A 71,215-nucleotide genomic window follows, 5' to 3' on the forward strand; every position below is an offset into this window, starting at 1 on the left:
GCAGTCTAAAGACAATGCAGCCTAAAAAATACATTAAAATTTAATTAAAATGGGCAAATCTTTGTCACCTCACAGAAGATAAATGTAGAAACGCAATCCTTATGAGAGAGATGAGAGGATTAAAGATTTTTTTAAAGAAAACTGTATCACACAAAATGAACTTGTCCTTAGTCAGACATCAGAGGATTTGCTCACTTCTTGACTTCTGCTTAAGACTTGAGGTAGACATCACTGCAACCTGAATGAGAGTGCAACATAACAACACGCCGTAAGATACACACAATGCCTTCAGGGCTAAACACAGGCTTATCTTATGAAAATCAACGAAGAGAGCTGCAAGAAAAGACTTCCTTATCTTAGCGTTTCTGCCACCTGCACCCCTCCTATCTCATTTTATGCCTGTCTTGTGCCAGATTGGTACAGACAGAGCAGAGGTGCGAGGATGACCCTGAGCTGTCATTGTTTTCCCACTAACGCCCTTCCCTCTCCCTTTCTGTTCCTTTTTAGGGATGGCAGGCTGCACAAAGACAGGTGATTGCTGCTGCTATAGGGTAAAAAAAAAAAAAAGAAAAAGGTGTGTGTGCGTGTGTGTGTGTTTCTCCTCCACCATTTAGAGATGTGCTATGTCAAAGCCAGGAGAAAGTGTTTGGAATCACTCACCTGAAATGTCAGTGACTTGCTAACAGGGTGTCCATCAGTGCTTTTTCAAACTGACAAGGGAGCCATTAGCTGGTAGCTGTGAGTGTGTGTCCTGTGGTGAAAAAAAGGCGTGGGATTGAGATTTATTTTAAATGTCCATCTGCAGCAAACTGTTCTTCAAGACATTTATAATAGAGAAAAAAAAGAGGAAGGGAATCCAGCATCTGGAACACATCTGTACATGAAAGCTGTGACAATCCTTATTTATAGATACCAGGAACATGATCTATGAAATGTGGTGTGATTATTATACCTTCTTGATTATAGCTCTTGTTTATGTTCAGCTCATATGTACACAGACACACACACACACACACACACACACACACACACACACACACACACACACACACACACACACACACACACACACAGACACAGACACAGACACACACACACACACACACACACACACACACACACACACACACACAGGTGCAGGCGACATGACGACACTGTTCTGTATGCAGCATGGACACAATCTTTAATCATCCTGTGGTCCGCCTTAGAGGGGGAATATACAGTGACGGTGATGCAGACACAAACATACACACGGACACACACGCACACACACACACACACACCTTCCCCCACCCGTAGCCCACCCCCTGCAAACCTACCGTTCCCTAGTCCATGATGTAATGCTATCAGACCCCTCCTCTGCCGTCTCTCCCTCCCTTCGTCTCTCACACACTCCTCTCTCTCTCCTTCTCCTCATTCTATTGGTGGCTCCCGCCTGCATTTGCTGGATCAGCTCTGACTCCCTGCACACACACACACACACATTCACACACACGTACACATTCACACACACACACACACACACACGTGCACCTACTGGCATGCACACACTCACACACATGCAGTCACACACACACACACACTTGCGAGCTCCCTCTCACACACTCTTACACATACACTACCAGGGGGATTCCTCCGCCACTGCAGCTTCTGCTCACTCCACCTGGCTCCCGTCTTCCGCTGTGGGGGGAAAAGAACGGTGAGTCTCTCCTTTCTCTTCTGACAGCAGGCGATTGTGGTTCACAGTAACACAAAAGGATGAAAGGACTGTGAGGAGAGTATAGCGGACATCAGGAGGCAGTGCTGCCTGCCACTGCAGCCTGGGAGGAGGAGAGGAGAGGCTCGCGGCTGAGTTTGTGCTTGGAGTGATGAAGTGGTGTGGAGGTTGCTCAGTTACAACAGATACCGGTCATCTCGACGCTGGGTGCCATGGCAATAGGTTGCATTCAATCAGGGTCTTGGCTCATTGTGTGTCTGTGTCCTAGTAAGGTGCTGCTGGAAACCTCTGTAAGATACACGTGTGCATATGTGTGTGTATACGGCGTCTCTATGTGTGTGTGCTCTGATCTGTTTGTATGCATATGTGTGCATGTGCAGCCTGGCTTGTGGAGCCTAAATATGCTCCAGGGTGTTGTGTCTTATCTGGTTTCCTCTGTGAGAAATGTCAGTCACCTTGCTTTGCTGAGATAACACAGGGAAGGAAAAAACGAGCTGAATCACATGAATATAAAACCGGTGCTGCTGCTGCTGCTGCTGCTGCTGCATTAAGTTCCTGTGATGGTTTAGTTTTGCTCTGACTCGTGCCAGCTGGACAGGGAGGATTTATTGGCTACAATAAAGCCTTGACAGTCTCATTATGTACATATAGATTGTTCCTGTTGTGGCACTGACAAAACAGGGTGTGTGCATGTGGTGTGAACTCGTCCAAATGTCACTGTGCCTGTGACATTTGGACACTAGCGACGCTCCCTCTGTCTTCTCCTTTCCCATTATGTGCACTGAGCTCTTTCACTCTAAGGCTCAATGACATTGAGTCTAATAGGAAAAGTAATTCTATTATTGCCACAGCTTTTGACTGCTAAATGACACATTAATGATAATAGAACCGGGTGAATGAAATCACTGGTGCATTTTTCTTTCTGTGCCGTGGTTGACCACTTTGCATTTTGTGAGGAATTGCACTGCAAACTAACCTTTTATATCCACTGTGTTGAAATGTTAATATTTTATATGGCTGGTCTGCTCCACATGTGGACACTCTCATAACTAATTCATCCAGATGTTTTTCCATTTCTATATCAAACAGAGCTGACAAAAAAATAAGCCAGACATGATTTACTGCTTTTCCATTTCAACATAAATGCCAAAAAATGGTTTCTTTTCAAGTATCTCCACCCTTTTTAATTGATTAGTACATCGCTGGGATCCATCATTTAAATAAATATCTAATAAATCTGGAAGGAGGTGTAATCCATCAGATGCTACCAGCTTACTGGCAGCAAACCAAACAATATTATCTATTTTCCACGCTAGATGATCTGCATGCCGTTCTCCAATTAACCAACAAACAAATTAGCTTCGCTATGCCTTTCAACTTTCACATTATTATCAGTGATTGCAGCTAAAACCACACAGAAAAGGGAAGAAACCCACAAAGATATTTTGGAAACCAGCTTGCTTTTCAAATTCTCCACAGTCCCTCATGGAACAGGCTGTGCAAATATGTTGGTGGATTTTTTAATCGATGATTAGCACATGAAACAGCTCTTCCTCGAGGCTGTTTAACTCTGACACACTCTCTGTAGGCATAAATGGAAAGTAATTAGGATGGTAGTCCGACAACAAACTAACAGGCGATGAGGAAGGGCAGTGTATGTACAGTCGCTTCCCATTGGCTGTTAAAGTATTATTTGGGCCCAGTTAGCACGTGGTCATACTTAGATAGTTTATTGATTTCTCACAGTTTGAATCCCATTAGTGGCGGCAACAGACACTGTGTCTCCCTACTCCCCCAAAGACCTTTAAAAGTAAGACTGGGAGCTGATATTGCAGTCATACGCTGCACATTTTGAACTTGGCACAGAGTCTAAATGTTAATATTCTCCCCGAAGCAGATCTGCAGTTATTAGATCATCCTCTGATTGTGTGAGGAGTCTTTTTTCACACCCGTTTTGACACAAATTGTGAGCGTGGAGCTTCGGGAGACCTGGAGTTGAGGTTGCAGAGCTCGTAATGCTGATCTGCCCTCACTGAATGACTGTGCAGACACCTAATGAACAGAGATTAACATGAACATATGAATTCACTCAAAGTAGAATCGTAAAAAACTGGGGAAGCTAAAAAAAAAAAGAAAAAATCTATATCACATAGACTCTGCCAACTGTCCAACCAATTTGCTTCCTGACGATATCTCAGCCCAGGATTCACTCACAGTACCTCTCATTCACGTCTGTCACTGTTTCACTGCACAGATTCTGTGTGAGGGTGTGTTTTGCACTCCATACACTGGCCACGTGAGCACTGCCAGCTGTTGTTTTTTTCCTCATTTTTAATCAAAGATGTGATTGTTTGATATTTTTTTTCCCCATTTGCACTAAACAGAGACACCACAAGTATTGCTAAGAATAAAACATGTGAGGATGTTGGGCCTAGTTATGGAAAGAAGAAGAAAAAAACAGACCCAGCTGCTCTTGTTCTTCCATTCTGTTCCATCATACAAACTCACAAAAGGATTTTCAACTAAAACATTTCCAGTATCTGAATGTATTCAGTCTAAATTGTTGACTGGACTTAAGAAAAACAATGATTACTTTCAAAGTAAATGTCTGTGTGTCAGGTACCTGGCACTGCACAGTGGTAGAGCAGAGACTAAACAATGAGCAGAGCAAAGTAAATATAAAAGGAGGATCTTTACCCATAAGAAAATCGTATTTGTCTGCTCACACCTGCATTATCACATGCTCTTCTCAAGAAGCTGACTTCCTATATGGTTGTGACAGTTGAGGTTCCTGTCACTATGCCTCCAATTGATCATGTGCCCTGGCTACTTGGCCAAGGGGATGTCCCTTTGGGTGACTGGCAAGCGCGCGTGACTCTTACCCGGGAGGTGTGGGTTCAATCCCCGCCCGGGCCCTCTTCACCTTGCCACATTCTGGCGTTGTTGGCAGGATCCATGTAGCACTAGGGGTGGGTCCATGGATTCCTAATGTGTGGCAGCCTGCGCGGAAGCACGAGGACGTGCTTGTGAAAAGAGGGGGAGAGATGTGACAGTTGAGGTTCCTGTCACTATGCCTCCAATTGATCATGTGCCCTGGCTACTTGGCCAAAGGGATGTCCCTTTGGGTGACTGGCAAGCGCGCGTGACTCTTACCCGGGAGGTGTGGGTTCAATCCCCGCCCGGGCCCTCTTCACCTTGCCACATGGTAAATAAGTCAGATTTCACCATTGCTAAAACCCAATGCAGGATCACTAACACCTTGCTTTGCTGTCCAAGCAGCTGATGGAAATTTCATTCTGTTTTCAATGAGCTGTTTTTCTTAACATTCCTCAAACCTCCACAGAGATTCACTGAGAGTAGAAGCAGCTCCAGGTTTGATTTTTCTGGTCTTTAATTTCAGGAAAGAATCACAAAAACCCTTAATGGATAAACCTGCCATTAAATCTGAACAACACACAGGCAATTTCTTATATTTAATGTTATTCCCGTTTAATGCCGTACCTTATTTAATGTCAAGACTAATAAAATTATTTGCACTGAGAGAGTCATAAAAAAAATAAGAAACTCATTAATTCACACTGGGTGCCTGGAGGCTTTCCTCCACTCCCCCCCATCTCACTGTGCAGCTGTGCTGGACCTTCACCTATGCCCTCCTACTGCGGCATCCACAGCCTCCCAGCTTCAAAACCATGAAGAAAGAGCCAGACAAAGAAAATCTATGTACTGATGCACACCCACAGACACACGCCCACACACACACACACACACACACACCAATGTCTACATTTAAACGGCACTGGCTGTCACTGACTTCACTCCCCTCAAGCTCTCTGGAGAAAACCAAACCACATTAAGGTGCAGTCATCTCATAACATCCTATAGAATTCAAATTAATGCCACATGCCCTTCCCCCTGTGTGTGTGTGTGTGTGTGTGTGTGTGTGTGTGCTGTAATTCATTATAGAAGATAAACAGGCACTACACTACACCTGGCTCTGGTATGTGTACATGGCATTGGGGGTGTGAGTCCATTTCGTGCCATGACTCTTTTTATGTATCTTTCTCTTTTTTTTCTGCAACGTTATTGCTAAGCAGAGATGCCACGAAGATTAACCAAAGATAACATCCTTCTCTTCTGTAATGTCTATAGATTTATTAAGATGTTTCTTTTGTGAAGTTTTTACGAAGCAGACAACTCTAGGACAAGTCGGAAATTGGAAAAACAATTTGATCATATTGTGGAACATTAAATTCAAATCAGCACTTTTCATTCAAGATCTCAATAGTGTACTATTTTCCAGGGTGAGCTGCATTGACAAGTGAGCTGGTAAACCGATATGTTTTAATAATGTGTTGGAACCAACAAAAAAAGCCAAAAAAGCACTTATGTCAGTCTGTGTTGATTTAATGTGTTGGGAAAAAAGAACCAATTAAGATACAGTATATGGCATAATTTGCTTCTGTGTGGTTTTGCGGAGTGGAGAGTGTGTGTGAAAGCAAGCAAAGATGGAAGTGGTATCTGTGGTAACAACAGTGATATTTCACCCTTCCACAGTGATGCTTTTACAAACTACATGGTCGTGAGTGTGCTCTCTGGTTTCTTACATCCTCAGTTGACCTCAGGTTGGAAAAAAAAAAGGAAACACAATGTCTCACTCACCTCTATAATGTAACCATCCAGATAGCTGTGGGCTGTACACTGGCAGTTTTATGGTCCCAGATTTTGGCATAATTTGTCACTGAGGTTTACACTTTGACCTCAAGCAATTTTTGAAAATAAGACTTAAAACAATAAAACCCCCAAATCACAACAATTTGAGCTGAGAATATCCATTGGGTTGGTAGTTGTTAGTTACTGTATTATGAACATTGAGGTGAATCACTGTCCGAGTTACTGGTTCAGTGCCTTTATATGGAAGGACAAACATCCTTCCAACACTTGACTAAAATATCTCGCATTGATTTTTCCTCAGTCGCCAACAGCAGATGGATTTCTTTGGCTGAGCCACAACAGCAAGGTCAGCCCTCATGATGTTGCTGACTAACTGACTGACTGACTGACTGACTGATCATATTTCCACCAATAGTTGGTTTGTGTTGAGTCTGTTTCCCTGGCTCAAACAGTTTCTATTAGGGCGGTGTTCACCACCACCACCAGCGTTGCAAATATAGCACATTAGGGGCGAGGGGCCACTGCATCCCAATTTGTGTGGTTCAGGTTCACTTCACATTTTGCCATTGTAATGTAGCCCTGCTGTTGACAGATCACATGCAATAACACTGAGATGCTCAAAAAACATAAAGAAATAGGGCCATGGTCACTGCTGGTAAAAGTGGTAAGACTCACAGACAAGGAGTAGTTTGGTCCTTTCTCTCTCTTTGTGCTGTATCAAAATATTTTATACATACAGTGATAGTGAAAGAAAACAGATTGAGGACTAAAACCAGCTGACACAAGATATATTTTTCTAGGTTCTAGTCTAGTTTAGCTTTGAAATAAATGTCTGGACAACTACTGGATGCACTGTCATCAGACTGTCATCAGACATTTGCTCCGCCCCTTCAATCCCTGTCCTTCAGCATCCTCTGACTTTTTATCAACATCATCAGGATGAGGTGAAAGGTTAGACAGTGTTTCATTTATGATTTTGATTTCAGACTGTTTGGTGGCACAAGTATGGGGACAGAGGAGCTGTTTTACCTTGGGACTACAGCCACCAAGCAGCGAGGCATGATGATGGTACTGCGAGTACATAAAAGTTGCCAAAACATTTATTCTGATTATCATCTCATCCTCCAAGAAACATTTGTTTACGTCAGTTACCCAAACGTGCGGAAGACATATGGTGAGCGATTACAGTTTGATTTAAAGGTATCAAAACAGCAAGGCATTGCTATCCATGATAGATGACCAGCTTGTCAAAACAACCCAACCTAGGATCATTTATAGAGGAGGCAGATGGGGGAACTTTCAGACTGGAGTGCTGCATCAGTTGAATAGTCATGAATCATCAGTGTGAAGAGAGGAGGTCTCCTGAGTGGAGAGAGAGAGAGAGAGAGAGAGGGTGAGTGAGATGTGGAGACATTTTTGGGACTGCCAGAGCGGGACAAGGTGAGGACACGGAGATGAGTCATGGTGCTGTTAGCTGCGCAGGAGGCGCCTGCAGTGGGCCGCTCTGCCTTCATCACAGCCTGCAGGGGAGGAGCTTACCGACGGGCGGGGTGGGGTAGGGGGTTGGAGGGGGGCACCTTGTGCTACAGGAGTCATGGGTTTGACCTTGTTGCATGTCAGTGACTCTTGTCTTCATCCTCACTTCCATGTGATGCAAATCACTAATTACAACTCATAGAAAAAGTTTTGCAGATATTTGGTGATGAACCAAAAAATGTTGTGGTCAGATTTTGACCTGGTGATGATGGCTGCAGAGAGATTCATCCTCTGGGAACCATGACTGTAGGAATAACTCTTTCATTCAGGAAAAAAATGCCATCCATTGGGCCATGTAAGATTGACAAAAAAAACTGCTCTTCTGGTAATTCTTTAAGTATTTTATCTTATTTTTGTGTGTAGCATCAATGTCTAAACTTTAAGGGTATTTAACCCTTGAGAAAAAAAAGTGTTGATCCCATTGACATATTGGCTTTTCTTTGTGTTGCTACTGCTCATGGATTTGGGTGGGCAAATCCACAAAGCATTTAAGCAAATCTCCAAATCTGGTGTTGTGTATTAACGAAAGAGTCTGTCATATGCTTAACCCCAATAAAGACTCCATGGGTGTCCACGACCTTAATATGAATGGCTGCTGCTGTATGCTGCCCTGTGCCTTTGCGTGCCAAGACATGTGGGATATTGTTTAAGCACAGTGGCAGATTAAGGGTAATGTGGTCAACAACTGCGCATTTGTGCAGTTGCAACTATGTAAGTCTTAAGTGTAAAGTCAAACTAAAGCTATCAGGCTTATTTCCAGGGGGTCACTTCATGCAGAGCTGCAGAGCTGCTCAGCATCTTGAGGCATCTTCAGTTACTTAAGTTGTTTTTGTTTTTGTTTTTTTGTATGAGGTAGATGCTTATTTGCATTCATATTTTTTTTAGCCATTACTTTTTGGAGAACTTCTCCTGCCATAAATCACTGCAAAGAGAAAAAGTATTTTTCCCAGTTGTGCAGGAACTCGTAGGCTACTGCTGAGTGGTTGATCCGCCCCCTGTTGTTACAAGCCTGACTTTTGCATAAGTTGGATGATTTTAATCTTCTCAGAAGTAATCCTTGATTGAATTTGAAGGATTACTGCAGGCACGGCAGATAAAGGAGAGCAACTTTGACTTGCCGTCTGTCCATCAAAGAAAATATAATAGACAGAGACATGCATATAGTCGAAACAAAAGAAAGACGGGGACAGAGTGTCAGGGAGAGAAGCTGTCATAAGTTTAACCCCCACCTGTCACACATGTCTCCAGTGGTGGTGGTGGTGGTGGTGGTGGTGGAGGAGGCGTTGGCCTTTGCTTTATCTGTGGTACAGTCACGCAGAAGCAGTCTGAGAGTGACAACATTTCCAGAGTAAAGCGTCAGGACTCTGACAGACTGGGCCATCAGGATGCAGCCTCCAGCCTTCTGCGCCGGGGTCGGTGACTGTCATCACATTTCTGGGTGTTAACAGTCAAAATATCTGACAAATTCGCACATTGTCACACGTCACCGAAAGCAAGAAGCCAGAGACTAATTAATAATGTTATCTTCTCCCCTGCGGGTGTGAAGAGTGGTTTGTGTTATGCATGAGAGCTCAATTTGTGTCCCTCCTTGTTGAGAAAAAAATAATGCTAATTTTGTTTGGACATCCTGAGTGGAGCAGAGAGGACAGCCACGTTAACATGACAGACCAAATAAGACGACAAAAGCCCACAGGACTTTTTTTTCTCTCATAAGGGGGGAAAAGAGATTACATGAATGGGTGAATGTGGTTATGTTTAGGTCTTTGCCTTTGCACATAATCCCATGTAATTCTCTTTGTGGTGGACGCTCTGAGTTATCACTCATTGTGTGAGGGCTGCAGGGGAGACCTGAGAAGAGAGGGGAAGAGGGAAGGAAGGAAGTTTCTCTAAGCAAAGAAATCTATCACTGTCACAATCTCAGAGATGCTGAGAGGTCTGAGTTTCTTCTCTTCTGTTCTGTTCTGTTCTGTTCTGTTCTCTTCTAGAATAGCCACTTCAATGTGATCAACCCATTACTCCTATACACTGTTATTCTATATGCTGAGATTGTATATATTTTTTGTCTGTGAAAACATCTTTTGCATCGTTTGCGACCACTTATAGGCTACTTAAGGCTTTTATTGTGGTCAGTCATGTAAACCTCTGTGGCCTAACAGCAATTTGGGGGTGATTACGATGTAAAACATCTCCATGCTATAAATAAATGAATAAGAAAAACAAGCAAATAAAACGAGAATCCGCTAATTCTATTGTGCAAGTTCCCACAAAGAGGCTGCGAGCCTTTGCTACATTACAAAGGCGTTTTTCGTCTATAAAAAAAGAAAAGGAGAAAGAAAACAAAAAACATTTTTATACTTTGGCACACTTGATGACTCGATGTGGGACTATTTTCTGACAGACAGAGGGAAATTGGTCATTTTAAATTGTAGCTTTGATCATATCATCAAGCTTCATGCTTTGATAAAATAAGTGATAGATGAGTGAGGCTCCTCATGTAGGCTACTACTGGTTGCAGGCAGCATGTGCTGTGGGAGGAGCCTAAAGTTTGGAGGCTTGAAAGCGGCCAGCCTTCAGTGTGTAGTGGAGGAGGCTCGTCTTCAAACGCCCGGAGGATGGACTTCACGGACTCAGTAAAGGACTGTTTCACCTCGACAACAACTCTGACGCGCACGTGAAGGATTTAAATCTTGATTGTGGTTCATTTTTCGACAGTTTTTGGTTTCCAACGACTGTGAGGATCGGCGCGTGTGACTTTTTTTTCTTCTTCTTTTTTTTCTCCTCCACGCTACAGCTCCTGGATGGTAAGATCCTTTTGTGCCTGCTCGGTCTGCTGCGGTTCTCACCTTTACAACGAGGAGGAATGAGAAACGGAATATATTTAAAATGCAGCGTTTTCATTATTATTATTATAATAAACTCCACCTCATTGTGTTTTAGTGGGGAGATAATGTGTGCGCCTATTAAGACGACGAGGCAGTTATTATTACTATTTTAAAGCGTTAATGCTGAACCGGATTTTCAATGTATTTTCCTATAGACTGTGTTGTTGCTCACGTTAGTGGTGTTTTCATGACCTCTCCATCTGGGATGAAGATGGTGAGGGTCTCGTCGTGCACATGTCTTGAGGACATCATTGCATTCAGCCATAAAAATCTGAAATATAACATGTTGCAAAAAACAGCCTGTGGATGAGAAGATGGACTTACCCTGGTTTTTTTTTTTACTCATGTGGGTAAACATCTGCTGTTTACATCAAACCCAAAGAAACAGTACAGAAACAGTGTATTTGCACTACAGTCAAAGAAACATTTGTAAACTGCTGCTGCTCAGTCCTCAATTCATCACTCAGGTCCGTTAAACCCAAGTGGAGCCTGTAAGAATTGATTGTATCCAACTTGCTTAATGTTGTTTCCTGTTATTTTCTCCGAAATAGTCGCCTCCTCCCCTTATCTGTGATGGCCTGTTGTAAAATGTGTTGACATGCATCCAATATCAATCCTCCTCTCTACTGAACAAACACAGTTTGACAGGACAAAGCAGCTTTTTTTCTAGGTCACAAGGAGTACTTAGAGAATTTGCACTTTATCCTGAACTGATGGAGTTTAGAAAGCGTGTGAGAGCCAAACCCTGGTCCAGTGTTTAGATGGCGCTGATATGGTTTGTTAGAATCAGCCTGTAAATGACCAGCCGGGCAGTGTTTCCCCTTTAGGCCTCTGCCGTTCCTCCCCTCCCCTCCCCTCCCCTCCCCTCACCACTGTGGGATACTGTATCAATAACTCTAATAACACTGATAATCTCAGGCTCTCTTACTGTAAACAAAGCTGCAGAGACTTCTTCTCTAGAAGCACTTGCAAATCCTCCCTCTGTTTTTCTCTGACACACACACACACACACACACACACACACACACACACACACACACACACACACAGACCCCCACCCACACAATCGCACACACATTCAAACCCTCAAAACAAACACACAGACTCCACCCAACACTCCACCCACTGTAACAACTTCAGAGGAATGGTCAGCATGTGGAGAGGTTGTGGTAAAGAGTTGGAAGGGAAGAGGAAAGTGGGGAGAGGGAGGGAGGAAAGGGGGGGCACTCTGATGCTTTTTAACTCCCAAAAGGTTAGTGATGTCTCATATAAAGTGTCCACTGGGACTGGAAGTGATCATTGTGAACTGATGGGAACTTGCATGTCCGTGGTCCCTGTGCAGCCTCAGTGCTGAGGTGTGGGAAAACAGTCATTTCACTGGGCCGAGGCCAGATCGCACCCAGTGACGCAGCAGGCACGAAGCCAGCCTCGCTGAGTTCAGGAATGGTTCATTATCCATCTCGTGAATAAGAAAAAGGGAAATGTATCCCCTGTAGATTTTTTGTTTTCTTGGAGGTTTTTCTGCAGCTGGAACATTTGGCAGCGAAGGCACGTGAGTGTGAGGAACCTACAAGGATTCTTGTAGCGTTGATGATGCAGCTTAAACTGTGAAAAGTCACACGTTGCCTTTTACACATGGGCGGTATAAGGTTTAATGGTTTGCATTTACATTCAGTAAAAACCTGGCTGTAGCCCTGTCCGTTGACTGTCTCTGTCTCTGTTGTGTCTACGCATAGCTTTGTCTGCCAGTTGCAAGGCTATTCATATTCAGCATGACCTGCAGGTCCTGTAGAAAGGCTGGCCAGGCCCTGCAGGGGTATACATGTTGGGCGAAAGGAGCCGTCTGGATGCAGGTGATGCTCCTCTGAGGCCATGCTGATAAGCCTGAAATTTATTTTTCCCAAATTGACTTTTCTTCCCTCTCCTGTTGCTTTCCACTCTGGCATTACTTTCACAAACAAATCTGTTTTGGAGGAGTGGAAACATCTGTTCCACACGCATTTGAACCATTCATGCCAGACCGCCTTGGCCACGCTTGGTCATCATGGTTCACACATCACCTGAATCTGTGGCTGCAGGTCCAGAGAGTATTCTCCATTAAATGCATGTAGTTTCTTTTTATAGTGGGGATTAAACATGTTGTGTCTCTAATAGCATTTCAAGTAATTGCTGCGAGGACCAGAATATCTGCTAAACTCAGATTAGTGCTGTATTCCTATTGTAATCCTATAATTGTCCACACACCCATAATAAAACAGAACAGTGATGGGACCAAGTTTAACAGGTTTCAGCTTTGCAGGTTTAGGTCTCTTTACTCTGTGTGAAGTCACGCAAGTGTTTAAGTTTCAGTGTCAAAAGTGCTCAGTGCATAACTGAGGTGTCTCAGGGATGGAAATATATTATATAACATGTTCCTCTCCAGAGAGAAATTAACGTCTTCTCTTTTTTTGAAAGAAATGTAGAAAAAAAGATAAACTGTGGCTTTGTAATGGAAAACAGACTTTCTATGTGCCTAATGTTTTTCCTGCTGAATCCACAATATCTTATATTTCAGCTGAGTTGATGTGCACGCAGTTATCGTCTTGAGATTGAGGATTTACATTGTGAATTATCAAGTGGGATCATATGATTCAACTTTAAATATGGAGGAAGGTGAAAGTAAAAGTGCTTCATTGCTTAGAACAGAGAGGAGTTGAACAGATGGTTTTAATACTGTGTTTTTAATTCATTTGTGTCAATAAGTTACATGCACGTATTGATTTATGCATGCCTGGGTGCAGAAAATCCATTTTTATTAGGGACTGTATGAAAATTATTAGAGCTGGAAAATTGGTCTGAAATGCAAAGTAAATGTGTTTGTAATTTTATTCTTTTGGCTGACAGCAAGATAGTCTGATCATCGGTCTGAGAGAGCAGCAGGACTAGTTTTTGCCACAATTAAAAACTAAAATAAATTAAATAAATAATGAAAAGTTTCAGCCCCCTCCCCATGCAAATAATTTGCAAACCGTCCCTTACTTCACAAAATGGGCTAGTTTTGGCTTCTATTGCAGTTCCATTGGAAATCAATTAATCATAATATTAACAGTCTTTTTAATCACTTCCAATTATTTCCCAGTTTAACAGTTGTTGCTGAATAAATTCATCTTGACCCCTCTCCTTATCTTTCCTGTGTATCAGCTATTATCAGTGGGATTGCTGCCAGCAGGACCCTCACTGTTGACTTATTGCTTCCTTTATTGGTGGCGACTGCTCGCGAAGACAAAGACGGAGTCTGTACCTGACAGTAAACAAAGCAGAAGAGCTTCAGCTGTACTTTTTCTTTCTTTCTTTCTCTTTGAAGTCGACATGTTTGCTGAGAGTAAACTGCCACCTGCCTGGCAGCGGCAAACCTGACAAACGACTCAGACAAACTGTGTCATGTTTCCACTTGGGATGAGTAATGCGAACAGATCTGTGGTCAAAGCTTACGGTTACAATCATCGGCAAGTGATTTCAGTGACGGTCTGACCAGGTAAAACTGAGGCCAGTAACAAAAGAAACCCCTGTCATCTGATATGCTTTTAAATCCTATTGCCCAGCTTGTCAAATCATGTAAAGAAATGAGCCCTCATGTCGGTTTAACTGCAGGGATTACTCCGGCCCCCTCCCTCAAACTCAATATTTAAGTCATGAGATGAATAACCTACTATGGACAGCCAACTCTGTGGATTTGATGGCGTAATTAGCAGATGAACTGTGATGCTAACACAGCATGGTCCAGATCTCACAAAGGCCTCTATTGTGTGTCTACGTGATTGTAAATCTTGGACCCTCCTTTTGTCACGCCACAGAGTTTGTTCACACTCTTGACTGACATCATCATTATCATCAGCCCTGACAGATGAATGAGATATTGTGTGTTGAGGTCGTTTGCAGCTTTGATGGCAACACTGTGCCCTATATATCTGGGCGAGAAAGTCACAACGAGACCAGAGTGGCAGGGCAATAAATGAAAAGCCTTTCTTTCTGTATTTCTTTCCTTCGTAGCCTCACTGCTGACGTCTTTGGACGGTCATTAAATTGCATTCTGTCGAGCTGCAGAGTCCTGAACTAGTGGAAATTTAGATTCCCCTTGTCTCTGTTTTTTGTTGCGACGTTCCAACCTGAGGTGAAATAATGTTCGGCTGGGATCATGAGGATTTCCTGATTGGCCAGCGCACTTCATTAGTCTAAATGGGTCATTAGGTTAAAAGTGTGGAGGGTTTTTTTTTAAAACCCAGAAGCACATAATAAACAAAAGGAGATTAGTGTAATCTATTTTCTAGTGAGTTTGTAGTCTCATAGCAATCATTTTAAATCCAGTGAAGTGGTTCACACATCTCCAAAGGTTCCCATAGTTTCTTTAACTGTCTGGCTGTGATCAAGTGGCAGTCTGGGAAATGATGCCTCCCTATCGCAGTATGCTCTGACTGACGTGCACAACTCATTATTGACGCTTTGCAAATTTTTCAAGAAGCGATCTCCCACTGTTCCCCCGTTGGGCTTGAATAATTTGAGGCAAGGGCAAGTCTGTATCAGAGGGAATAGGGTGACCCCCAACTCTCTTTTAAGCACTTATCTCCACCGCCAGTTCTCCTTCACTCACTCGTTTGAAATGATAATTGCTCCTTCCTGCATGGCGAAGCCGAGCAGTATGTACACTGTAACGTAAAGGGAAGTCTGACTATTCCTCAGAGTCTTTTTCCAGCACTTAAAAGTGTCGCATCTCACTCTTTGCTCTTCGTTTCTGTGCAGTGTTGTGGATATAGCATGTTGGGATTGGTGTCGCACAGAGACCAGTCCTGTTGCTAACCTGAAAGATGCCACAGAGGGATGTAAAATCTGAGTTCATCACCGCAGCTTAATGAATACTTTTGACTGGGAGACACGGACATGACGGGATCATGGAGACAGTGCATGTACTGTAGTTAAACAATTAACACAGATCTGTGTGGCTGCTTGGGGTCATGCAAAGCCAATTAGGGCATATTCAGTGCCCGGTCTTGTACCTGATTACCATGTGAAAAGGAGGCTTGATGCACAGAGGAGGATAAGCCAGTGAGGGTGTTTTGTGTGTGCTCTAATAACTGGATAATCGGCAGATTAAGAACTGGAAAGAAGAAAAATAAGTTCTCATTTTACATATGTGGATGAGCATATCCTGATTAGGCCATTAAATTTCCATATCTGTAATAAACAGTTATCAGTTTTTAGTGAGTATTATTATTTTTTTTTAGCAGAATAGATTTTCACAAGTTTTCATTAAAGTGTGATCATCGGATTATTTTATCTACTCACAGTAATCATGTTGTGTGTGCATGCAAATGTCAAGTGATTATGGTTGGTATTCAAGTTAATTCTAATTTCCTCTTGTTGAATACAGCAGTTTTTTTCCCCCAGTTCACCAGATACGCTTATCTATCATGCTGAAAGGGAAATTTTGATCGATCACAGATTGAATCATCAGTGAGTGAGTATTTTTGAGGTGACTGGTGGGTTATGGCCTGAATAACAAGGCCTTTACATCACTATGTGCTTTCATTTTAGGGAAAATCCAAATTTGTGTTGCATCTTCCAGTTTTTATGGTCCGAAAAATCATTATCACTGTGTGTGCGAATGCTTGAGGGGCATACCACAGCAGGATGCATAACAGCCAGTCGTCAATAGAACAAAGATTTGATGAATAATGAATAAGACATGCAGGAAAGGACCATATCCTTATATTATCACTGCGGGATCACATAAATAAATAATTCAGTAAGTCTGCTGGTTTTAATTCTCAGAGACTTTCATAGGATGACACACCCTGTTGTGTCCGAGAAAGTATGCCCGCTGACAGAGTCATGGGGTATTTGTCTCTGAATCTAGGTTTTGGGCCTTTTTGAAATAATGAATTGTTAAGGAATTTGCCATGTATGAGCATCAGAATACACAGTGTTTAGGTTATCACTATCAGATCTCCTGCTGACAAACAGTGGATGTAGTAATTAATAAATCTTTTTATTCCTTATCTATCTTCACAGTCATTGTAACACAAGCTTCTTGCTATCAGTAAGAGAAATACATTTGCGTAGAGGAAATGGAGAGGGATATGTTAAATCTGTGGCGCCTGATTAGCAGTCAGATCAGCTCTTTGGTGCTGTTTGTTCAAATTTGTCTCTCTGCCTTCAGTGTGCAGCTGTTCTACATTATAGACCTAAAAGTTGGAACGCGCATAAAGGTTTTTATTTTTATTTTATCCGAGGTTAAAATCTCTTCTGTTCTGTACTGACACAGAGGTCTCGCATCGTTTCAGAGCCAAAACAAAATCATGTTACCTGCAGGGTAGAAGCAGTCTGGGAGGAGACAATATAAGAAGCGTGTGTGTGTGTGTGTGTGTGTGTGTGTGTGTGTCTTTATTTTCTTCCAAACCATAACTTAGGTGAAAAAGTGAAAGCCAAAAGTGAGGTGCTTTTGCTCACTTTTTAGAGTTGCTGCTGTCCCGGTCCCATTGACTGCTTTACTTCTCTTAAAATATTTACATTTAATCAGTATTAATTTCCTGCTCTGTAGGAATTTCCGCAAAGAAGCAAAAACAAAACAATATCTCGATGAAAGATGTTTTCCCAGGACTTGCATTGTGTCCAGCTTGTTATGAGTTATGAGGACGGGGTTCATATTAAGAACTGCTTGAAGGCCTCTGTGAGGATATCCTGGAGATTTGTCCCTCATCGATGCATCGCCCGTAAGGTGGTACTGTATGCATCCCTAAAAAGGCAATCAGCCCTTTTAGCACCACTGTGAGGTTTCAGCTATGTCTTAGTGTCGACTTCCTGTTTTTAAAATACCACAAATGTGGTAACTTGTTGTTCACTGCCTTTGGAAACGATGATGTCAGGGCTGATGCAGTGACCTGGGTTAAGTGCAGGTCATGCACGGTAATACACATGTATTATGTATGTGTAAATGGCGTTAAGGGTGTTGTGAAGTTGTGGTGGATGGAGAGCCTTGTTTGATTTGCTAGTTCGTCCTGTGACGTCATTACTCCTCATCTTTGTCTCATATTTTTTTTATCACTGGGTTTCCTCAGACAGATGTGCTGATTCATGCTTTGGCGTGTAAACTCACGAGTCGCTGTTAGGATGAATTTACTATGAGCTCTGCCAGCTTTAGAAACAATTGCTGCTGCCTCACAACTGCTGGTGGTGGAGGGTGGTGGTGGTGGTGGTGGTGGGGATTATGGTTTATTTTTAACCCAGTCGTGATTTATTTAGGGGACTACTTCCTTGGTGCTGGGAACAATCTGCTGCTCAGCCCAAACCTTCCTCAGTCTGACTCCCAGATGGACTTGGCGAGAGTCAGTGTGGTATCCCATGTTGACACACAGTAACTTACAGTGTTGGGCCGCCAAGATCATGTGAGACTGAACTTCACCTTTGACCCCCTGACCGAGGATGCCACTCAGGAAGTTGACAGACGGTTTACAAACCTTTCCGTGCCTTTATATGTCCTGAATCATCTAAAATCACTGACACTTAGTTAGTTGCATGCAATGTTACATTGTGTCCTTGCAGATGTGTATGGTGATGCTGTTAAAACCAGTTTGATGTTTGATGGAGTATTTCCTGTGTGCTCAGTGCTCAGTCTTAGTTAGCTTAGCACAGGAGCTCAAGACATCTGCACACAGTTGTGTAATTGTTGTCGTCTCAGCTGGCTCACTACAATTAACCACTGGTGAACATAGATTCAGCCCCTTGCCTTGGGGGGCCGATGATGATCTGCACAGTCAACACCTCCATACTTTAAGTCTTGGCTGGCTACACGTTGGTTGTACAGTAGTATATTGTCTAATTTACCAGATGTGTCATGGAGCTGGACTGAGTAAGGGAGTAAACAAAGTGCTTAAGCTGTTGAGTAATTAGTCATGTAATTAATTTCTTGCTATGAGTGACATGTAATTAGAAATTAGACCAACTGATGTGGCCATCATTGTTTTTATTATAGCTACATACTTCACCAGTGACTTTATGCAAACCCTTAACAGGAGCTCTTAATTTGGAAGTTAATGTTATTATAATGATGCTTAACATAAAAAATAATGGTAATTACACATATTCACTGAATGGTCAACCAGTGAGGTTTTTTTGGGGGGGTGAATGGAGTTATAACCTTCACCCCATCCCCCCGGCTGTTTGAATTTAAACTAATGCACTGCCCACTCAGCTAAACAGACGGCTATAAGTGTGAGTTATAATGACAGTCACAGCATGGAGCCGCTGCCTTGTCAGTCACACACTGAGGTCTTTTCTGCCCAACATAATGGCTCTATAAATCTTCCTGAATGGTAATCTAGACCCCAAGGGGCCTCGTTGTTTTTAAGGTTGCACACTGAACAAAAAAAACAACTTTGACATTTTTCCAGGACAAGAACAGTTATCTGAACTGGTGAGTTTTTTTTTTTTTTTGGATGCGGTCTCACAGAGTCACCTTTTAGACCTGGCAACAAGTGAGGGATGGCTTCAAATGCGGTTGCAGCGGCACAATTAAATTTAGATGCTTTTATAGTTCTCTTTCGCTCTGGACTAAGATGTACTCATGATACTGTTAATGGATTTGATGGCAGCCTAACCTAGCCTCATGTCAAGCTCTGAGATAGCTGCTCTCATCACAGGGTCCTGGCCGGCCGCTGATTATCTCCATAAGTGCCTCGGGCCGTGCCAGAGACTAAATGAGAGACAAGTCACTTTTGCGGAGAGGAGTTATTGGGAGCCGGTCGTCGAGTACAAAGCCCGGTCGTTAAACAAAGCTAGCCAAATGGTTTCGCGTTCATGCTGCTCCCCATCCAGTGAACTCGCCATGACCTGGCAGAGTGCGTCGTCCAATGTGTCTGTCACATCCTTTCTCTCTCTCTCAACAGATGCAGGTATTAATAGGGAGCCTCCGGGGAAGTTCGAAAGGTTAATGAATCTGTAGCCTTAAGCAATATGGCACCAGATTCACCCTTCATGGAAACACAGAGCGGCAGACCCGCTCCTAGACGAGCAGATGGGTCCTGTGGCACTGAGCATAGTGGGTCGCCTGTACAGCAACAGCTCCAGCACAATAGAGCTCTAATCCTATAAATCCTGTAACTGTTGCTTCTAATAAGATCACTTTCTTTGGTCGAGTACTTGCTGTCAAGTATGATTGAATACTTATTAATATTTAATACTTTTTTCCTCAGATCCATGCTTCGTCGTTCTTCAGAATGGATTAAGACACTACATGATTCATTTGACTGAATTGCATGTGTTTGTGACGTTAAGAATATGTAAAAGGACACCAGATGAGTGCAGTATTACATTATCGGTACCCCTGCTAAGGCTGAACAGATCTGCCTGTGGATTTGGTGAACATCTATCTTGTTGTCCTCAGGTGTTGCCTCAATTATATGAAGATTTGAGACATTAGTCATCCTGTACTTTGCATACCCCAGATACCTTAAAGTTTCCAGTCTGCTGCAGGGGCCCCTTCCTTTTTGTCATATTCGCATACAACTTAGCAACTAACTTCGGAGAAAAGGGATCACAAGGCATGTACGTACAGGTACAGAAAATGGGATCTATCATGTTTGTCGCACAGTTGAAGCCAGATTGAAAAAGTTTTACTTTGGAGTAGCTGCGCAAGTCTGTAGAAATTGGCCTTTTTACACACCTCTTACCTGGACAACATAACAAGTGCAAAGTAATTTTTGTTGCACCAACAACTTTTTTCTGCACTGAAAGGTTAATGCAAGAGTGAGATATTTCTTTATGCATTACTGCCCTCCAGAATTAGCCAAAAATAAAGTTTCCTTATCCCTCAGAGAGACAGAAAACCCTCCCTAACAGCACCCCTCTCTTTTCATTAAAATTTTAAAGGCCTATGGAGTTACATAAGGATGTGCCCTGGGAACATGAAGACTTGGGGTACGCGACACACACACACACAGGGCTGCCATGCTGGTTGTTGCAGTCTCAGCAGGCATGAGAGGGAGGAGGAGGAGGAGGAGGAGGAGGAGGAGGATGTTACAGGAACATGGGTGGATGTTTCAGCCTCCTGTGACTCAGCTAGCTTCACTGGAACAGCTGGAAGCCAGTAGCGAAGCGAGGAGTGACACAGACATATTGGTTCACTGCTTGAGACCCAGAGAAGCGGTCAGAGACAAGGGTGTGACAGCGTGACACAGATGCAGAGATAAGAAGAAAAAAAAACACAGGGGATGGCTAATGTTTTATTCAGCCAAACACATGTGACCTGTGTTGCCAATGGTAAAGGTGAGACGGATAACCTTCCACCTACCTGCAAAAAACGTCTGCCCCCCCCCCAGTCATTGTGCATGGAGGACATAGCAAGTCTGTCTGCTACCAGCCAGCAAGTCAACCAGTCATTCAGTCAGCCAGCTGCTGTTGTGCCAGTGTGGAGCTGTGTTAGCCAGCTACCCAGCCAGTGTTAGAGTTGTAAATCTGTTTATCCCGCATAGTCTTGTTGTCCGGCGTCCAGACTGAGCAGAAGTTGAGAACGGTTCCCCCAGCAGGGCCTTGTCCCACCAGACGAGCAGGGGCCACTCACTGACCCCCACTCATCTTGTGCTGTTGCTGGATTTATGAGCTACCGTAAATATTTGAAAGAGGTCCCGTGGGAGTCAGAGCAGTGATGCAAGCTCTCAACCAGAGACTCCATGTGCTCTCTGGTGTTTACTTTTGCAAGCGTCATCACGTATGTGGGAGCTGGTGGGGGGGGGGGGGGGGGGGCAGCAGCATGCAGCTCTGTGCAAATAAGGAGCAGTGACTTGTGTTATATCGCAGGAGAAGGCTTTGTGTGTTTACTGAGCTGAGGTCTCTGTGCTTTTACTGGGATTCTGGCAACACTGTAACATTGATTACAGTTAAAGCCTCTGGAGGCGGAAAAACACGTGTATTGGGACGATTTAGCAAACATGCTAAACAAAGATGGTGACTTGGGTAAACATTATACTCATCACACATCTGGAGTGTCGGTATGTTAGCATGTTAGAATTAGAGCATCACAGAGCCGCTAGCTTGGACATTGTAAAGCAGCTGCAGTCTGTATTTATATATTAACTGTATGGATCAAATGAAAAGGGCCAGTTGTTGTAACAAACCCACAAATTATAAAAAGCAACTCAGTTCAGTTCAGTTCCTCTCAGCTTTTTAGCATCTTTCAGCTCATTTTTATTGTATGTTCATACTGTTTTGGTCTGTGCGTATACTCTCATAGCATTGTTTTGTTTTTGTTACAGCAAATGGCTGTTTGGCTGGAGACAGCACTTTGAGCTGCTGCTTCCTGTATGAAAAGTGCTCTACAGATACAGTTTGATTAATATTTTATGGAACATTTTGACACGTCAGATAAAAGTGTTGGTTGGGACCAAAAGATTGTTGAAAGAAGAATGAATGAAGAATGAATTGGTGCAAATTTGCTTTTAGTCAGGTACAGTCCTAATGAAGACTGGCTTTGGGTTGTTGGCGAGCGTCCATGTTGTGTACGTCAGGAACTAGCAAGACACAATTCTTCTGGTTTATTGTAGTGGTTTCAAAAAGAAATACAGCTCATGTCCTGTTTGTTTTAGTGAAGTGGGATGAATCAGACAGGGAGAGTAGCTTTTTCAAGGGTTTTCCAGGAAAGCTGACCTTGAATAACAAAAATATCTACATCAACAGCACCTTATCTGAACATTCACACTGAAGCCAATAAAAGTCGGACCAAATGTGTTCAACATGCCCCTTTGAGACAAATTACAGAGTTGTCTCTGGAGTCACTGTTCTTTCATTTATTTCCCCACATGGCCACAAAATTAGAGCCAAGCTCCCATATTATCTTTCCAGTGATCTCTTGCCGATTGTTGATGACAGCGTAATTAAATATAGGGATTATGAAAAAATCAAAAGGACGTTTTATCTCGCAGAGAAACTTTGCGGGCTGCAGTGCAAACAGCAAATCAGACATTCGCTCAAATTTAAAAAGTTCATAAAACCCCTCGAGCTACCACATGATGTGTGCACTCATGTTAGATGACTGGTGGTCTGAGTGATCCGTTTAACTGAGTTTTTCTTTGGCACAGTGGTGACAGAGTAAATGGTAAAAAGCATAAATACTTGTCTCAGCCTCAGGACTGAGGGATGATTCAGGTCATTTTTGGGTGATGCCAACTCCTGCATTCTTGATTTATTGTTTGCAGACGAATCCACCTCCATCCTCCAGAATGAATCGCAGCTGCACGTATCGGTGCTTTTGCCTTAGCTGTTGATCATGGAATCAAAAGTTGGACATAGATCTGTTGTTGTAGCTTGTGTTTAATCTTTTTTTTTAACACGTTCTTGGATCCAACATAAAGTAACAGCTTCTCTCTCTCTCTTCTCTCCACAGAATCCAAAATGACTTTTACTAAATGGCCACTGGTCGGAGCTTAACGCTGATCCTTCCAAGAGCACGATGAGTGGATGAAAACAAGCAGCCTTTAATCCAGAAAGGATTCCTCGTCTCTGTGATAAGAGTCTACTAACCGTGTGTAAGGACCACAGGGAGTACAGGAATCAAGTCAAGGACACGTTCACTCCCCCCCACCCTCCCCTCAGCCTGCAGGAGGATGAGAACGAGAAAATAAAGCTCAGCAGAGTCGAGGAGCTGAATGAAAACCAAGGAATCTTAAAAAACAAGCATTTGTGTACTGTATGTCTGTTTGAGAGGATCCAGCAACCATGTGGACATCAGATGTCACTGTCCACTGTCTTCTTGCTGCTGCACTGCTATTGGCCAGCAGCCTCCAATCAGCGGTGGCCACTGAGGATGATGTCACGCCACGCATCAGTTTCCCACACGGTAAGTGTAAATAATTACCTGACTTTTGTTATGATTATTGCAAGCGTTGCTAGAAACCTGCCCATCCAAGTGTCGTTCAAAAACATAATTGATGGTCTGGGATGTTTAGCTTTAGCCTATGTGTTTTAGCACCACGGTTTGTGTTAAGGTAACTTGGCGCGGCCAGGCCCAAGTGAAATGCCGCATCCATCCCCGAAGCATAATTTAGGTCAATAGTGAACAAATACAACAAACACAGCTGTGTGTAGTGTGGTGTGTGTGTGTGTGTGTGTAGTGCAGCAGCCATTGCAACAGTATACTGTAATAATAATAATAATAATAATAATAACATTTATTTGAATAGGGACAGTGCATATTAATGAACATTAGTATAACTAAAAGAAATACTGCTGTAAATATGCCGGATTATAGCCAGGCGGCTAATTTGCGTCCGACGTCCCTAATAAATAAATAAATAAAATACAGCAGTACACCACAAGGAATAAAAACAAAACAATAAATACAATACATATAGCGAAATACATAAAAGTGCACTACACAAACAAGAAAGACAAAACAATAAAAACAATGTTAGACACGATACTAGGACAGGACAAACATTAATGTGCAAGACATAACAGTAATACAACAATCAGTCATATCGCCCCAGGTCCAGTTAATGGTCGCACTCTTGTGTGTCCTTAAGCCACTGCTTTCACAGAAGCACCTGCAGGCCCGGCTGCTGCACACATTAGAAGACACCAGTACTGCAGACACCACTTCTCATAAATACATGCACTGTAATCATATTCTGATTAGACGTCACTTTGCACAGAATTTACTGTGTGTGTTGTTTTTTTTGTTTTTTTTTTTAACCTTGAGCCTTGACAATCCAACTTTATACCTTCACCTCTGTTTATTAATTCTGCTTGACATTTTGGTCTTGTTCAGCTCCGGGTGCCAATTGATCTCACAAATATTAACTTAATGTGTTGCTTGATGAATCCATTGACTGAATGGAGGACCTCTTTGCACCTGACTTCATCATTGCATGTAATGAGTCCACATACACACTGCTCCTCTTCATGCGATAGCTGTGAATTATTAAGCTTTCATAATTCAGAAACACGGCGCTGTTTCCCCCTGTTGGTTCAGCTGACAGCTTTTTTTGGTAACTGATGCATTATGGGAGATTGTGACAAATGAAGGAGACGAGAAATCGGCTCACTGTTTGGCTCTAGCATACGGGGGAAATTGACCGATTGTCAGTTACCACGTTTTTTTTTAGCTGTTGGAAAAAAAAAATTTGTCATCATGATTAATCAAATTCACTCCCTACTTCCTACAGTGTTTTCCTCTTCTTCTTACTCTTCTCTGTTCTCGCAGAAATGCTCATACAAGCAAATGTGTCGGTCCAGCAGCACCCAAAGTACAGGCTTACGTGGATGTGTGGGTGTGTTGTGCTGCTATAAACACCTGTCGGACTCTGATGCTTGTTTTCTTTGCTCCTCAGCCGGCTCAGCGAAGCGTCATGCTGTAATTCACATGCGCCATCCCAAATTGGCATCGCTCATACCCAAGAACAACCTTTCACATACTTGAGCCATTTAACTTGTTTCTCAAAGCACTAAATGGATTAAATAGGCCCAAGGCTGGTTCCCAGCAGCTGAGTGTTTTGCAAACGACTGATGTGTCTTCTTTATTCGTTTTCCCTCACTCCGCTTTACTCCGCTCGGCTTTCATAATCTAAATTTCATGTATTTTGACATGAGCAGTTACTTACTGAGGTTCTTTCAGCTTGAGAGCATAAGTAGTAGTGTGAGACAACATGCTTTTCAGCTGATAACACGGTGTAGAAAATCTTATTTAAACGTCACTGACACCGATTGTAACCTATTCATTAGGAGTACGGATTTGCATAAACGGGGTCTCGAGCGTCGCTCACATGCAAAACGCTTCGAACATAAACTAGCCTCAATTCAACCCGCTCCATTGATACAAAGCATGTAAAGCAGGTCACCCCTTTAAAGCTCCCTTCTCTCTTGTATAGTCTGTAAGAAAAGGGGGATCCGGGCTGTTTTCTCCAGAAAGAGGACCCTTGCCTCAGCACAACCTTTTTCCTGGAACGGCATCCCTTTTTCTTTTTGTCCTCCTTCTCTCTCCTCTCGCTCCTTCTTTCTGTCCTAATGAGGAGGCTAATCTCTCATGTGTAGTGAGTGGAGGTTTTTGTGGTCGCTGCAGAGGGAGAGCTTGTCTGTTTTTCATTATGGTTCTTGTGCAGAGAGGCAGCACAAAGGATCATGGGACTTGAAGCAGTGAGCATTGGTTAGGCATGCGGCATGTATCAGAAACTTCTCATGCACGATGTTGGTGTCTTTCTTCAAAGATGTGCTAAGGAGCTGATTTATTTTTCGTCTTCAGCTTGCCTCAGGCTTTATCTTCAAGCCCGTTTGTTTTTTGTTTTTAAAAATCTGACTCATGAACTGTTGTTGCTGTGAATATGGCGCCTTTTAAGGTAGTTCAACATATGAGTATACTTGGTTGAAAAGAGTTTGGTGAGACGAACAATTCTGCAGTTTTATCTGTCCTTTTAGTGTAAAGCTACAGCCAGCTGCCTCTTAGCTTAGCTTAGCAAAACAACTGGAAATCAGAAGAAAACCAAACCCACCTACCAGGCTCTATAAAGTTTAGTAACTAACACATTATATCTTGTAGGTTTAATCCATACAAAAACAAAATGAAGTACTTGCAGTTTTTTTTTTTTTATCTTCAGACCAAACTCAGCTGGCTGTTTACTCATGATTCCTCTGTTTATGCTAAACCAGCTGTTGGCTGTACATTTTTATATTAGACCAGTAGGGATAGGTATGGGAGTGATTTCAAGCTTCTCTTGGTTTAGAAAGCTTTAACTTTCAGCTCTGTGTAGTTTAGTTTTATAGTCCATGAAAGAGTTAGTCTGTTGTAAACTCTAAAATTAAACTCTAACATTAAAGAAGGATGGACTGTAGAGTAAAAATGTTTTACCTACTGTCCATATATATGGTTTTGTTAAGTGCTTATAGGTGTATCTTATTCTATGTATTTAGAATCTCAGAGCCTTTTGTGAGGGTAAGGACATTTTTTAACAATATTATTTGGTGAGCACATAAAATAAGAACTTGCCATGTCCATTTTAATGTTAATTCTATATTAAAATAATTTGGCGTAGTGACAGGTGAGCTGGAAGAGAAACAAACGTCCCACAAGCCATATTTCAAAGCTGCAGCAATTTCACATGCGCGGTTCGTATTGTTTGCAGTTGTACTCTGTGCAACAAAGGAAACACTGAGATGCGAAGGCAACATTTTCAGTCTTATTACTTTCACACAGACGGTTCGGAGAGGGGCAAATCGAAATCCCCCCCCTTTAAGCTGAGCTACTGAGCATACCATGTACGCTCAGTGTACACAGTGTCCTTTCCCGTTAACGTTTGGTTTATGTTGAGAGAATATTGTGCGCTTTCTCTCATGCATGCTAATCCAGTGACCTTGGCAGTGTGTGGATCGCGGTGCAGAAACAGAGGAGGGGCAGCGAGAGGGGGCGTCAGGCCAAATACTCGTGAGGTTTTAGACATGCTCCGATGCCCACCTAAAACCCGGCAAGGACACGCCCACTGATCCTGAAAGAAAAGCGGTCTGTGGCTTCCAGCAGAGGTGGCACTCACAAGTGCCTGCATATAACGCCATAACAGCCGCAACAATGGAGCATAATTACAGCACATCAGCTCCGTCTGTTTCAGACGTTTTAATGGCTTCGCTGCCTGCACGCTCCAGGGAATGTACAGAAAAGTTCAGTCTTCGCAGATTTCAATCAGGAACATTTGATTTGAAGAAAATGGCAAGCAGCGAGAAATAATGGTGCAGCTGTTAATTAAGATGGACAGAGAGGAATGTGAGGTTAATTAAAGAGTGTCATTAGGTGTTTTGGGGATTGCTTTGATGCAAGTGAAGATTAGTCCAAAACAAAAACATGTATTACAGTTTATCATAGTTTTACACTAGCTGTGACACAGAAAACATATTATGATGCACTGAATTTGACTCTTCCTAGCATGAAACAAACAAACACTGTTGATTTGGTTTTGTGGAGACTGAAGTCACACAACAAAGCATTTTCTTTTATGACGCAAACAAATCACTGCAATTTGCTGTCAAAAAACATTTTTTTCCGCATAATATTCAGCATTGAAAAGATGATTAAATGCACCACTTTTCCCACAGGGTACTTTCATTTTGTGTAACAGCAAAATCAGTATCTGGCTCAGTATGGTATCCTACACAGACATTTATTCCGCACATAAACTTTTTTTGTGATCAGGTTTTGCTGGTTAAACAGAAATGACTCACTCACTGTCACTGTCACTGTAATACTGTCTGTCGCCAGGAGAAAAAAAAAAGTCCATCTGCAGCCTCCACTGTTTACACAGCGTGTAGTTGTAGAGTTGTAGACAGTCACACACTCAGACGGTTTCAGTGTTAAAACTGATGCTTTGTGTTGATGAGGAACGTAACACGATGGTACCTTTGGTTCCTCCTGTTGCATCCTGTCATAGAAGGAAATCTCCCGTGCACTAAAAACTAGGATCTCGTTTCAAAAGGTTTTCATGTGTCAAGTGTGCTCAAGGGGGCAGTTGTCGGTCTGAGAAGTGAAGCTCACTTCCGCGTTCAAAAAACTGCAATCCCCTCGAATTCCTCTGGGGGCTGGTGTCAGAAGGGAGCATTCCCCATAGACCCCCATGTTAAAATCGCCGACTTTACATCCTCAGTAAACATGTTAAAAGCCTGGTGTCAGAACGTTTTTTCGTCTCAATCGATAGTTTCTACCCCCGCACACACTCTGAGGGGGTTTAACTCTACCGTTTTACTGTTATTAGGTTAAAATTCTGGCCAATTAGGGCGCGGAAACGTTGAGTGACAGGTCCGAGCAGCTCCGTGGACAGCTGCTTCGAGGCCAGTGGGCGGAACTCGGCCGGCCAATCCAACATGGCGCTGTTCAGGCCGCCATATTTGAGTCACAAAAACGACTCCCCAAAACCAATGGGTGACGTCACGGACGCTACGTCCATTCTTTTTACAGTCTATGAGTGTGCTTGAATCAACAAAAAACACTGTTGTCTGATCAGGATACTAGCTTCATCTATGTGTTCATGTGAACGTATTTTAAAACTAATGCATATAATTATAAAAAAAAAACGACATCAAATGTTAATGTCATTTAAAGTATATCATAACTTTGTCATGTAAAAACCCAAACACCACACTCCAAAACCAAGTGTGTACTCAGACTTTGTTTTCATGTGAGCCGAGGCAGACGTGAAATGGTTAAAAGCAGTCGTCTTGTGCAGCTTTCATTAAAAGGCAGAAGTTTCCTGATTCAGATCCAGCACGCTGATACACTCCACATGTCTCTTATTCCTACTGGTGCATTTGAGTGTAAAGAGAGAGTGAGGTGCGTGTGTGTGTGTGTCCCTGAGAAGCCTGGTTGACTATAGCTCATATACTGAGCTGAGGGATTCACTTAAAGTCTCTGATTTGACAGAAACACTGTCTTGTTTGATTTTTGGTATCTTTTTAAAAAAAATAAATACACGACTTGATCAGTAACAAGTAACAACCGGCAGTCTGCTGTGCCCGCAGGTGTAGCGCATGTAGAAGCAGGAGATGAAGTTTTGTTCTTATCAGCGTGAGTGACACCTGTTGAAAGAGACAGACTTGAGTTTTCTTTAAAGAATAATCCTCGTCAGGCAAAATAAGGAGGATAATGCAGCAGGTGTTGAACTCACCAGGCTCCTGATGGCAGTATGAGTACAGGAAATAAACGTGTGGGCGTGTGGGAATTTTGAAAGAGATGTTTGTGTGTGTATATGTGGTGGATAAGAAAAGCTATTAGCAATGAGTGTAAACCAATGTGCTTGAGCACTTCTTGTCCTCGGTTACTTTGTGATGGATGAGTAGAGAACAGGAGACCCGGTGTGACTCCTGCCGGCTCTTATCATCAAGAGCCTCTCCATCCACACATACACACACATATGCAGGCTCAGTGTGGGTTTTGTCTCTATGCTTTGGTAGCACTTAAAGACCTTCAACATATGCCGGTCTAGAGTGAGTGCACTTAGTAAACTGCAAGAAGCTCCTGTGGTGTCCTGAAAACAGAGGAGTGCAAATTGGAAAAAAGGAAGAAAAAAAACCGCCAGCAGAGATGTATCGAGGTGCGCTTTTTATGGGATTCTAGCTGTAGCAGAAACCATCTGCAGGCATGTGCAGGCCAGCTGGAGTTGGACCTTTACACTGCCAACACAAATGACATCTTTTTTTCCTCTTCAAACCCACTTGGCTGAGCTGTATATCATGCTATTCATCAAGTGTGGATGTGTTTTTCTGTGTGTGTACGCTACAGACAGTAGGAACAAGATGAAGAAAATATTTGAAGTAGCCCAGTGGATGGTGGATTAGGATGGAGAAAATCAGAAGCTACCCCTCACACATTGCCAGAGAAATAACTCTGGAGATTTCAGTGCTGGTTGAATTGGACAGCCATGGTTACTGGTGGAAACAGAAAGTATAAGCCCTCACTGAGCAGCCACTTTGTCAAAAATACAACAGAACTGTAACAAATCAATATGTTCAAAACTACAGGAAGCTCTAGTTTGTCATATTAATTCACAATAAAACTCACATAAACAGTAACTTCATACACATTTGATACAGGCATACATTGTGCCTGTGAGTGCAACCTGAATTCAATGCAGGAATGGCATCATTGATAATGAAAATTACTATATAAAAAGGGCCGGTGTGGTGGAACAAGAAGTTTCTGTGTTGCGGTCCGTCTGTGTGGAGTTGACGTATTCATTTTTCTCCAGCTTCCTCCCACAATCCAAAGACGTGCAGGTTAGGTTTACTTATCATAAAACAAAAAGTCCTCTATGCTTTCAGAAGTCACAGCTAGTGCCTCCATTTGTATCTTTTAAGAATAATGTCGCTCCTTTCTTGCTTTAGTTTTAGATGCAGATTCTGCTCGAGTACAGAACGTTCAGTGAGACTCCTCGATCTTTGTGTATCAAATTCCAGTGACATCCGCTGTCTCTTACTCCGAGAGAGAGAGAGAGTAGGAGTAAGATGGTGGGAGAAGGAGGCTAAAGAGGCATCCCACACATGACAAGCACAGACACGTCTGTTTTGAATTGAGTGAGGTACCAACTCTGTCTGTCTGTCTTCCTTCCTCTCAGTGTGTTTGAACAACTCTCTCATACACCACAGAGATTCTCCTCTGTCTCACTGAGCTGATGGTGTGCAGGGTTTCATAAGCCTTCAGCTGTGATAGGCCACTGCGCTTCACTGCTCCTCTTCTTCGTCTTCGAGTGTTGGGTAGGTGTCTGCCAGTCCAGAGTGCATCAGGATGACACCTAAGAGCCAATAATTACAGAGCAGAGCTCTGTGTCAGCCCCTTGTTCTCTGCTTTAAGAGATATGCAGTTTTTTCTGCACTGACCTCATCCTTGGTACATGTGCGTGGGGGAAGATAATGTTTTTTTGTTTTTTTTCCTTCAGAGGTATTATTCAGTATTTTGTACAATGGTGCAGCTGTTCTGCATTTCCAACAAATATTCAGTAATTTAATGTTTTTTTGTTTTTTTTTACTTGTTGTCCTCATGTGTTTCTGCACATGCAACCATGTGGTTTTTGGTCCATAATCCTCACACGCAGCGCGTACTGGACTTACACACACCACCAGGCTCTGGTTTATTATCTGCAAGGTGCAGCCGACTCTCAGTGTGATGTGTGTACACTCAAATACAAACATGACACACAGCACGTACACATAAAATTGCAGCGGAGTCATGCCATCATTCACAGTGATTACAAACAACACAGCACATGTCAGCAGATGTCACAATCTCTGTGAAACCGATTCCAGATGATTGCAGCTTTTATCCACAGCCCACTAAAGTCAAACTTTCCCTGCTTTCCTTTTCAATTTTGTCTCACCAAATACTGGTGAGTTTTCACTCAAAGAACTAATTTGTAAATGTACTGTTTTTTTTTTTTTTTAATAAAACCAGAATTCACCACACTTAAAGTGATCATTGAGTTCAAATGGGCGGGGGGAAGTGTGTGATACCAGTTTAAAACTTGTCTGAACTCCTCCGAGCAGTCTGCCTCCCCGCTCCTCACTGTGCAGACAAACTGTTTCTGTGCTGACTTGGCCGGCGTACAGCACAGCAGCGCTGCTTTCGGTTGCCAGTATCCACCAACAATGAAATAACCATCACTTTGCCAAACATCAGGAGGAGCAGCGCCGCGATGACCTTGAAGTGACTTCTGTCAGGAGCTCCAGCGCCGCTATCAAGCCCACTGTCAAATCATGTCAAACAGAGAGCCTTGAAGCTGTGCACTGTTGTGTAGCGTCAGCTGGTGGAGGGCAAAGATAGATAGTTGCGTGTGTCTGTGTGGTTTTTTTTTTTAACAAAAGTGTGTCTTGCATGTAAGATAAGCCGAGCTCGGTGTGAGATTAATATCAGCTGTGCTACACGCTCCTTTTCCTTCAGGTTGTCTCCACCCGGCTGCAAGTGAACCCCTTTGTCCCCGTTGCCCCCTTGCCTTGTGACTTGGCTCATGCTGCTTTAGTAAATCTGGGGCATGTTTATAGTCGGAGCTTTTTAGGAGTGTCTTGGCAGGCGCACACCTACCAAGCAGCCAATCAATCGCCCCACCAGTGGAGTACTATTAAACCTTTAGAAAAAACAGAAAGAGAGAAGCTTGATCCTGCTCCATTTTCTCTGAAATATGATGCATGCCAAAGTGCCGGCATGTATTTTATTTCCCTGTGACATTATGTCTGCAAGCTGGTACCCTCTGATATCTTGGTTACTTGAACGGTGAACAAGCGCACACTGAACAACACACTCAGCTGTGATTTGAGTAAGTAAATCTGAATTGTTGTCTTTGTGTAAATTTGGAGGTACACAAAATACATAAAATGTATTTTTCAGTTCTAATTTGAGTAACATGAGCTATGTGCTACGTTACAGTCATTCTTATATCTAACAGCTTTGGTTCTGTGTAAAGGAACAGTTCAGCATTTTTGGAAATGCATTTGTTTACTTCCTTGCCAGTGGTTGTGTTAGTCCCTTGTCACTGTCAGGCTGCGTTCAGGCACAGTATTGACTTACTTGTTGGCTGCAGGCGCAAGTGTTGCACTGTTTGTGTTTGCCTAGCAGAAGAGATCCATCTGTATTTGAGGTAATGTATCTTGCACGCATCTTGCACGTATCCTACAATATTCAAAATCTCACATTTTGTTTCATCAGATAACAGTGACTTACATCTATAGACAGAAAGTCTTTCTATGATGTACAAATGGAAGGTGATACCAGCTATCATTGAGTTTAATACATGCAGAGGTGTAGATTTTACATCATTCTCAGGCAAAGATGAAACACTTCCCCTCGTGTGTTTCAATTTTAGTTCAAGACATTTGTAGCTGTTCATTGAGTGTGCACAGGATCAGTCAGACTCTCACTATAAAGCAAACATTTCTGTGATCACAGAGCAGCTGCTCTCTCAAATCCTATGATATGATTTTTGTCTCTGCCGTCTTTACCCTCACTGATGTGGTTGGATGCATGAATGAGTACACTGCAGAATTTTAAATGAATTACTGAGAGGTTATTAGCTGCCAGAGGAGAATAGATGTTCACGATGGTATTGTATGCCGACTGTAAACTAGACCAAGATTTGGACCAATGACACATTTTCTTTAGCAGTTTTACAAAAATTCATAACCACTCAGTTTGACTTACAAGCTGAAATCCAACCAACTCGTGGTACTAACTAATTCAGCACATTGGCGGCGACAATAAAGCGGCCATATTGATGGTAGGTGTGATCTGATGAGCATTAGCAGAGGTTGAGTGCTCGGCCTGGTGACAGCCAGCTGATTAAACAGCGGGGTGATGAATGGACTTGGCGCTTGGCTGTGAAATGGCCTGCAGTTGCTGCCGCTCTCGCCGGATGCTCGGCATTCTGCTGCAAGGATGTCAAAACGCAAAAGTGACCCCGCTGCATCAGAAGGTGCCCCAAAAAAAATAAAAACAACAAATCTCCTAAAAGTTCTAGCTTCTGTAGATGGAAAAACAAAACAAAAAAAACAAAGAGTCTCTTTTTGAAATCACAGCAGCTTGACACAGCAGTGACGTTTGTTACCGCTCGACCTCCCGCTCTTATCAAAAATCCATCTTGCAGTGCTTTGAAAATTATATATTTTCCCCCCGTCTGCCTGTTATTTCGTAGGTCAACATCTCAATCCAATCTTCCTGGTTACCACAACTCCCACTCCGTACTCAACTGACCTCAACTCCTCACTCCCCCTCCCCACCCTCCTGCTAAGTAGCCCTGGACCGCTCTCTGAGTAAAAGTTTCATGAGTTTGCTCTCCTCTGCTCGTTACTCCATTGTCTGTCTAACAGGATGTCACTGTGATTTATGTCAGACTTTTAATATGCTGAGGGAAGGCTGTTTTTGGTTCCAGTGAATAGCCAAAACCCAGGGGAGCCGTGACGGTGGAGCTATGATATGTCCCCCTGTTGAGCGGTGAGATGGCACTCCTTTGTCTGCCAACTGCAGGGTCCACTGGGACAGAGTATAGCTCTCTTTAAGAGCATTTAGGACATCTTTAACAGACTTAATACACCTTGAAATAAAAACCAGATTTCCTACATGTTGGAAAAACGTGTATATCTTCCTGTCCTGAACGACCGAAGGATGACAATAGGAAGTCTTTTTCCATTTTGTTTTTCCTCCCCTGATTTTAATGACAGGCCCCTCTCTTCATTGACTCCAGATGTCACAGCGTTTTGAACAGAATGAGGGCCGTTGATCTGGAAAGGGCTTAAGATCTGATTTTGGACAAGATGGAGCTTGTGCAGCTGGCTTTCACTCCCATAAGGGGAAGACAATCATCTGCCAAAGTGCCTTGAGTGTTAGATGAACCATTTGTTTGCAAGCATATTGAAAAGTTTAAGTCTGGGGTTGTAAACATTTATTGCAGTTTACTGGCTCCATTTGCATTATAGCCCAATGCACCACCTGGAGTGTTGGAGATAAACGTACTGCTGGTGTCTTTTTCTTACTATCAGAAGTGTACAACTTCACTTTGCTGGTTATACGTGGGGGCGAAAGGCTGTAAACGGTTAAACTGCAGCAAATATGACTGTTTACGACCCCAAATACAAGCCCGTAATCTTATTTGGACAAGCAAATGGAGTCTGTGACCCCCAGCGCTTTGGCTTGGGGAGCACATCAAGTGTGTTTAATATGTTTGGAATGGGAGGCAATAGATAAACATTTACAAAGATGGTCCAAAAAAAACTGCAAAGAGTATTAAGTATGTAAGCAAAGATTGACAAATATTTCATTACATCTGTCCTCTGTCTTTGAACTCTGGGAGATTCTTATAATGTTGTTGTTACATATCAAGTGATAACGTCCACCCACCCGCATACGTAACAGGCCCGACACTGCAGGGTCACAAAGCTTGGACGTCCTTTATAAACCATCCTCCAGTACCACGTCCTTTATAAACCATCCTCCAGTACCTCTTGGACCTTGTGTTGGCTGCTATATTTGGTGTTTTTAAGCACTTTATGGTGTAGTAAGTCAAACTGAATAGTGACCAGCTGTCAGGCCTCTTACTGTTTACAAAGACTAGCTCCAAAAAAATCAATTCGGACCTCTTCAAAAACTTGACTTTCACAGTGAAAAGCTGCTGCCGGTGCCACTGTAGAGGACCCCGGGGCTTGTTTGCGATGCTATAAAAAGAGCAATGTGTACATTGAATCAGTACTTCATCAGAGGAACTATTTGAGGCTGCAGGGAAGGGAGCGATGTGGGGAAAAAGTAACTCATTTGACTTATGGCCCGCTGCTAAAGAGATCCATTTGAAGAGGGCTGGCGAGCAGCAGAGTAAAGGAGATTTAGATTGGTGTTGAATAGAAGAGGCTTTTACCCTGCTGCCAGTGCCGAACAGAGCAAAGACAAATCCGGGGCCGGCGCGGGCAAGTGTGGACGTGGTTCATTTGCGTACGTATGACATGTTGGAGCAGTAGCTGCTGGCTGCCACTGTGCAAGAGGGACGGACAGGGAGGACGGTCGCCCCCCCTCCCCCTCCCCCAGGGCTCAGAAACGACAGCGTGTTCACCGAGAGTTTTCCACTTTGTATCATAAATCGATTTGGACTGGAGCTCAGAGGACGTGTCGCGATGTAGCTGGATGTAACGTCACGTCTGTCTGCTCGTTTCCCGCTTGATTTTGTGGCTCTTCTCGGAGGACTGGAAATGGCAGAACAGGAGTTCCAGTGGTGTAAATGGGATTACACCACCTGCTGTTTACCGCAGTCAGCTGACTCACTGTTGAAGTTTGCATTTGATAGAAACATGACTATTTCCACTTGAGCCAAATCCAAGGCGATATGATTGCTGCTTTAGGCTGCTTAAATGATGTGAGTGAAAAGCTAACAGCGGAACAAACACCAAAAACTAGAGATGTTTTCTGTTCTTCCAGACTCCAGCGTTTCATACACAGATGCACACATCCAACTCGTCTTAATCCCCCACATCCTTTACATCACTCCTGACACAATCTTACTCTCCCTGATTGGCTGATTAGCCCAACAAATCAGATCCACAGAAGGCCACATAAGCTAATGTCAGTTTCAATCCATTCTGTGCTTTGGCCAACAAAACACTTCTCGAAGGATGTCTCCTCTCATTTCAACAAACACGATGCCTTTTTCTTCCTTTTCAAGCTTTTGCATTCGAGGAAACTGAGAAATGAAGTCATGCCAGTAACCAGATTAAGTTTGTTTTTTGGTGGTAGCGTCTTCAGCGGGAATGCTTCCCTCCTCGCCCTGGTCCATCTTCTGTCTCTACTGACAGGAAATATTCTGTATCCTGTAAATGAGGTGAAACTGTGATGTTTTTGGAGCTCTGACAACTTTGAACACTCCTTTGCACACATTTAAAGCCCTTGTACTGTGAAAGAAAATCATTATTTTTCCTCCATGAGGAAAGCTATTGCTCTTTTCACAATTTAGCGGTACTCTGAGCACCGTAATTTGGCAGCCTTTATGTGCTTGTGAGCATATTTTATGTGCTTTTTGTACCCCGAGCATCAGGAAATGTGCTGTACCGGTCGGCTCCTTTCTGTTCTGTCCAGCTCCAGTGATGATAATCTTCCCTCCTTGTTTATTTCCCTGCTGTTTCTCCAGATGCAAGGGAGAGGTCGGCCAAGAGATTCTCCGCGGACGGCGTCTTCAATTACACGTCTTTGCTGCTGAGCCAGGAGGACGACATGCTGTACGTCGGAGCCAGGGAGGCACTGTTCGCCCTCAGCCTCTCGGACATCAGCAAGACCAAGCTGCAGAAGAACGTGAGCGTGTGGACAGATGAGCTTTTTGCTTGTGAATGTGCAGAACTAAGCTAGATGGTTGACTCTAGCTTCAAACATGTTTGCAACTGGCATCGTGAGACTAATTTAAGCAATGCTTTGAGTCCTCATTGTGGTTTAAACACTCGTAAAATGCGAAATTTAACTCCCAGTTGATTCCTTATGTTGTTTGTGTCATTTTTGTTTTGCTCCACATCACACACACCAGTTGTTTTTTTTGTGTGTATACCGTAGTATATTTTCATCTTAAAGAATCAGCCTTCTGCAGTGGAATCAGCATGGTTCCCTGAATTTCACATGACTTATTCAGGGTTTTCTTTTTCATCTTCAGCTGACGTGGGGCACTCCTGCTGGAAAGAGAGAGGAGTGCAGCTTCAAAGGGAAGAACCTAGAGGTGAGTAGCGTCCCGTACTGCTCCACCAACACACCAAAATAATGAAAAAACCTGGGAAAACATACAGTAGTCCTGTGATGACGTATCAACAGCATGGATGTTCTCGTGCAGGTTCCTTTCCTCCGACGACTGTGAGATTACAGAATGAGCATAGTTTAATGTTGACAAACCTCTCCACCAGTTACAAATAGATTCATCAAGTGTGCAGGCTCGCTGGGGAATTGCTCTTTTTTTTTTTGTGAACTGCTTCTTTCTCTGTCTGTCTGCTACCTTGTTGTCATGCCAGCTGTTGTATCCCTGGGCGACAAGCCTCGGTAATCTGTGTTCTGCAGTGTACAACTCTGGTCTGTGTATTACAGAAAGCTCACCAGGCAACTGCTGTGTGATGCTGGGAGGTTTTCCCAACAGTGTTTGAGGGAGGGAGGAAATATTTTTCCTTTTATTTATTTTTAACTATCCAATACTTTTTGAAGTATTTGTGTCTTTTTGGCTCTCAAAGATTTACTTATGACTTTACAGATTTTAAGGGGCTCTCAAGACAAAAAAAAACACATCCACTTGTGAGATTTTCTCGTGGATTCACGGAGCTCACTCTCTCTCTCTCTCTCTCTCTCTACGTTTCTTCCCCATCCAGACTGATTGCTTCAATTACATCAAAATTCTCCTGCGGCTGAACAGCACTCACCTATATGTGTGCGGCACCTATGCTTTCAGTCCAATCTGCGCCTACATAGTAAGTAATGGCCTCTCACTCGACCCTTTGTTCACTTCCAAGAGTTGATTTTATTTCTGCCATTTAAAAAGAAGTCTTGATTTTTTTATATATATATATATCAGGGGTGCAAACTCGTCACCTTTCGGCGAAATTCGCCGTTTTGGATCCCAAATTGGTCATTTGTGTGATTCGTGTAAATCCGCAATAAAAAAAAAAATTGAGGGGGGGGGGGGGGTCCGGCGAGCCGAGCCGAGCCAATGCACCTGTCTCTTTAAGGCGCATGCACCTTACCTGGATGACAACGAGTGGTGGCAGCGCTCCTCTTCTGTCCAGCAATACACAAGCTTCACTTTTAATACAGACTAACTAACGCGACTTTGTGAGCATGGCGAGTGAAAGAGTCGGAGCAAGAAGATGCGCCAGCAGCGTTGTATAGGTGCTGTATGGGACCGCGTGTGTGTGATGATCGCGATCGCGGCCAATTAGCGATTAGCGCGTTTAGCTTTTATTAGCTCCAGTGTCTCCTTCTCTGGAGGAGGGTCTGGCGAGCGAGACTAGCTCCAGAGCGACCTGTTCAGCAGCAGCAGGAGGAGGAGGAGGAGGAGGAGGTTGACTGACTGTGGCAGGACACCTCTGCCTCTGTTTCACTTCATGTTGCTGGTAAATAATGTGGTTGTAAAAGTAGTAGGCTAAAGTTAAATTATTTTGTATGCACTAATTAAAGGGGCAGAGCTTTAAGAGACATTTTAGCTTTTATATTTTATAAGATATAATTTTTGTAAGAACCACAATTAATAAATATAGGTTATATATTTCAGTGAATATCTAATTGTTCTTAGCATTTGTTAGATAACTTTCTTTGCCCAGTAAATTAAAACATGTTGGAACTATCAATGTCTCCTCTGTTGCAGCCAGAATCTCACCTACTTTTAACCTCAGACTGTCACAATAATGTATCAGATGTCAGACTGCCTCATTCTTTCAGTTTTAACCTGAATATACCAGACATGATTGATTTTCCCAACGATCAAAGTATACGAAACCGAACCGAAAACCATGACCACAAAACCGTGAACCAAACCGTTTGCTTGAACATCTTTTAAATACATATTGCCGCTTAATATGTTTTATGTAACCTATGGCATTTTTAAGCTTCATGTGTGTTATTGGACAGAAAGAGCAGTGCTGCCTCGGAGCATAGCCTACGTAGCCTACAGAAAACACATTTACATCAATAAATGTTTCACAATGAACCAATCAGTCTGTATTAAATTTTATTTAGTTTGAAGGCAAGGTTTGCAAGGTTCATCTGATGGACATCAAGGGACAGATTCTCCCAAGTTTTGCACAGCTTTTGCTCATGCTAAACCTGCATAGGCTGAAGACCCTCTTCACATGTTTCAAAACCAAACACAGAGAGACAGATTGTGCAGGTTTAACAGGAGCAAAAGCTGTGCAAACCTGAGTAAATCTGGACCCTAGTCTCATGCTAAAATTGACTGTAAATTCACCTTTAAAGTTGGGGTTTTTTTTTAAATTTCCCCGGGGGAGCATGCCCCCGGACCCCCCTAGGGGGTCGGTATCTTGTCACCTTTTTTACCCCTGATGAGTTTGCACCCCTGATATATATATACTGTATAATAGTATATGAGATTGTCTGTTACTCACAAATGCACAGCTTTGATTTTGGATATATATTTAGGTGTTCTTTAGGAATCAAACTCTTTTATCCACCATGTCAGTATTGGATCTGTTGTTATCCGAGCGTAACCAAACCCTGCTGAGGCACTTTAGCCAGACAAGTCAACAGGGGGTACATGAGCTGTGTGGTTTCCAGCGAGGGGGAAATGGTGGATTTGTTTATCTAGTGGAGGAGTACATCTGGAGCGACGGTAACCGGCAGCAGGATGACATTGATTTCAGTGATAGGGGGGGAGCAATCGAGCTTGGCGACAACCCAGCTCTTAAAGCAGGGCCTTAAACTCTCCTCTTTGACGTCAGAGGGAAAGAAATACACAGGACGTCTCAGACTGAAGATGACTTGGCAGGAACTTTAGGCCCTGAACCGGGATTCCAAGCAAATCTCAGCCTGGTCTGAACATGAACACTCAGTCATGTTGATAGAGTCCAGATCTGTGTGTGTGTGTGTGTGATGCATAATATTACCACTATTAAATGTTTTATTTTTAAAGCTCTTTTGAAAACAGTCGCAGAGGGTTCAACGGCGAGAGGATTCACTAAACAATGAAAATGACAGACGTAAATTAAAACAAGCCCAGAGTAAAACAACATCTCATCAAGACGAATCATGGGAAGGTTTTCCAGGCAGTAGAGGCACTGTCCCTTTTTAGATTTGATAGTAAGTCACTGGAGGAAGGAAGACTTTAAATTACTACAAATTCCAATATGTGAAAGGTCAATATAGTTTTTCCTCCTGTCCATGAAGAGAATTTCCTAAAACTATTTTAATATGGCAGGAAAATACAAAATACTTTCTTAAGTTCATCTGATGCCGACGTGAGCATTTTTGTTTCTAATTTTGTATAGAAACTTTGTACTGAAAAGACAGAGGTTTTGGAGGTGTTCACTCATTAACTGAGATTTAAATCATATTTGAGAGAGAGGGGATGACAGACAGACGGACCTTGAGTCGGACTTGAACCCTCAACCACTGTGGTTAGGACCAAGTCCATGTGGTGCGTGTTCGACCACCAGGCAGTTGGTTTTTCTAAAGTATTTTTCTTACAAAGCACTCCAGCAACTTCCACAAACCTGCAGGACTTCCAAAAGAAAGTTTGGAGTCATAAATCATAAAAGTCACAAATAGCTGCAGCAGTTGTATTAAAAGAAAACATTAAATATGAAGCAAACTTGCCTCACAGTTCCAGGTTTTCAAAATTCTCGAGTGCTTGTGGTGTGCTGTGTTTCTCTGTTTTTATGTTTTGTAAAATGTATTTTTTTTTTTACTGTTGGTCATACAAACATGAACTTTACAAAGGTGTCATCCAGACTCACTGTGATGCAAAACAAGATTGTCTTGTTCATTTACCTGCCTGGTTCCCTGTCCTGTGTTTGTTGTGCTGACTTTTTGTTACATACATACTGTTTTCATAGTACATACTTTCTGTATTACTCATATACACATTAGCAAGCAATACAATAACAAAACATACACATGCAAAATCACTTATGTCTTATGGTCTGTTAATTAAAATCTGAAGCCAGAGTGCAGTTTGTATTATCGTTTATTATGAAATGACATAAAATCCCTTTCCTTCCTGCAACTATATAACATAACACTATAACACTGTAATATGAAGGAACCTTCTGACCAAGGAAGGAACTATTTTTTGCGAAGGATAAATACACATTTGCCAACTTCTCAGGATGGTGTTTTTGTTTGTTTCATTTCATTGGTTTTGGTCTTTTCAGAGGATTTGTGAGCTATAAGTTTTGATTTTCATCTATAGTGACTGTATTTCTATGGTTTATTCATCAGATAGAGCTACTCAGAGGGGCATTGGGGAGGGGGGGAGTCAGGGTGTCTGGAGGGTTTATAAATGTGTACATGTTATATCTTTATTTTGTTTTTTTTAGATAATTTTGCTTATGCCCTTTTCTTACATGATAACTGAGGTTGGTGTGTGTCCTTTGATAACATGCTTGTCTGTTTGTTTGCTTAGTTATGTTTGGGTTACTTAATGTTGTTTTCTTTTATCAGTTTTTTTTAATGTATGTCAGCATGATGTGTCGCATTATAGAAAAATCAAGTTAAGAAAAAAGCGCTACTTTACTACCGTATGTGTAAGATGTTCAACCTGTCTCTCTGTCCGTTGTGATGAATGTGAGGGAATGAACGTGAAGTCACTGAGCTCGCTCTTTACTATGTATAGTTTTACACTGGTCTTTGCCTGAGGGACATTTTGTGTTTGTGTCTCCAGAACACGTCAACATTCACACTAGAAAGAGACGACGTGGGCGAGGTCGTGATGGAAGATGGGCGCAGTCGCTGCCCCTTCAACCCAGAGTACAAATCCACTGCCATCATCGTTGGTATGTCGTCAGTCACACACGGCTATTTTTTTCCTCTTTATGTCACTTTTTTAAAAAACAGAGAAGAGAGGTTTTACTATGACTGGCTTCCGTTTGGGAGGAGATGCTGAAAACGGGCTCAGCTGTTTCTGAAGCTGCTTTGATGCTCCCTGCGTCTTTGATTCAGTAATGAGTCATGATGTGCCTGCTAATGTTGTTTGTCTGCATCAGACTGTCTGATAAGTAGCTGGACACCAACAGACTCTGTTTGTTTTCAACTTCTTTAACAAGCAATTAGTAAATAATTGAGCTGAATATGAGTGAAGGAAATGATTTGTATAATCCCCTCGCTCGCACTCTTCTGTTATGGCGCTAACAGCTCACTCTAGATCGGCTGGAGACGGAGTCAGTAATGGCTCAAAGGCACACATCATATGATCTCTTTGTAAATTATCGTGTTTAAACAATTCATTGTTTAAAATCTGTTACTCTTTGTCTTTCGCGTTGTGTTCTTCCAGATGGTGAACTGTACACTGGTACTGTCAGCAACTTCCAAGGGAATGAACCAGTCATTTACAAAAGCTTGGGTCAGGGAACTGCACTGAAGACGGAAAACTCTTTAAAATGGCTTCAAGGTAAATCCCATTTACCCCGTGAGATGGCAGTCTGTGTTTTTTTTTTTTGTTGTTGTTGCTTTTTTTTCCATCTACACATCTTCCATTATGTACCCAGCAGAGCAGATAAGCTCCAAAAAGTAGCGATCATTAGCAAGACACAGTCACTAATGCATGCAGGCCGAGAACGGAGACAAGCTCTCTTAGATTGCCTGAGCTCTGTCCTATCAGTCGCAGCACATGCACATCAAAACGGCCTCAGCCGGCTGCAACTGGTTTTACCCGAGTAAGGCGCACTTTGCGTACAATTAGGACCTCTCTTGTCTTTTGATCTCTAGGTAATTCATGCAGAGTGCTCCTGATGAGACATCTGAGTACAATTATAGAGAGGATGCTGTTTCCTCTGCGCTTCCAGGATTGCATGACACAGCTCTCTGACAAACTCTTTCCAAATTCTGTTCAATGATGCGCCGAACAAAGCCTGCGAGAAAAGCTGTGGATGATAATAAAGGTGTAACGTGTCAGCAGCAACATCATTGCTTTGTGCTTCTTTCTTTTTTTCATTCTGTTTTTTGACAGATCCGGTCTTTGTTGGGTCGGCTTACATCGAGGAGAGCCAGCCAATAGGCAACCCCGTGGGCGACGACGACAAGATTTACTTCTTCTTCAGCGAGGCGGGAAAGGAATTCGACTTCTTTGACAACACCATTGTGTCGAGGATCGCTCGCGTGTGTAAGGTAAGTCACCTGGGATCGGGGTGAAGTCGGTTTGCCATGCAAAAGTCAGAGGCACAGCAGGGCTCGAACCTCCTTCCCTTAATCCTGATACAATTAGCTCGAACCAAGGCGGGACGCTGCCGTGTCAAAGCATGTTTGCTACATGTAACTGTACGTCATGCCTGGTTGCCTTGGTTTCTCTTTGCCTGAATCATCCTCCCTTCTTCCCTCCCTCCCTTTTTTCCCTGCAATGTCATCTCCCTCTCTCCTCTCACAATGTCAGCTGCACTCGTCCATCCCTCCAGCTTTTTGCCTTCTCTACCAGCGCTTTGAGCTTTGCAGGCATTATTAGTATTCAAGGGTGCTTCGCAGCAATATGAAATGTGTTCCTCACTCTACTACATGGCGGGCCCCTGATGCAGGCAAACTGTATCAACTGCAGAATGTGCTTGAATCAAACTCTCGAAGCCCCCACCCCGCCCTCGTCCACAAGAGTTTAGTTTGGTTGATCACCCTGAATAATCAGCAGCAGACTTTATCCTTTTTCACCTGTCATCAGATCAATTAAACGGCTGCGGAGCCGCCTGATATACATGCACTCAGCATCCCTCGCTGACTTGTGCCTCTTGTTCATGGAGGCAGTAATGTGAGTAATCGTGGGGACAGCATGTAATCTTAAGTGACAGCTTAATGACTTAGTCCTGCTCGGCTCTGGCACTCGGTGCTGTGACACCTCTTAGCCGACGGAGCACCTCCTGGGTTCTATATATGGAAATCATCGACAGAAAGGCCCCAGACTGTGGCAACTTGCTGCAGAGGAACTGTGCTCGGAGACAGAAGAATGGCTTTCACTGCTCTGCAAAGCGTCTTTATTTCACTGGAATGCAGCAGTGCTCCTTTTCCGTCTTTTCAGATGCTGTTTTGTGGCAGTACAGTAGTGCTGCAGGTGGGTTATTCTCCACTTTACTGCTTAAAGGCTTAAAAAGATTATTGCCTATTAAAATGATGCGTAGGAATCCCACCTATTGTCGAATTACTACTGGAAAAAAAAAATGCGTTGGTGGTTTGTTGTTTCTTCACAAATGTTCGTGTTCCACAAAACCCCCTCGTGTTCCACAAAACCTCATCGGTTTGTTATGAGTGAGAAATTGATGACACAAATGTCCGGGGTTGGTTAAAAGGGCAGACAAGCAAACCCGCCATGCTGCACAGCTCATCTGCAGAAATGTTTGCCTTCTGCAAAAATTCAACTGTTAAAACATTTACTGTGAGCATTGTAAAAAATATATGAACAATATTAAGTGAATAATGCTAAAATAAATTGATTGTTACCATGGAAACATGTATTAGTTGAGAGCAAGTATGGGGGTATGATGGCTCAAAATAAGTATTTATGTGGAAGTCTAATGAGACCCGAGGCTCCTGGAGTCTGTTACTGTGGCCCCCCTTTGACAAAACTGAGAAAATGAGTTATGAGTTTCCATAAAATTTCAGCAAAACAGTGCTGAGGTTTTTAAGCTGCGTGTCACAACCGCTGCAACCATAGAGCGTAGATCCACATAACAGCAATTATAAATTCCTGTTATTTTTAGAGCTCCAGCCTGCACCTGCCCCATTCAGCTCAGTGTCTACACCAGTTTAAAAACACTGTCTTAACCAGTCTCAGCTCCTTTTTTTATAACCCAGTCCCTGAATATCCACAAGTTAACCTCTGTCAACTGTTTCCATGTGCAGCTTTTTATTTCTCAGAATAGTATCTCACATCTGAACTCTGTGTGCTGGGTCAGTGAGCAGAAGGTGCTAACTCAGATTACAGATTGGTAACAATGAGGTATGAAGGCTCCTCCCTGTCAGCAGGCTCAGTATCTATAACACACTCCTGACAGACAGAAAGCACGCACTCCCTTCTCCCAGTGTGCACCAGGCCAAGTCCAAGTGTGTGTGTGTTTTTAATGTGGTTTCATTTTCATATTTGAAACATTTTTGTTGTTGGTTCATCTTGGCAGACATTTTGCGACCTCATGAAGAGGGTTTGTTTCTTGAAGGATGAGTTGAATTCATGGTTTTCTAACTACTGTTTTCCTTGTGGTTGCCAAGCAATTGTGCTTCCGAGATGCCCCCCTTCCTTCCCTCTTTCCTATCTGTCTCCCCCTCCCTTGTTCCACTCCCTCTTTTTCTTTTGTTTATTCAGGTGTGCACACTCAGGGGCTGTGGAGAGCAGGCAGATTATGAGCACTGAGTGGCACCATTTTCTTTTTTTCTTTTTTTTACCTCTCATTCGCCTCCTTGTCAGGTTGACAAATGTGAGGAATCTAAATCAGACAAAATATTAAAAGAGTGATGCAGAGCACGAAGCATTTTTTTTCTTGTTGTTGTTTTTCTTTCCTGAGGGCAGCTATATCAGGGGGAGTGGTCCGCACAATTGAAAGTACAAGCTGTGCAGCGGAGCACAGCAACAACGGCGGTGGACAGCTGAGAGAGCAGGAATGTGGTCTCCTCATTATGTGGACAGGCTACTAGCACAGCCTAGTAATTGGCTCCCAGGCCCCCGCATGGGTCCCACAAGGTCTCACCTTAACGTCGAGCAGGAGCTGTTGTTTGTGTGGAACAGCACTCGGAGGAGAAAACAAGAGGTAGTTCTAGTTTTGCATTTTATTAGCTCCTCAAGGGTGATTCACTCCCTTTGTGTCGTTATGTAGGAGTTGTTTTGGAGGTTTCGCAGGCTGATGGGATACTTTGGATGTGAGGCAGGAAACTGTCTTGAGATTGGGCGAGACCACTTGTTTTGGTCCCAGTCTTCTTCATCCTCCTCCTCCTCCTCCGGCTGCTGCAGCCTGCAAGTAGTAATGGGAGGGGTTTCTTTTGGGGTGTATGTGTGTGTTTGTGTGTATGTGTATGTGTGTGTACAAGCTTTTTGGTAATTGCTAGTCCTAGCAAAGTCCTCTGATAACTGTTTATGTAAATATTTTGTGACAGCTTAAAAGAGGAGCAAATGCCTCTTCTGTTTGTTTCCCATTTCGTCCTCTCCTCTCCTTCAAAGAACACCTCATAATTTGTGCTCAGGCATCTTTTCTAGGAAGAGCCTTGTTTTTTTGTGTCCCCCACATTTTATCTGGAAAATATCTTCTGTAGTTCAGTTATAAATGCCCCCACAAGAACTTCAACACTTGGAAATCCACCAGGACGTTGAAAATACAGTTGTTTGTGGTTATGTGTCTCTTTGTATTTCTGAAAAAAAAAGAAGTCATGACAGTCCTGTGACCACTTTTTAGTTTCCCTTATCTGACCTCAACACCTCCCTCTAAAGCAATAGCAGGGAAGGGACTGCAGCTGTGCCTGTGATACAACACATGTACTCAGAGTACTGTCTGTCTGTCTGTCTAACAGCGACAAAATTGAAGCATATTTACACTCAAAACATATGTTTTTGTTGTTGTTGTTTCTTTGCTTTTTATGAATTCACTTGGATGTTTGACCCTCACTGTGCAGAGAGATGTTTGTGCAGAGGGAAGGAAGTTCGTCTGTGCTCAGCTAGGAAATATCTTGGGTTCAGCAGTTAAAGCTTTGAAAAGAAAAACATTCAGTTTTAGTGATTTATTTTTTAATTAATTTGAAAAACTCAGTGTGTGTGTGTGTGTTGGCGGGGGGCTCTCATAATGTGTATCATATGTCTTAAAGCCTGTGTGGAAGGGAGTTTACAAGTTAACATGTTGCCCAGGTGTAAATTCAGTGGCGAGCTGGTTTGGTTGCCCCAGGTTTTCCAGTCGATCTCGTCTGACGGCTTAATTTGAAATCCAGTTGGGTTTTTTCTTATAGGCCGGGTGTGGCCCTCAGAGGCTCCACTCCTGTTTCCTGAAAGTCCTGATTTGTTGTCCAGAGGTGAATCAAAGGCCATTGTGTCCCACCGCAGCCACACTCCCTCCAGCTGAAAAACACATTTCAGTGGACTACAAAGTCCCATTTGTCCTGTTGCTCATCCTCCTCACCACACTGTCTTGTGCCTCTGAGACCAACTCTCCCTCTCTCTCTCACTCTCTCACTCTCTCTCTGACCTCCTCTATTCTGCAGCCTCCATCCACTTCTTTCAGCAGATCGTCACTGCACATCAGCCCCTAAGAAACTGGGACACTCAAAAGGCACTAGTTATAATAAAATTAGATGGACAAACAGGATAAGCAAATCACCTGTAGTTCTCATTACCAACTGTTTGCAGGGTGATAAGGGAGGCGAGCGGGTGCTGCAGAAGAAATGGACCACGTTCCTGAAGGCCCAGCTCCTGTGTTCCCTCCCTGATGATGGGTTCCCCTTCAACATCATCCAGGACATGTTTGTCCTGAAGCCCATGGGAGACAGCTGGGAGAGCACCGTCTTTTATGGCGTCTTCACATCACAGTGGTAAGAGGCAAACAGAGGGACCTTCTCTGATCCTATGAGTGTAAACATGAAGAGACTGATTTATGGCACTTCTGCCATTTCTGTTTTTTGTACAAACACACAGACATTTGATTTTGAACACATGCATATGGCTCAGCCAAGAAGGCAGAACCTGCTCTGTAATTATGAATGTCCATGCGTGACTGACTGAGAGAGTGATCATATTTACGCCATTGGTCAGCCAGATGCCACGTTACTGATTTGAAGCTTCCCCATTGAGCTTTGCGCTTACAAAAAACACAGTTTTCTATTTCACTGTTGCCAACTAAACACATTTGTCACTAGATTTAGAGAGTACAAACCTAGTTTGTATAATATGAATATGAGCTAAATAGAGCCTCCAGTTCACTAAGTCCTTATTGCAGCACATAAACAACAGTAACACTAAACATAAGACACAGAAGACAGGACACAGGAGGGTGTGCGGGAGAGAGAAGCCATTGGTTACACAATAAGCAGGTTACACAATAAGCAGTTCAGCAAGGCAGTAAAAACCCTGTGTAAAAAACAAAACAAAAGCTGTTTCTGTCACCTGAAGTACTTATTTTAAGTGATTACAGGAAGTGTTGCTCAAATAAAAGTTTGTTCCCTTCTGCAAATTAGTTAAGAAAAGCTTAGACTTGGCCAGCTGCCTTTACTCACATGACTCCTCTGAATTGAGAGCAGCAGTAATGAGCTGAACCACTGACACAAGCCCATGTAACCAATTAATGTATCAACAATGTAAAGATTTGAATATGGCCACCATGTATACACACTATTCTCCGGTGACAAGTTGCTGCTCCAGTTTCCTAAAGGATGGACTTAAGATGATTTAAAATAAAATAGAAAAAAAAGGCGCTGTAAGAAAATTGATTAAATGTATGACAAAAAAACGTTAATTTATAAAGCACACACATCCTCGGGTTTCACTCAAGAAAAACAATATTAATGTTTCCTTTGTTCCCAGGTATAAAGGAGCCTCGGGCAGCTCAGCAGTGTGCGCCTTCACCATGGCTCAGGTGGAGAGAGCCTTCAGCGGTCGCTACCGAGAGGTAAACCGGGAGACCCAGCAGTGGTACACCTACAACCACCCTGTGCCAGAGCCACGGCCCGGAGCGGTGAGTAGTGAAGGCAATATCCTGTGACGAGCCGTCCAGCTCAACTGCTTCTGGTTCAGTCTGTCCAGTCGTTCATTTAAGTAGCATTAGTCTCTGTTGAGTCACAAGAGCAAAGGTTTATGTAATAGATAAAAGATATATAGCAAATGTGTAATACTATCCCAAATATCTATTTGTTATCATGTACAAAAACTATGTTAAGGCTCCAACAAAACATCTATTTGAGCTTATGGACTGATTCTTGAGCTGTTCAACATGAGAGCTTGATGTGAAGCAGATGTTCTCCTTTTTAGTTTGTTTGCCAATTTAAGGACAGAATCCAAGAGAGCTGTCTCGCTGATGCTCTTTGTAAATTCCTGGAGCAAAACAAACTGCACTGGTAGATGTTTGCTCAAACACAATGGTTAAAACCTTCTGTATTAGACACAAGAGCATTTTTTAAGTTTACTGTTGCATTCAGTCTTGATGGCCCATCCCAAACTTCATGTTCTTCATTAGAGAAGCCCCACACTTACATTGTAGGTCAATACAATGCCTCTGTGTTTCCAGGCGTTCTCCAACAAGCAGAGATTCATTTCTCATTTCTAATTTACTCCCACTCAGTGCGTGACCAACCACGCCCGGCAAATGGGCATCCAGTCATCCTTGCACATGCCTGACAAAGTGCTCAACTTTGTCAAGGACCATTTCCTGATGGACAGTGTGATCCGCAGTGCTCCTCTGCTGCTCAAACGCAGCGTGCGCTACACCCAGATCGCCGTACACAAGATCCAGGGCATGGAGAGGGCTTATGACGTGCTCTTCATTGGAACAGGTGCTGACCATCACAACAACACCTCTTTCTGATTGTATAATATCCATAATTTTAAGAGTTAAATATTTAAAATGTATGCAAACACAAAACAGGCTTGTGAGGGTTAATTATGTAATTTTCGTCTCTCCTCCCTTAGCTTCAATTTAAGTCACTTATATTTGTTTCCTTTGTCTTCCAGATGATGGAAAGCTCCATAAAGCCATCAATGCCAACGATAAGATGCACATCATAGAGGAGCTGACTCTGTTTCCTGAGCCTCAGCCTGTGCAGCACATTGAGCTGGATCCTCAGAGGGTAAATCACACACTTCTCACAATCTCTTCATTAACACCATTTCACGCAGAAACTAGTTCAAATACACTTATTAGGACTTAATACGCTTCTATAATGATTATGACTGCACGGGTTTGTGTTCCTAATCAAATTTATTTTCACGCAATAAAAATGTGGAAGGGCTGGATTTACCAGAGCAGAAACTGTGTACAGACATTTTCCCTCCACAGAGGCCACTCCACTGAGTTTTCCCTGTAAGTTATAGCACCGTCTGGAACAGGGTTTATGATCATCTCTGGCATTCTTCACAGAACTAAATTTCATTACCTTTTCACTCTTTATTACATAATGGCCAACCCCCCCTCCGGGCCACTGCAGCCAAACTGCAATCTTATCTCAGATTATGTAATTCTAATAAAGTCCAAGATACTTTTAGTGAGTATATTCTTAGCTCCAAATAGGGATATGAAGGAGTAAGACGTAATCCTCATGATGTCTTTCTAATATACTGGAAGATAAGGTGGCCTAAATATAGACTGCACTTGTGGGAACTTGGGGTGCATTGTACATCAGCATGAATGTGCATGAATGTGACATATGAATATGTTTACTGTCAGGAAATGTGTGGAAAAAACGCTGAAAAATAAGCAAAGAATTAAAGAGAAAGCTTTGTAGTAACCGTTGTGAACATGTCACCATGTGTTTTTAACCATAATCATATTACACAGCACAGCTGGCCAGAGTTAGGCCTTGTTTAGCTTATATTGCTCTGTTTATCATGTGTAATTGTTTAGCATTGTTTCCCTTTTTTGAAATCAGAAATCCATGATTAGAAGCTGTTCTGCCCTGGACTCACCTCACACTTACACATGGTGTTTTTTTGTTTTTTTTTCATCCACAGGGTCTGTTGTTTGTGTCGTCGTACACTGGGTTGGTGGAGGTTCCTGTGGCCAACTGCTCCAACTACCAGAGCTGTGGAGAGTGTGTGCTGTCCAGAGACCCCTACTGCGCATGGACAGGGCGTCTGTGTCGGGACGTTAGGATGGCTCCACCTGACAGGTACGACGAGCTCACATACAAGAAACCTCAGTGGCAGAATTTAAAACAGTGACACTAAAGCAAAAGCAAAGTTTGAAACCCTTATTTCTTCACATCAAGTTTTAATGTGTCCATTTACATTACCTCACCTTCAAAACAACTTAATTTGCTCATTAAAAGGATAGTTCACCCAAAATTCAAATTTCACTCATTATCTACTCACCCTCATGTCGACTAAGGGCTGGGAGAAGTTTCAGAGTCCTCCGTGCCTTCTCTGAGTTACGGGGGGGCTCCGTGCAGCACTGCATGCCCTTATGACGGTTGCGAACGGGGCTCTCTTTTCTTGGTCACAAGAGGGACATTACAGACGAGCAATATGGAGGTATTTGGATGGTTTTTGGTGTGTCTTTTTGGACGAAGAAAAGTGACCCACGTTCGCAACCGTCATATGGACATGCAGTGCTGCACGGAGTCCCGCTGCAACTCTGAAACTTCTCCCAGCCCTTAGTCGACATGAGGGTGAGTAGATAATGAGTGAAATTTGAATTTTGGGTGAACTATCCCTTTAAAGCTCACCTCCTCGAATAGATTTACTTGTTTTAATGAATTTTAATTAATAAAAAAGAAACTTAAACGTAACTCTTTTTGTGGTGTGGTGTGGTGTGGTGGCTTGTGGTGTGTCAGGCTCTACACAGTGGTTAACCTTGTTGCTGGCACTAGTCACTAGTCATTGGGATTTGTTCTCTGGGAACCATCAATATTGGTTCAAAACATAACGACAATCCACTTAAAGTTTTAAATGTTTAATTTTGTAGATGTAAATTCAATGACATTTGCAGTTTACCTATATACACACACAGATGTAAACTGTGCAGGAGACGCTAAAGCTCAAACAGGAAATGTGCTGTGTCAGAAAATCATTGTGAAATGACTGTTTTTGAGCGTGAACCCGAACAAACACATAAACATGCAGTGCTCAGAGTCGTGTGCCTTAGCAAGAAGCTTTTAAAAGAAGATTGTCCTCTTAATCACACTGATGAAGCTGTTTTCATAATAACAGACTCAGTGAGGGTAAAATGAGTGCATCCATACAACGTGCATCCTCTCATTACAGCTGCTAACCGTCACCCTGTTGTTTTGTTTTGTTTGGTTTGGTATGCTCTGGCTCAGTCACTGGCAGCAGGACGTGGAGGAGGCCGACACGTCAGCCATTTGTAACAAGACGTCTCCCAGCGGCAGATCCACCAGACCAGTCGCCTCTCGTGAGTGTGTCCTCTTTGTGCAGTGGTCTTTAATCAAAGTGTTGTGTTTGTCACGTCATCGCTGACGCCACAACAACATGCACTGTCGCAGACTACTGGGTTCTGGGAGCTATTCAATAGTGTTATTTATAGGGCCGGGACTCGATTAAAAAAATAAATCGAATTAATTAGAGGCTTTGTAATAAATTAATCGCAATTAATCGCATTTTATTCGCATATAAATATTTGACCTGAGAACAGTGAGAAGCATTTTTTTTCACATGGTTTTAGTATACCATTAAGCATTCAAGGTGGTACTTAACCAAGACCAACAGACTAGGGATGCAAATTATCGATTAATTCATTAATCAATATTTGATACAGATTAAATGGTCTTTCCTTCCAATACACTATGATGATTACTGTAGTATTTAACTAGGCTACTTAAATCACAGTAGCATAAACTGATTTGTTGAACTCAGCCTGATGTAAACATTAATAAAACTCAGTAACCAATCACACAGGCAGCTCCATGTTGTCCCTGTGTGATGTTCAGGGACAGGTCAGGACAGTCTGAAGACAGACCGCTCTGAGGGTGAATGAGATGAGCTGCACCTGTGACAGTGACAGGTCATAGATATAGCGCTGCAGCTGAGCAATTAGCGCGATATAGCGCATTTAGCGTGTGCCCGTGTCTGTGTATCTATGTGCAGGCAGAGATCAGAGATGGTGTTTTAAATAACCATGCTAGCGTTTCACCAGCTCTCATCTCAGCTAGTCAGACTCTCAAACTGCCGCCTCTCTCGCGTGCGGGCGCACCGCACGTAGACACAAGTGAGAAAAAAAATTGAAGAAAAAAAAAAAAATGTTTTATAAGTGCGATTAAAATGCGTTAATTTTTTTAACGCGTTAATTTTTGTGTAATTAATTAATCGTAATTAATGCGTTAAAGTCCCGGCCCTAGTTATTTATTTATTCATGTGTGAGTTATGATTTAAACTAAACTTTACAATATTCAATGATGTGGATATCAAGAAAGTCTTAATATGAATAGTTCAACATTTGGAAAATTCACTTTCACTATTTGAGATCCCATTCCAGAAATATTACATATTATGAACAATGTTCTTCTTGTATTTAAAGGTTCCCATTGCAAGCTCATTACAATCCCAGTCAACACGTTCAGAGTCCTGCCCTGCAAGCTGCGGTCCAACCTGGCTCAGAGGAGGTGGCGCTACAGCGACAGCGCCAGCCAGTTCCTCTACGCTACGCCAGAGGGAAACCTGGTGGTGGTGGCTCAGACCGACAGGATCGAGACCTACGAGTGCTGGTCAGAGGAGGAGGGTTTCCGCCAGCTGTTGGCCAACTACTGTGTGAGGGCAGAGCCCCGTCAGGAAAGCACCACTCTGATCGGTCACTCCCGCACACCGCACATTGAGCATGAGCAAGAGGAGACCATCCTGCCCGGCGAGTCTCGCTCCCAGCAAGTGAACACAAAAACGTACTGGAACGAACTGATCGTGGTGTGCGCCCTGCTGGCGTTCTCCCTCGTGGTGTTCTCCTTGTTCGTAATCTACAGGAACCGCGACCACATGAAGTCCATGTTGAAGCAGGGAGAGTGTCCTAACATGCAGCAGAAGAAGCCAAGGATTGTGGGAAAGCCCGCCGAGAGCTTACCCCTCAACGGCAACACCATCCCCGTTTCTACTTCAGATCACAAGGGCTACCAGACGTTAAACGATAACTACATCTGCAGCACGCCCACGCACGAGTCCTCGCCAGACAACAGCAAGAGCTTCTCCGAGGCCTCCGACAGGCGGCCGCTCAACGTGAAGGAGAGCCACGTAGAATACTCCCCGACCTGCCCTCGGCCCAGAGTGAGGCTGGGCTCGGAGATCAAAGACTCTATCGTATGAGAGCGCGACACACGCTCAAAAGATGCCACCCTGTATCACCGCGAAGGATACAGGCCACAGAGCAAAGGAGAGGAGATGCTGACATCCTCCTACATCACAGCACATCTTTTATTTTAGTCATCTTTGTTCTGTGATCATGTGCGGAGGTCATTTCATTTAACCATTTCCACTCTGAAGCCAGAGGTTGGTCCAGTTTGCTGCATGGGGCTGGTAAACAGAAGCAGCACAACAATCTGGTTTCAACCAGGATCACGAACCATGGCAGCTGCTAAGAGTAGTTATAACAACACGGTCTTTTTTTTGACTCGATATCATGGCCACCTGCAGCATATGTGCGTGCGTGCGTGCGTGCATGTGTGCGTGTGTGCAGGGCTGGGCAATATTGAAGAAGGAAGAATAAAACAATAAATGAACACATAGTAAACAGACCTTCCTCCTGTATCAATATTTATCACAGTATCTCTTTAGATATGCAAGATTAACATTAAATTGTCTAGCTGAAGTCCATCACATGATATAATCAAAACAATAGACAATAAATTATAAATATTGATATGTTGTCCAGCCCTATTAGAGTATGTGTAACCCTGCACATGGCTGCCATACATACTGTTATTATGCACACTAGAACCAAGCTACAGCTACATGGAGACCAAGAGTTCAGGTTCAGGAGAATATATTCATTTTCATTATGATCCACACATTATGGAAGCAAGTCAGAAGCACATTTGTTCCCTTGTGATGAATAAATGTCATGACTGTAAGAGGACAAAGGTGATGAAAGATGTGGCAGACAAGGAGAGAACAACCACCCCCCGGGTAAAACCTGTTGGAGCAACATTCGAAAGGTTGTTAAGGAAGATAATTAAATACTGATCAGAAATTATGCTCCAGGACCTGAAACCTGGCATTTTACCTCCTGAATGTGTGTGTTGGTGTCAAACAAGGTCCGTCTCATTCACACAAAACTGAACCATGGACAGTTTAGTGAACCTGTTGCTCTACATCTCTGCTCATCTGGGACAGCCCTGTTCTTCAGTACCGACCTGCAGGTACTGGGATGAGTTTGTGAAGCGACTGAGACACAGACACAGACATCGTGTTTCTGGGGCAGATATAAAATTAAAAAAAAGAGAGACCTGACATTACAAAACACAAAGAGCCAAGAAGAATAATGGGGAAGGGGGGGGAAGCGTCCACACCTCTACCATGTTCAGGGCAGCACCAAAATCATCACGTGCACTGTGCCAAAAAAACAAAAATAACTTGATTGTCTTATCTAAATGCAATAGTGCCATTCTGTTATGACCACTCCCCATCTCATGCATTGTGTTAGCATTGATCACTGTCGAAGAGCACATGATGATGGAACCAGAGTTTGGTTTCACAAAAGTGGCACTAATTATTTGTGTGGAATGTGAAGTGCAAGTGAAATTTTTTTCCAAGACTGTTAGCCTATTAAAAAGATTTGACATTGATGTAAAATCAGAAATGGGGCCAAAGGTTATGGCACAAAGAAGATTTGTCATGTGGTCGTCACTTTACTCCACTTTTTTTCCTTCACCTACCCTTAATGAAGTTTTATCTGCCTTCTTAGCGTTCACACTGAAACATGGAGGTGTATCGAGCTTGATGAACAGCAACAATAAACAAAAAAAACATTTCTGCTAATAGGCCCATTCAGAATCACTGTAGGAGATATGTTATTAAGTGGTGTCCAGACTGCAGCTGCACCGTGTAGTGACATAAATGCACGGAGAGCTGCTGTATTAGCTCAAAAAATAAGCCACGCCCAGCAGGTTACATTTCTTACATACATGGCATCCACTCCAGTCCAACGTCAACATGATGTTAATGTGAAAGCACAAGTAATCAGGGTGTTGAAAATTTACAGGTTTGCACATTTCCGTAAAAGTGGAGCATACTCTTGAGAAATGCAACTACTGAGAGACAGACAGACCGACAGACCGACCGACAGACAGAGTGGCTGCTAAGAAAAGTAATTTTTAGAAGTCAGTTATTACAGGGACCAGTGCAGCCATCAGAAACACTCTTGCACCCACATTGCTTAGACCTTTGAGACTTATCAAGCAGAATTTTCCAAAGATGTAGGAAGCTGATAGTGGTGTGTAAATCTGAATAAGAAACATTTACACGGCCATAAAGACAATATGGCACCACATGTCTTAGAATACACACACCAGTTCACTGTACGATCAAGTAAGCTTACAGTATATATTCAAGTATCACACAGAATCAACATTTTTGCTATTCCAAACACTGAGCAGATGACGAAATGCTATGTAACTGCTACGAGTTGACAAAGTAATTGCACAGCATACTGCGCAACAGTGGCCAGTGTTTCCTTTTTTCATTTAGTTTTTGTTGTGTATATACAGTATCTGTGAGTAATATTGTGTGTTTTTAAGGGACCTTGTGCAAGATGTGTTGTAGAGATAGTCTTGAAACTAGAGAGTGAACACTGCTGATATATATTTTTTCTTCCCCCATAATGCTTTACTGCCTACTTCAGCATACTTTTCAACTCTTGCACACAATGCAGCGCATTTCTCACCACGCTGTTTGTTCAGCACTTGGACTGGTTTTCATCAAGCACATCAAAGCAGATATCTTAATATTTTCATGTCACCGATTTCATGAATAGTTTGAGGAAAATATGGAATACGTTAGATAATAAACTTTACTTATATGAAGCTACAGCAAGTGACTGGTTATCAGTTTAGAATAAAAAAATTGCTTGGCATATGATTCCCGGTAAAATAGAGAGTCTGTGTTTTCAAAGGAAGCAAAACAAAATAAAAGCTGTTGTATAAGATAAAACATTTCAAAATCAGGCTACAATGTTAGGTTACCATTGGCAAAAGCCGACAGTTACTGTAGCTCGCCACTGGTGGCAGGCTAGAAGTGGCACTGGGGTAAACCAAAATAATAATGGTATCTGTTTTTATTTTCATGTCATACTGAACTAAGAGAATACTTTTCATATTATCAGTGGGTTTCATTGCAATTAAATGGATATGTTAAATATAAAGCTACAGCTAGCCATTCAGCACAAAGACTGGAAACATAAACACACAGCTTTGCACAGAACCTCGGGGTCTTGTCACCTTGAGGTTGAAACTTGGAAACTCCAGTACTTTGAGGCAAGAAATATTGCAGCGTATAACTTCTCATAAAACGACAAGTTTTTACTCGTTGGTTTTTAGTCAGAGTAAAACACAGTGACATAAAAGTGGTTAATAAAAATTAACCGGAGTATGACATGTGCCAACAGATTTATAACAAGAATATATCAGACTCTTAAAAGCTTCAGTGCAGATAATTGTTCATCACTGCTAAGACTAAGAGTCAAAGTGTCTGATGGCTGAATAACCTGCTGTGATTTGCTTGATGGATAACCTCACCACATATTTACAGAATGCCTTTAGACGTCACGTAGTTCTGCCTTTCGCCACGTGCCACATTGTACACTACCCAGCAGTGACCTCACCACCGGAAATGTGGTGAATGGCATGATTGTAGCCCTCCATGGGCACACTTAACTCCACAACACAACACGGGTCAGCTATAGATATACAGTTTCACCCAAGCCACCATTAACTTTACCTGGGAGCTGCTCAAAATCTTGTACTACTCTGCCTTTGCTTGTGTCAAACGTGATGTTGTGCGCATAGGAAACACTTCTGTGAACAACTCAGTAACAATAATATTACTTCCTGATCTCATATAGAAAAGCTGAACTTACAATACCATTTGATCTTAGTCGATAATGCCAAAAGGGTTAATACTGTGTCGTAACAGCCGTGCATATTTATTAATGACATGCTTTTCATTAAAAAGCAAATAATCCCATGGTGACTGATGCTTCATTTTGAGTGGCTCCTCAGTAATGCAACATACTGTACTGGACATGAATGTAGCCAACTATATCATATTTACAGCAGTCTATTTTCCTAAAATAACTTGTCATAGTTGTACGCCATTCATTGCGACATCTTTTCAGGATTTTGTTTCACTGGTCATACAACAAAGAAACAGCACAACAATATTAATCAAATCATTTGTGCTGCACAATGTAGTACTGCAGTAAGATGCAAGCACAGCTCCAAATCCTCCATATTGGCGCAACAGAGACACAGCAACAGCTTTGCCTCAGCATCCTGAACTCCGTAAGTTAGTTGACTGATTAACTATTAGACAAATGTGGTCTTGCCTGCATGATTTCTTTTTTTCTTTTACTTGTTGTGTACAAATAACATTGTGAACTGTATTTTTTGTATCATTGAGATTGTGACTGTTGTTTTTATTATATTGTACATAAAAAGCACTTTATTTTAATTTTTTAAGATAATGAATAAAATACATGTTTTGACACATGCATGAGAGTCCAATTTATGCTGTAAACTGCTGCATTTTCGTCTTTGATCCGTGCACTGAGCAGATGTTTAAAGGACATACTTTAAATTGAATACCAAATTTGCACATGCAGCTCTTGGGGAAAAAATGAGACCACTCCAAATGTTTCTTATATCAGCAGCTCTATGCTCTGTGTATGGAGGAAGAGTATAAAAACCACTGCTGCTTATTCCACCAGTGTTGATTTCGGAACACTAGAAAAATAGTGTTGTACTGTTTAAAAATGAATATGAACTTGTTTTCTTTGCATTATTCAAGGTCTAAAAACACTGCAATCTTTTTGTTATTTTGACCAGTTGTCATTTTCTGCAAATAAATGCTCTAAATGAGAATGTTTTTATTTTCAAATTTAGGAGAAATGTTGTCAGTAGTTTATAGAATAAAACAAAAGTGTTAATTTTACTCAAACACATACCTATAAATAGTAAAACCAGAGAAACTGATATTTTTTAAGTGGTCCCTACATTTTTTCCAGAGCTGTGATCATTTTAGTTGTTGAAACAGGAGAAGTCAAACCAAGTGTTTTTTAAATTATAGTATTCAAAAAAGAATAGTTAAATAAAATATGTGTCATTATTCAGTCTTAACTGCACCTACAACATATTTTTTGAAAGCATTGATATTTTATTATTTTACTTTTCATGCTATCATATAGTTGATTATTATTGGGCAGCGATGTCAAAAACATGAGAATCAGTTTGCACCGTACCTTCTGCCCAGTGCTGAATCATGTTTACTCAGGAGGGAGCGAGAGACGATGACACACTGCTGCTGTGTTTGATCGTGATACAGCACAAGTTAAGACTGGGTTCTTTTTGCTTTCCAGTTTGTCATTTCACTGTGAACTCACTGCAGGCTCATCAAACTGATGAGATCATCCATTTATCATGTTTTCTCTCACTTTTTCTTCTCCTTCTGCAGTTATACTGTTCCACTCAGTTACCCTGAGGTCACTGAGGTCTGATGACAAGTGATCTGTGATTGCTTTGTCATCACAACAGTAAGAGTTATCAATATATATATGAAGGTGTGAATCTTCAACTGACTTCTTTCTACTTTTTGGGACATTTAAAGACTTATAGCATGTATACAGTTTTATTAATCTATTCATGATCACAGCTGCTACAAACATTAAGCAACTCCCACATTCCATGACACTTGTCCAAGGCCCATATATGAGCATTATTTACTCCAGACATCTGCAAACATCCAGCCTGTTTGGGTGATTCACAATTTAATTTTGTATATTTGTTATAATAAGGCCACATTACAGATGGTCTCTTCTGAGAGAGTGAAGCATGGATCATCTGTTTTTGTGTTCTGACAGATGCTATCTGACCATTGGATCCTTTTCAGGCAATGGTAAAGGGCTTAAAAGAAAGAGTGAAGTTTCTGAACATAGATTTTGACCATCTGGCCTCATAAACAACAACCAGACTCTCCATGGGATATATTGTACTCTAGGTTTGAGAGGAAATCAAAACCAGGTTTATAACTAATCATTCACATATAATTCCACATGCAGACAAATGCAGCTCATTAGGCTTTTGTGCTGTTTTTATGGGTAGCAACATCAGAGTGAAAATGTGAGTATACCTTGTCCTTCTGAGTTAGGTTAACAAAGAACTACAGTTATTATGACCTTTTAAATAGGATATGGATTTATTAAAAACACCATAGAGGTTAACTATGTATAATATGAGTGAGAAACTTCAAAAGTAACACAGTTAGGCGTTTCATGTGGAGTACCACAAGGATCTATCGTAAGATACTCATATCTTCTTCCATCTGTTAATGATTTCGCATTAGTTTGACAATATTCCTTTTACAATTACTAATTTATAATTTACTACAGACATCATTGTGTCTTCATCAGGAGATTGAACATCCATCTTGCAAATACCAGGACACATCATCAGTGATGTAGTGTTTGGGTGTCACAACATCAGTGGCTGCTCTTCTGCAAATCCTTGCATTTGCAGACATGAAGAGACGAGACTACCGGCTTTGGTAAGGCCGCTTTTTGAACGTTGGGTGTTGATGGCGCTTGGTGGTGTTGATGGCTGTGGCTACACTCTCAGCATTTAGAGCATGGTCAAGGTGCCAACAATAGTGCCCAGTGTCTGTAAAGGCTGTTGGGAGGCTGCCCCACAGGACCAAGAGCCTTATGTGGTGAATGTCTGCTTGCCAGATCTTTAAATGCAATGCACTTGTTGCTGCTTGTTGTCCCATCCCTACCATCTCTCCACAGACTCTCAGATATTTGGTGGATAAGAGCATCCTGGTGACAGAGTTATAGTAGCAACACCATGATGACACAAAGCACATTTAAACTGAAAGGGAGAGCGAGAGACAAGGGTGATACTCTATCTGCAGTACAACTGATATTGTGCATTCGACATGTTGGCCACAACACATTTATTCGGGTTGCATCAAATCACACAAGATGTTTTCTGCACATTACTTTATTTATCTAAGTGTAATAATGCAATTTTCCAGCACTGGTATTTCATAAGAATGAGTCTTGATGGGAGCTTTTCATCTCCTGATTTTCTCCTTATTTGTTGGGGACAGTTTAAATAAAGATGAATTGTGACAATTACAGTTACTGTCACTTTTAAGGAAAGCCTTGTTTCCGACTCACAATGCCAATTACCTGGAAAAGAGCTTTGCAAAATGACAATTTTTTTTTCCTCTTTTCTTATCCATTTGCCAAAGCAGCAATTTAATCATCAACCTTCAGAGTAATAGTTTTCTTCTCACAGTACGTTTGGTCTTGACTTCTTTTCACAATTGTGAACAAAAGAACAAGTTTGAAAGAACAACCATAAGTAATACTTATGCAGACCCAGATCTGGATCTATACACAACTGCTTTGTGACTGGGCTTTTGATGGAAATTTACACAACCACATCAAGTTGATTACATCAAATACACAACACTGTCAGATTGTGTATCAACATCAATTTCCATCGTGATGGTCAATTTACAATTATCAAAGTGGCAAATCGACCCTGCAAATAATGAAAAGGCCACACAAAGCGGGTCCATTGAGGCTGCCGCATGCAACAAAAAGAGTCTGTTATTGTGCTCACATCAGGACGTGTAATTACAGTTCAATTCACTTAATGCACTAATGAGAGAGTCAATTTTCACGGACAAGCCAAAACAGACCTGAGTCTGTATTCTGCCGAGCCTCAGACCCAGAAAAGGCCTCAACAGGTACAAAAATATCCTGCAGGAAATTCTGTTGAAACAGGACAGTGCACGGTGAATAAATCTCAGTTTATTGATGTCCAAGCACTCCCGCTGAGACAAAGACCAGCTGGCAGCAGGAATAAAAGACCTCTTCTCTGACAGACTGCCCGTGTCTGTGAGAGATCTGATGGTCACATGGATAGCAGAGCGCAAACCCCAGTCCTGACTGTGACTGTGACTGGACTCACTCCTCAGAAAGACTCAGGGAGAAGGTTTCTGCCTTTGTCTTTCCTTTCTCTTTTTCCAAATCCCACCAAAACTCCACGTTATTCTCTCCACTTTGATGCCCTGTGACAGATCCCATTTACTTTCAGCACCAGCCACTCATCTGCTGTCACCAACCATTTGATGAAGAGCAAAGACAGTAATTTGTTATTCATTATTAACAAATCACTGCACTGTGAAAAGTGCCTTTTGTTCGTCACAGCCTTGAAAACAATTACAGTCTATATGCATTTCAGCAGTGGTTGTGTTGCATATTTCATGGCAATGCTTTGTTGAGGGTGAAAGTGAAAATCAGATTTCATTTTCACAGTCAAGGAAAGGAAATTAGACCAGACCCAACTTCTTGGGTGACGCAGTGGTTAATGTGGATGATAATTTTAACTCATGTGGTTATTACTTGAATCATCTCGGAATAGCTATAATCCAGAAAAAGAAAAAGCAGTTTCTGACGTTTCTCTGATTTGGTTTGGTTCAGTCTTGATTTCAGTGAATATGACACTTTTTTGGACACACTGAAGTTAAAGAGGATTTTGAGTGTTTGTGTACAGTGTAGTGTTTATTGTCCTAGGGGGAAATTGTTTCCACAACTTGCACAATCTTGAGTCTTAAGCACAAGCAATTAGACACAAGCCTGTGCTTGTTTATCAAGCTGAAGATGTGAGAGCGTGGTTCAAATTCCCCCTCCTTTGCACTCCCCTTACTTTTGGCAAATTAGAGGTACTGTATAGCTTGATATTTTGCAAGATACGCTTATCCACTTAAACTTGATTCAACCACTTTTATGTCTGTGTGATAAACATGAAGCCACAGCCAGCAGACAGTTATCTTAACACACAGAGACTGAAAACCTGGCTCTGTCCAAAGGTGACGTGTACTGGAGCACTCGCCAGTCATTCAGTGGAGGTCAAGAAATAACATCACATAATCACATTTCCCAAAATGTCAAACAAATCCTTTTAAGTAATTCTTTTGAAAATATAATGTGTATGAAATGTGTTCTGGGAATGTATTTTCATCCTTATTTCATTTCCCACTACCTCCCTGCCAGACAGAGGCTGCTCATCAAGGTCATATACGTATACGCATACGCATACGCATACGCATATGCATATACATATACATATACATATACATATACATACGTATTCGTATACGTATAAATACAGTATACACATAGAAAATTGTGATAATATAGGATTTCCACAATAGCAAGCAGTTATGTGATATTCAGTACATAGTGATGTGATATTGAAATTGAAATTTTATCATTCAACTTTTACACCTTTTCATCAGATTTCATCAATCTTGGCTGAATCTGACTCTCTCAGGCAGCGGCATGAGGAGAGTTACTAGATGTAGCCCCCCCTCACTCCACCATTGGATACAGTTTTCTACTGTTAGTATGAAGATACAGATAGAGGCACTGTGCACACAATATTCCACATCGATCATTGTTTTGCCATTATCTAAGCTGTTGCTTAAAGTGTTATTGAAAATACAGTTCTGCCCCTCACCTTCAAAATAATGAAACAGGAGGAGTTCCTGCCTGAGGTGATATTTATCAACCACAAGATGAATGTGATGATCACATTTTTTCCTCAATACACTTATTCTCAAAGGAGTCTTATACATAGCTAGCAAGAAGGCGTGTTTCAGATTATTTGCAGGCATTTTTTATTTTATTGGACCTTTCATTGTGTAGGTTTATTATGGGATAAACTGGAGAAGTGACATGTGACAGACAAAGTCGAGGAGGTTTAAAGCCATCGCGATAGTGTCATGGGTTTAATTCTAAGATCGCTGACGTGTGTGTCTCTCCTCAGACTTCCGTCTGGTAAATCAGGTCACCAATATTTATAGTTTAGCTGATCAGAAAAGCAGCTAAGAATTCACAAGACCTCAAACCTTGAGGTGAAGAGTAGAAATCTGAGGATGCAGCGGGCACAGGCTGACCAAGTCTGGACAGTTTAAGGCTGGAAAACATATCTGGATTTCTTGAGGCACACAGATGTTTTGGTCATAATTTAGCCTTAGTATTAATCGGTGGAGTGAAGCCTCCTTGTGGCGATGCTGCAATGGTGTTCTCTTGGAGCTTATTTGAAGGCCACAGCCTATGTATTGCTTTTGTGGCTACTTCCAGTGTGATAGGGCACCATGTTGCAAAGAAAAACTCATCTAAAACTGGTTTCATGAACATGACACTGAACTTCTCTGACCTCCCCCTCCTGTCACCAGATCTGAATCCTTTGGGATGTGACAGAACCAGAGTTTTGCAGCGTGAAAGCACAGCTGACAAATCTGCAGAAATGATGTGATGCAATCATGTCAACATGGAGCAGAATCTCCGAGGAAAATCATCAACATCTTGTGAAATCCATGACACTATAGGAATCGAGGCAGTTGAGAGCAGATGGAGGCCCTACCCGGTCTGAGTGTCGTGTTCCTAATGAAGTGCTCACTGTGTATGTTTTATCATTACCCACAGACACGGCACAGCTGAAGTTGCCTGGATTACTTAAGTGCAAGTGCATAAATAAAGCTTGACTGCACTTATCTTCACTGTGGGTAATTTTAGACCAGATTTAACATATGTAAATCCAAGCAGCTACATAGCATTATTGTCCATCTTCTACCCAACTTGTACTTTGTCATTGGACTATTCATCATTGTAAGTAGCATAAATGAAACACCCTCCTCTCTGCAACAGCTCCACTACAACAATGCATTTTTTATTTTTTGCGAGTGTGCCCATATTATCTCAAATTCAAATTCAGCAGAAGGGGCATAAAGACATGCAGCGTCTTGTATGAATTTAATTACAGGAGCTGAGTTCATCTTTTTCTCTGCATTTAGAGTCTCTCATCACCACTGAGCTCCTCCATTGGTCTGCTTTAAGAAAACCTGCCAGGACCCACAGACAAGTCAGCCTGAAATTAACTGAGATCAACACAAAGCTGGAAGCAGGGGGCCGTGCATGGTAGTGGATAGGTTTTTAATTTTTCTTGAATTTCAAGCAACCTGCTGATTCTGCGTTTGTTCCCCGTCACCATTCAGCTCCTGCGTCCTACTCCTGCCAGATGAAATTAAAGAAATAAACTGGTGGCTTTTATTGTATGCTCTAGTCTGAGGATACATACTTACTGGTATCACACAGCTTATTGACTATAAATAGAATGACTGTGCTGAAGCTTACTGGCTCAGTGAACATCACAAAATATCAGCAATATGCATTTTGTGATTCTATGTATTTTCCTAGTGTAGGTCTCTTGTAAGTGCTGGAGTAACAAGAGCGCATAATACAACAAAACCAAAATTCAATACCCCTGCGTGAGTATTACCACTCTGAATGAATCCCATGTTCACTATTGATAATAAAATGCTAAATAAATTACCATGGTGAATGCTTCCACCTAGTGGTCACTCAGTGTGTTACAACCGCCCTTATGGTGCAAGTGCTCCTGGCACACCAGGTTTAATTACAGTATATCTGGCAGGCTCCAGTGTTACACAACACGGACATAGCAGAATCAGAACACAGATGTATCCTCTCCTCAAACACAAGTTACGTGGGCAGGGTGTGATTTCTTGTATCCATACTGGAAATTGCGGCTATGCTGCACTGTTGATACTTTTTTATGTAGGTAGAGAATGCTGTTGCCTATAAATACATTTGTGCCACGTGTCCAACATGCACTTCAGAGTCCTTGAAGACAGCACAATGATCAGAATTGGAGCCAATTAGATGAATAACAGCAATTTTAAAAGCAAATGTTGTGTGTTGATAAAGGGATTTGGCAGGAATTAATGTACTCACTGCTGTGCCCAAAATGTCTTGGTGTTTTTCCATGATGCACACACTGCAGGGCCTGATTGACCACTATTTATGGGAGGAGGCCATGAATACATTGCACTGTACCAATGTCACAGATACAACCACTAATTATCCAGTGATATCCCATTAATGGTATTTTGTCAGAGGCTGCAGTGGCAATTAACTCATGCATTAGCTTTGCCTAATCTTAATTGCTTTACGGTATTGCACAGAAAATGCATTACTTTTTTTCCCACGTAAAAGCTACCTGGAAAAAAAAAAGTAACGCATTTTCAAAAGTCTGTCTTTTGTGAGATCATTGAATGCACACTCATGACCATGTGATTGAAACAATGGATGATGCACCTCCTTTAGGTTTTCAGTCACACCTTCACCAGACGGTTAAACTTGTTTCAGCAGCTTGGGTGTGTTTTGTTTTTTAACCACAATGCTACTCAAAGTGAATCAAAGTATAAATCTCAGAGCAGAGTGCACTGAGTAATTGTTTATTTATCCAGTCCACTGACAAGTCCTTGTTTCCTCTGACACATTTAAGATTCAGTGGATTGAACATGACTTTGAAATATGATGCTGATATATGAACATAATAAGAAAAAAAAATTTAAAAAAGGATTTACTTTTCAATATTCCCACAACAGAAGAACAGATCAGGTGAAATGTGATTGCACAAAGTCAACAATCAGAGTAACTCAGGCAAACATGAACTAAAAAGATACACTTTATTTGAAACCAGCAGGGGACATTATTGTACAAAAATACACAACTGTTACGTAGATGCTTTGTGTCAAGAATTGTTTATCTTTCTCCTGCTGCTTACACCACTGATGCTCCTCTGCATGCAGCACCATCATGGGACAACCTTTAACTTGCTCAGACATAATTTCACCGAGTAAAATAACAAATCCAACAAGCAATGTCATTTGCCATAGGGAAGAACGTAGGATCCTAGATTCTTGAGTCTAGACAAAGATGACAGATCCATTCTCATAAATATCAGGAAGAAGAATGCTGAACATGGGATGTTCTTGAAACACCAAGTTGATTTCCAATTTCATTCTTTACTTCTTCTCAGCAGGCTTCGCCCCACCTCCATCCGATTTTTTCTGCTTCTGTTGCATTATCTCGGCATCCCTTGAGGAAATTTCAGAACAGAATACACCGTATTAGGGCAGCCTGAATCACACATACGTGAAAAGCTCACCAGTGACATCAGTATTTACTAATGTATATGTATATGTATATGTTCTCAAGTATAAATGGCTCATGAAAGAGAAATATTAAGTGGGGTTTTGCAGCACTGGTAATATCAACAGCAATTAGATGCACATCTCTATCATTAACAGATTTTAAAACGTTTGTAAATGACAAAACAGTGGTTCAAATCAGGAGCATTGAAGACGTGGAAAAATCCCATTTCTCCAATCAGACTGCAGACCTACCTCTGCTTTCTTGCAGCAGCAGACAGCCCGTCATCGCCCCTCTTCCCTTTACCGGTTTCATTCGCCTTTTTGGCATTCTTCTGGCGTGCAAGCTCACGTTGGTTTCCTCCTGCATGTCAGACAGAAATGGGGGGAAAAATGACAGTGTGGCTGAGAAAATTGAGTGATCGCTTTGACGAGCTCATATAATCATATCATATGAAATCTACATCTCTAGTTGCTACACAATAAAGAGAAGCAAAGGACATTAACCACTGGTAGTCAATTACCAAAGCATTCTTGACAAGGGCAAATTGTATGTTGTTATTATTATGATGATGATGAACGACTGCGCGATAGCACAAGTAAAGGCCCATTGAAAACATGCGAGCAGCCGACGTGGCAGAGCGGCGCCACCGAGCAGCTCCAGACCCAGAACAACAGCACAGGGGGCAGCAGAGCATCTTCCATCGCAGTCCGTCCGTGGCCCCGGGCAGGTAAATAAGAACAAACCACCGAGGCACGGCCACATTTTGAAGAACTAAAACATTTTTACAGGTGATAAGCTCGCCATCCTGTGCGCTACAAGGAGCGTTACTAACAAAATACACGGGTTGAATCTCTGCATATCATGGCTTCACTGCAGGCCGAGGCTCCGACTAACAGCTGGACGAGTAACGACCCATTGATGTTGACATTCGCTCACAATAACACAACACAGCTACGTGACAAACACCACAATAACAAGACAGTTCACCTCACTTGAACCCACTAATTCAGACACAACCAGTGTATGTGTGTGTGTGAGAGAGAGTCTTTGTGCATGTGTGTGTTTTAACTTACTAAACCAAGGAAATAATGACGGGAAATCTGGAGAAAAAAAAAATAACGTTTCGTCTATTTCAGCAAATAGACGGAACCCAGGTCGGCTTTAAACGGCCGAGGCTAACGAGCGATAGGAACACCGAGCACAGACTACATGCAATCAAATAGAGTACATTAATGCCTTACAGTCAAAATATATGTCGATACCCACTGGTCATTATAGTAATCGACGCTTCCTTCGCCCGAAATCCAGATGAGTTCAGCCACAGGGCCCCTGGCTCGCTTCTCGTCGCTTCAGTCGGTCTCGCTGCTCTCGGTTGCTGCGCCTCAACTCAACTGTGGCTGCCGAAATGCTCGCGACGCTTCCGAGCGAGAACTAGAACATTCCGTCTCCTCGCGTTCTACTGCGCATGTGCAGGAGACATCGATGATTAAAGGGATAGTTCAACATTTTAAAAAATATGCATTTATAACAAGTAGACTAGATTACTGTAATGGTTTATTCACTGGACTCCCAAAATCAAGTATTCAGAGGTTACGACTACATCAAAATGCAGCTGCACGTATTCTCACTGGTACCAAGAAATATCAACACATCACACCCGTTCTTAAATCTTTGCACTGGTTACCCGTTAGAACAAGAATCGATTTCAAAATACTGCTCCTGGTTTATAAAGCACTACATGGCCTTGCACCTCAGTCCTACATCACAGATGCTCATCACTTAGTACACCCCAGCAAGAACACTTTGGTCAACAGGCAGTGGCAATTTACTCATCCCTCGCACCAGATCCAAAGAAGGGGAGGCAGCTATGCCCCACGAAAATGGAACACCTTGCCTGAAACAGACATGCCACATCAGTAGCCATCTTTAAAAACAGATTAAAAACCTAGCTATCTTTTTTCAACAGCATTCTGTTGAACTGTGTGTGCGTGTGTGTATGTATGTGTCCATGTGTGGTTGTGTGAGTGGATGCGCATATATGAGTTTAAGTGTGTATGTGGTGAAGATGGCATAGGCTACATATGATTGTTTACTTGCACTTGCACTCTTCAATTGATTTCTAATTGATTTTTATATAACTGTTTTTACTGTAACTATGTATACCTGTTGTGAAGCACACAAAGTCTGCCTTGTGCATGAAATGCGCTTTATGAATAAAGTTGAATTGAATTGAATTAATTATCGGTGCATGTTGTTTTGAGATCAGCAGGGCAGAGACACAAGCTGCTCAGCAAACACAGTGGAGGTGAACGGTAGAGGACCCCTGGCTGTCCCTCATCAAACGTGTGGCCCTCAGGATGAATTTAAGTGTGAAAATTTGAAATTGCACATAGGCCTATTTTTATCAATAAATTTCAGGTTGTTCATATGATGATGATATGATAGACTTTTATTATTAGACTCAAGGTCCATTAAAAAAAACGAAACACACATACAAATTTAAAAGAGACATATTTAAAAGAGACATAATATGTTTTGTTATTCATAGGTTATCATGCTTTTACTCGTCCTGCCCTCTTGGGATCAAATTTGTGGCCCCTGAACTAAAAGTTTAGAGTTTGACACTAAATTGTTAACTTATGTTAAGACGTCCTTAAGATATGTATGTGAAATGCAGGCTTTAAGTTTCTATAGGCTATCACATTTGTACTGGACCAGAACTAAGAATAAGAACTTTATTAATCCCCAAAGGGAAATTCAAGAATGGTGGTATTATTTACCAAATAATTATTAAGTCTGATGGCTGTGGGTATAAAAGATCTTCTGTATCTTTCTGTCCTGCAGCGAAGAGAGAGGAGCCGTCCACCACCGCTGCTTCTTTGGTCCATCAAGGTGTTATGATCTGTGTTGTTCAGGATGGCCTCCACCATCCTCATTGTGTGTCTTTGCACCACTTCCCCCAGATAGTCCATCCTTAGCCCGATCACAGAGCCAGCCTTCTTAACAACTACAATTCCTGGTTGTGAAATTACAAATGACAGCAACATAAAACTTAGATTGTTGGTGAGCACAGAGATGCTTTAAATTTGAAAAACAAAAAAGACCTTCTACTGTAATTAGTTTGGTTGATATTCACATCCCTTAGATGCCTGGGTGTCTCTTCAGTTACGATCCATTAGGCACATTTTACTCTACTGCAATAGAACCAGCAGGTGGCAGACCTGGACTACTGGAGAAACTATTCTGCCAACACAGGTTACGAATCATTTAAATACTGTAATTTAGAGCACAAGCCATATACTTAAACTGATAAATTTAATTCCACAGTTGTGAATTGTGTCACTAGACCAAATTTTATAACGATCACACAAACGGTCATGACATGATCCCACTGATAATATTAAATTACTGCCTAGCCCTAAGTGCGTCCTAAGCCCAAGCAAAATTGAATCTTCTTATTTGTGCTCTGTAATAAAACACTCACACAAAGTTTTCCTTGCAGTTTTTGTTGGGTGTATTTATTGACTGTCTGCTTGTTAAATAGGATAACTGAGTCATGTCTGTCTAAAGCTGAACTTTTACCCAGACACTGAAACTATGAATAGAAAAAGACAACATACTGAATGCAGCTGAACCTGCATGTGTCTCGTGCACTGTAGGTCAAACAACTGTGTTTTCCAAGTCAGCGCATATTTGATTTCAAGAGTCTGCAGCTGCATTTAACTAAACAGTGTCATAAACACCACAGGTTTGTTGCAAATGAGACACTCACTTAAATGAAGTAAACCTTTATAAAGTAATTGTTTTTAAAATGGCAGCTGGAAACTTGTCCGCGGTTGGCAACTGTAGAGTCTGTGTA

The 71,215-nt window shown here is 42.2% G+C and overlaps 2 protein-coding genes across 3 annotated transcripts; one reads left to right on the forward strand and one right to left on the reverse strand.

Moving 5' to 3' along the window:
- The first annotated feature begins 1,364 nt into the window (after positions 1–1,364).
- On the forward strand, positions 1,365–56,970 carry sema4bb (sema domain, immunoglobulin domain (Ig), transmembrane domain (TM) and short cytoplasmic domain, (semaphorin) 4Bb). Of its 2 annotated transcripts, none has more exons than XM_085764765.1 (15): positions 1,365–1,699; positions 23,216–23,668; positions 36,951–37,111; positions 37,461–37,523; positions 38,158–38,256; positions 42,180–42,291; positions 42,789–42,905; positions 43,464–43,621; positions 47,814–47,995; positions 48,984–49,134; positions 49,738–49,948; positions 50,127–50,242; positions 51,123–51,280; positions 52,430–52,521; positions 53,644–56,970. In XM_085764765.1, the coding sequence occupies exons 2-15, from the start codon at positions 23,548–23,550 to the stop codon at positions 54,414–54,416; spliced, it is 2,514 nt and encodes an 837-aa protein (XP_085620891.1). In that variant the 5' UTR covers positions 1,365–1,699; positions 23,216–23,547; the 3' UTR covers positions 54,417–56,970. The 2 variants fall into 2 exon arrangements, with proteins under 2 accessions (XP_085620891.1, XP_085620883.1); XM_085764757.1 differs by lacking the exon at positions 1,365–1,699 and adding an exon at positions 10,498–10,725.
- Positions 56,971–66,868: 9,898 nt separating this feature from the next.
- On the reverse strand, positions 66,869–68,805 carry serf2b (small EDRK-rich factor 2b). The gene is made up of 3 exons (XM_085764617.1): positions 68,623–68,805; positions 67,608–67,716; positions 66,869–67,299 (listed from the first exon to the last, which is right to left on the reverse strand). The coding sequence occupies exons 1-3, from the start codon at positions 68,627–68,629 to the stop codon at positions 67,227–67,229; spliced, it is 189 nt and encodes a 62-aa protein (XP_085620743.1). The 5' UTR covers positions 68,630–68,805; the 3' UTR covers positions 66,869–67,226.
- Positions 68,806–71,215: the final 2,410 nt, after the last annotated feature.

The sequence above is a fragment of the Trachurus japonicus genome, chromosome 3 (genome assembly GCF_045865225.1).
Source record: "Trachurus japonicus isolate A0001 chromosome 3, Traja_1.0".
Lineage (NCBI taxonomy): Eukaryota > Metazoa > Chordata > Actinopteri > Carangiformes > Carangidae > Trachurus > Trachurus japonicus.

Excerpts from the sequence above, each read along its gene's own strand:
- serf2b (XM_085764617.1), bottom strand. Across the intron at positions 67,300-67,607 it reads GCTGCTGCAAGAAAGCAGAG|GGATGCCGAGATAATGCAAC; the intron begins GTAGGTCTGCAG and ends AATTTCCTCAAG.
- sema4bb (XM_085764765.1), top strand. The coding sequence starts at position 23,548 with ATGTGGACATCAGATGTCACTGTCCACTGTCTTCTTGCTGCTGCACTG. Across the intron at positions 38,257-42,179 it reads GTCCAATCTGCGCCTACATA|AACACGTCAACATTCACACT; the intron begins GTAAGTAATGGC and ends TTGTGTCTCCAG. Across the intron at positions 50,243-51,122 it reads TTGAGCTGGATCCTCAGAGG|GGTCTGTTGTTTGTGTCGTC; the intron begins GTAAATCACACA and ends TTTCATCCACAG.